The sequence below is a fragment of the Callospermophilus lateralis genome, chromosome 5 (assembly GCF_048772815.1).
Source record: "Callospermophilus lateralis isolate mCalLat2 chromosome 5, mCalLat2.hap1, whole genome shotgun sequence".
NCBI lineage: Eukaryota > Metazoa > Chordata > Mammalia > Rodentia > Sciuridae > Callospermophilus > Callospermophilus lateralis.
This window is the reverse complement of record NC_135309.1, coordinates 133,496,471-133,568,559: the sequence shown is the minus strand read 5'-3', so window position 1 is coordinate 133,568,559 and position 72,089 is coordinate 133,496,471.

The following is a 72,089-nucleotide window of genomic DNA, read 5'->3' as shown; positions in this document are numbered from 1 at the left end:
GTTGCCTTGTCTCTTTATTGAGAACAATGATAATATTCAACTCATTGAAGTCATCATCAGAGTTAAAGGAATTAATATAACTAAAGCTTTACAACTGTGCTGGTATCACAATAATCCCCCACAAAAGCGTTCACTATAGATGATTTCTGAACATGTACAATTTTAATTTCCTTCTTTATGTTTTTTTAAACATCAGAAATTTATTAGTTGCTCAAAACTAATAAAAGAATAATTGATCGTGACAATTTCAGTCTTATTAATTTCTCTAGCATCTTCAATTTTGATAGTTGTCAGTAAATATTAACATTTTTTTTAAATCACTGCCTTGTAGCACCATCCATTACCAACTATACTATATTTATATTTGATGGTTTGGTGAGACATGAAACAATAAATCAGTACTTTTCTGGATTAAATATTCTCCATATGCATATTTTAATTTTATTAACTAGGAGATTTTAAAAGATATACATAGTTTTCTTTTTTCTCTGTGGGACTAAATGATGATACTTATGAGCATATTTATTTATATTAAAAAGAATTTCTTAAAGAAAGATACAGGGCCTGTCCTCAGACCCACCTCAGTATTGAGGTAAAATTATTTTTCTAGAAGAAAATTTGCATTTTACTTTATTTTTCTAAGGGGAGAACAAATCTTAACTGTTAGATCAAATTATTATAAAATAATAGGTTTTAGAAAAAATTAGCAAGAGAGATGTCTTTTAATTACTAGAAAGAATAAGAGAATGGCAGATATAAAACAAAATCTCCAACCCATTGCTATACAATTATTTTCATATATTGGTCTGAGAGGAAAGCTCTCACTTGAGGGCAGTCTGAGGGGAGTCACTTATTCAACCATTAAAATGAACCACAAATTCTGCAAGAGTATCACAGAGGTGTCTGTTTTGGACCAAATACCCCATGATCACTATCTAACTCAGACCAAATTTTCTCTTCCGTAGAATTTCACTTTATTGATACTTTTACTGAAAGATGGTCTAAGAAAAACTGATTCAATTATAGTTACTTTGTTGTAAAACTGGAGTTGAGGATCTTTATATTGAGTGGTGCTCAGTTTATGGACACTCCAGGGATAAAGCTTCTTGCATTTCTGGTGATTCTCCAGAGCATCTGGGCTGTTTTATGTTATGGATACTGTGGCTCATTAAGTGGATTCTGTTTCTTTTCTTGAATAGGCTCTCATAAAAATTAAAGTCAAAGTCATGGTCCTTTTCCAGCAAAAAAGCGTAAAGTGATTTTTACTGGCTGAGTTCAGGTTTTGAAGTTAGACTTGTTCAGTTCAAAGGCAGCCACCTACTCACACCACGTAGTAGCAGCACATTAGCTAGAGACTCGGCCACTCTGTGTTGGTCTCCTCATATTCAGTGATGGCAGTTCTCTCAGGAAAAGTTATGATTATATGCAGTAATTAATAAAAATTCTTAACCATGCACAAAAACTAGAAGGGGGATCTATAAGATCATTTCCAACATTATATATAGTAACAGCTTAAATTTATTGATAGATCACTGTTCTATTATTATGTTGCCCTACTTCATTTACTTCATCAATGCACATTGTATATTTGTGTTAGTTTCTTTCTTGTGAAATATTGAACACTTTTTGGTAAGCGATATGGTTTATATGTGGTGTCCCCCTAAAACTCATGTGTGAGACTCAAGAAGTATTGGAGTAGGAATAATTGAGTTCTAGCCCTAATCTAATCAGTCTATTGATTCCCTGGTGGGATTAACTGAGTGGTGACTGGAGGCAGGTGGGTTGTGTCTGAAGGAAGTGGTGCATTGGGAGCATGGCTCTTTGGTATGTTTTGTGTCTGGAGAGTTGCGTCTCTCTCAGCCTTCTGATCATCATGTGAGCTGGTTCCTTCAGCCACACTCTTCTGTCTTGATGTTCTGCCTCACTTGGAGCCCTGAGGAATGCAGCCAGTTTTCGGTGGACTGAGACCTCTGGAACCTTGAGCCTTCAAATAAACTTTTCCTCCTAGAATTGTTCTGGTCAGATCTCCTAGTCATAGCAGTGTAAAAAGCTGCCCAAAACAGTAAGACAAGAGGTAAATAAACATAATAGACATAAATGTATATATGTCTATCCATCTCAATACGTAGAATATATTCACAAAATAATAATTCAATGCTTATTTAGTAATAGAATATGTATTGAATAACAGATTTATGTACTTCATTAATAATCATAATTAATAATTATTTTTCATTCTTAATTCAAACTAAATGGTGAATGCTTGATTAGAACTGTGGTATTATTATTTTCAAAGATGGAAAGAATGGTTATGTTTTTGGGAATTTCATCCTGAGTTCAAAATGTTTGATTCAGTTTATATAGTTAAAGAACAATTTAGATCCCAAAAGTCATTAAAGAAAAAAAAAATCTACTATGAATTATAAATTAGTTTACTCATAGTATGAAACATTGAAATAAACTCAGAGTCAAATTGTTTTATATTGAGGTAATTTAGTAACATTATGTACTATAGATATAGTGGTAGAATTATGGATTTTGGTCATAAAATAATCAATTACTGATATATGTCAGGAGATTGATTTGCCTTGTTGATTGTGATCATAAATGTAGAGAACCTAATTTGCTGTGAATTTCAGAATAAAATTATAGAGCACCTTGTCTTTTTTTTTTTTTTTTGTACTGGGGATTGAATTCAGGGGAGATTAACCTCTGACATAAATCCCAGCCCTCTTTTAATATTTTATTTATAGACAGGGTCTTGTTAAGTTGTTTTGGGTCTCAATAAGTTGCTGAGGCTGGCATTGAATTCACAATTCTCCTGACTCAGCCTCCCAAGCCACTGGGATTACAGGCCTGTACCACCTCTCCTGACATACCTTGTCATCTTTAAGCCTATGGCTCTTGATGTTCCAGGATAATTCAACCCTACACTCATTTCATGTGTGTTTATTTCCCAAGATAATTTGATGCTTTCCTAAGGCTTGCACTTTCTCACAATTCTAATGGAATTGGTAACCATCCAAAAAAAAAAAAAAAAAACATTTGATTTTATTTCTCATTTTCTGTTAGGTACCGTTGCCTTTTTTCCAACTGAAACTCTTTCTGTTGCCATCATTATTACAAATAAACTGATACTGGGACTCTTTCCCAGAGATATGAAAGGCCAATCCACTAGAATGTGATGCATACTGGGATGCAACACAGAATCAAATTATAAAACAGCTAGTTTACTCAGGCAGTGTGGTGCTGGCTTGTAATCTCAGTAGTTTTAGAGGCCCAGTCAGGAGCATTGCAAGTTCAAAGCCTACCTCAGCAAAAGCGAGGTGCTAAGCAACTCAGTGAGACCCTGTCTCTAAATAAAACACAAAATGGTGGGGGTGGGGAATGAGGCTCTTTGGTTGAGTGCCCCTGAGTTCAATCCCCAATACCAAAAAAAAAAAAATAAAAAACAAAACCAAAAACAACAACAACAAAAAACCTAGCTGTATTTATCAACACCATTTTTAAAGAGAGAGAGAGAGAGAGAGAGAGAGAGAGAGAGAGAGAAAGAGAGAGAGAGAATTTTTTAATTTTTTTTTTGTTAGTTTTCGGTGGACACAACATCTTTATTTTATTTTTATGTGGTGCTGAGGATCAAATCCAGTGCCCTGAACATGCCAGGCGAGCGCGCTACCACTTGAGCCACATCCCCAGCCCTTATCAACACAATTATTATTATTCTAATATAGTTAGTTATGTGTGATGGTCAAGGTGTATTTCAATGCACATTTGTGCAACTTTAATACAGTGGCTTCAATAACATTTTTATCTTATAAATTAATCTTTTTTAGCAGAGTTTCATTAAGTAAAATTATATACACACACAGAATTCAAAGTTCATTTTCAAAAGTTCCCACACTAATCATGTGTAATACCCAAACTGAAATTATAACCTTGAAATAAGTTTCATGACTTGATATTTCTTCTCTTTTTTTTGAAAACACACACACACACACACACACACACACACACATCTGACCACATTGAATATATTTTAAACTAAGAGTTTAATATTTTTTTTTGATTTCCATTTTGTAATCTATTCTCTTCAAAATATGTAGTGGAGTTCACACAAAGTAAAACATTAAGGGAGGTAGAAAATAAAAGCAGGACAAAAGGTAAAGTTAGGTATAAAACATTGAATATTATCACCCATTGAAATGAGGTCAATCAGTATAGTGTACATTTTGTTGGGATCAATAATCATTTTTCATTACTGTAACATTCTTCTCATAAATAAATCAAAATTAGTCATCACACCCTTTGTAAGTTCAGGATTCAATTTCTTTGTGCCCCAACTTACTGATTGTCCTTTAAGGGGAAAGCAAATAAAATTCTACCACACATTAACAAATGAATAGTTACATTTGTGGTGCACTGTACTTGATTGATATTCATTATTGCGTTCCTGTCATGGGATAGCAGGATACATTAATTCACCTTTGAGGCTGCTTCATGTGCAAGGAAAATGGAAAATTGCTTGCTATTTTTTTTTTTTTTGTGAGAGTTTGTTGCAGAGTTTCTCAATTATTAAACTACATAGCTATTTTTGATAGATAAGAGGGTCTATAAATGGGCACTGAAGTGCTTTCTTAAGAATACACTGTTATTACTGAATTATCAAAAACTCACATATGCAAATATTAAAAATGATCAATATGTGCCTCCAAAGCAATTAATAATCACTTTTTTATTATTCTAAGATAGTTATACGTGATGGTCAAGGTGTCTGAAATTGTAAAAATACAGTGCAAATACTTTTAACAATATGTATTCATTAGAATATTTATTGAGGAACAGTTGTATGTCATTTAATTAGTAGAAAATAGAAAAGACTGAAAGTAGGTATGTATGTTAATGAAAATGAAGATACCCCAAGATAACATAAACCAATCAGCAAACCACCAGTATACTTCTAGTCTACCTACAATTATTTCCAGGTTTTGTGATTTCCTATAGGTGTTATATGTTGAGCCAGACTTTATGACATAACATTTATATCATAGAAAACTCACAAAATAAGCATGTTGCATAAACTATTGTTGAAAAACTGATTATGCTAAATGGAAATATTTTATTACTATTTGTATTAATGTACTAAGATTTCTCAAAATCTTTTATAAAATTGGTAATAAATTTGCATTTTAATCCATCTTTTAGTATCTACTTACCCCTTCTTGGATATGGCAATATATAAAAAACCTTCTCCATAAAGTTTTAAATTACAAATACTCCACCTGAAGCACAATTACCTACATTTTTAGTCATTTTTTCCTTATTTCACAATCTTTTTCTTTCTTATATGTTGGTGTTATTTTTTTTCCTCTTTAATTCACCACATGTTTCCTCCTTACCAATCATGAATATGTTTTATTGAACATTATCTTGCTCTTGTCTCCTTTTCTGTATCTATTTGATGATATTGTCCCTGTCACCATATTAAACATTTTCAATGCAATCTTTCCGTTTTAATGGGTTTAGTTGTGTTTCAGAAAGAGATATGCTGAAATTTAACCTCCAGTATCTGTGACTATGACCTGATTTGTAAATAGAATCTTGTCAAGTGTTTTCAAGTTAAAATGAGATCAACAATTCGGATTCGCTTGTAAAAAGAGAAGAAAAGACATGGAGATAGACATATACAGAGAGAAGATGACAGGAAGACAGAAACAGAAAATGTCATTTGAAAGAGGAAGCAGAGCATGGAGTGATATTTGTTTCAAATAAAGAATCTAAGGAGTGTTAGCAAAGCCAGAAGGCAGGAAGAAGTCATGGAACAGATTCCCCATCCCCCCAGGAACACACACACAGCCTTCAGAGGGAGCATAGCTCTGCTGACAAATTGATCTCACACTTCTGCCTCCACAACTGAGACAGAATAAATGCTGTTATTTAAAGCCACCCATTTTGGGGTTCATTGTTGTGTCAGCCCTAGGAGAGTAATATGACTGCCAGCAGCCTCCTCCTCAAAATCTACCACCATAACACAGAGCCCTTGCAGGAAAACAACGAGTCAAAGAGAAGACAATTTCACCCCAGCCTCTGCATGGCCTGTAGGCTCTGGGTGATCACTCTCTACTTTGATCAGAGACATTAGTTTCTTTATTTCTCTACTCAGCAACTCTATCTCCTCAAATCCAATTACTTTTTGCTACAAGTAAGCCAACAGTTTTCGCCAGTATGGGAAGTTAAAATATCAAGTATCACCTCCCAAGAAGTAAAAGTAAAGGAAGCAGATTCTCTGCTATTCTCCCTTTCTCCATGCACGTCTAGACTTTGTCATTCTCTATGGACAAATGGCTTTCATCTCTTCTTCAGCCTTTTGAAATATTCTTTTCTGCTTCCACTGCTCTGATGAACTGATTTTGTCATTGCTTTTGTGATACTGGGGCATTCCACTAGTGAACTGCATCCTTAGCCTTTTATAATTTTTGTTTCTTTTGTTTGTTTGTTTTAGAGATCTGGTCTTGCTAAGCTGGCTTCCACTGGAGGTACTTCAGTTCAAAACTTGTGAGCCACTGTGCCTGGCTATCCAATGGTCTTTGTATTGTCAAATTCAAGGAAGTTTTTTACATTGGTTCATATATCTTATAAGCTGTAAATTATTATGCTACACATCGATCCTGTAACCACCTAACCACCCTAAAGATCTTCCTTCATTAACAGTCTCCCTTGTTCTTCATCTTCTTCCTCCTGATCATCCTCCCCTCCTCCTCCTTCTTCTTATTTCCTAGTCTGTCTTTTAATTTACTCTTTGGCTCTCAATCTCTATGAGAGATGACCTCCAATTCAGATGGTATGGAATCTATATGGTAATAATGCTCACATCTGTATTTCTAACCTATAAATTCCTTTCAATTGAAAAAAAAATAATTTGGTATTTTCTAAGCACCTTTATGATTTGTTCCAACTGAAATGTGTCTCCACTCAAGAATAGACCTTCTATATTGCACATATTTCATTCGATGCATGAATAAATATCACCAGAAATCTTGTTTATTCTTTATCCATACTACAATTCTTGTAGTCAAGATCATGTTTTTTTTTCCTCCCTGTCCATTTCAATATCTTTATAACTGAACCCTTTGCATCTAGCCTTATCCCTGTTAATGCATTCTGCATTGTGCTTCTGATACTGGAATCTTAACATATCACCAGTCTGCTTGAAATTTCTCAGTGATTCCATAGCAACAGAGAATCCAGTGAAATTTCATAAAATAAGGGCCCTTCTCTGAAAAAAAAAACACACACCTTGCATCTCTACAACATAACTCATGCATCTGCTTTTTGGTTTTGTACCATGCTAAATGACTACGTACCATTTTCCAAAGGAGTCAGATTTCCTAATGTTGCCATGGCTGTGAATATGGTACCTCTGCTTCAGTAAAACACTGTCCAAGTCATTATCTCCTAAAAGCAGCATGCATGTCAGGACGCTACTCCAAGTTCACTATTTGGGAATTATTTTAGCCTCTCTAGGTTTAATGAGGTATCCTGTTTTGGGAAGTTGTATTAGTCCAGTAAAATTATTGAGTATACAAACCTGTACTATGTTTTATTTACTTTTGTGATATTAGCACTTAGACCAGGACTGAATCCCGAATAACTATTTAAATATTTGTTGGATATATTTTACTTCCTCTGATCTTCCCACTCTCGAACTTCACACACATATCAATTTGCAGAACTTCAGAATCACTGAGGACAGACTGCCTATTCTATTACACAACAAGCTAACTTTCTGTGCTGTTGGGTTTGTTTGTTCATTAAGCAGTGATTTTGATCTCTAATGTTTAGGAGGCTCTCTAGGACAGTTTGTGAAGTCAGTTAACTTGGACTTATCTCCAGAGGTCCCCATTCAGTAGACTGTGTTGGGGCATAAATGGAGTCCTAACAGGTTCACAGGTGCTTTTGATGGTTACTGTTTAACTTTTGAGAACCAATGTGTAGAACTCAGTAGAGAAGAAAAGAAGGGTATTTCTCCCTTGATTTTGGGAATTATTCAGAGAAAATATCAAAGTTCTCTTAGTATAATAATTCTGTGTTTTTTTTTCAATCATGTCTCCAATTCCAGAATTACCCTTGTTTATTCTCATACTCTTGCAGATAGAGTGATGAGGATATGAAAAGAGAAACAACTGTCCTCACATTCCTTCATGCATGCTTCACTTTGCCTACCCTTTCTTCCATGCATTAGCTTTTCATTTTTCTTCTGGTGCTTCTTATTATTGTTATGATTACACAGACTCTAGAGGTTAATATGATCTATAGAACCTTTCTAGGTTGTACTTCTATGGTTATAGAAACTTTCAAGTTTTGCCAATTTAAAAATTACATTTTAAAATATATTTTCATCTATGGTATATTTGAGGGCACTACAAGCTAAAACATATGATGGGTTAGATATTTCATGCTGTTTTCACAAATAAGGTCAGTGAGATTCATTGACATGGATATTTTGATTGTGGTTCTATATTTAGGAATTTCCAAAGTTGTACTGCCACCTAGTGTAGTAGGCTTTTAAATACAAAGTCCATCAGACTTGACACACCCACAGACATTTGTGAAAATCAGTCATCATTGCCCACTGACGTTAATATCACCCATAGTGACAGTATTTGTAATTGGGAAAAATAGAACTTTGTAACTAAATTTCTCTAACTCAGAATTTTAGCTGTACGACTTGCCACTAATTGCATATCATTGGGAGAGTGGGTACATATCTCATAATTGACTAATGACTGTCATCTAATAATTGTGTGTAAAATGGAAATAATATTTGTTTAAATATTAAATTAATTACTACATATAAGTAGTAAATGAATTGCTATACTTTTAATATTATATTGGGTGCTGGAATATAGTTGTGGGTTTAATTTTAAAAAAACAAAAATAGGAAAATGAGTAGAAAGGAGTTCACTGAGTTGGAACCATTATCTGATTCCATGAATTAAATAAATGGTTAAGAAAATTAAGCATGGGCTGGCTCAGTGGTAGAGCACTTGCCTAGTATGTGTGATGTACTGGGTTTGATCCTCAGCACCACTAAAAAATAAATAAAATAAAGTCACTGTGCCCATTTACAACTAAAAATATATTTTAAAAAAATAAAATAAAAAATGACACAGGTTCCATGGAAAAGATAATCAAGACTATCCTCCTCAGATTACTAAAAATACCATTGTGATTAAAGAAATGTGATTAATTAAATATGAAAAATTATTAATTAGGACAAAAATTAACTTGTGGAACAGAAAAATTTGATCAAGAAAGGTTAAGAATTTTTCTTTGAAAATGGTATTTAAAAATGTTTACCTAAAATGTGAAATTTTACCAGATTCCACTCTACTGAAATTCCATCCATACTGTTTTTAAGTATAAAGGGATATGCCCAATGCATCTATGCCTGTTAGGGTACATGTCTCTCTGTATAGGTTTTTTATGACTCCAAATAAAATTCTTCTGATGGGGGAGTTAATATCCAAAATACATAATGAACTCCAGAAACTGAACAGAAAAACAAATAACCTGATTCAAAAATGGGCAGTAGATCTCAATAGATTTTTCTCAAAATAAGAAATACACATGGCCAACAGGTGTATGAGATGCTGCTTGGCATAATTTAATCATCTGATAAATACAATTCAGAACTGCAATGAGATATCAACTCATCTCATTGATTTGCTATTATCAAGAAGACTAAAGACAGAAGTGCTGGTGAAGATGTGGAGAAAACTGTACGCTCACAACTGGTGGTGGGAGTGTACATTGGTTTAACCATTATGGAAAACAGTATGGAGGTTTCTTAAAATATGAACAATAAAATTACTGTATGATCCTGCAATCCCATTCCTGGTTACTTAATCAAAGGAAATGAAGTCAGCATGTTGACAGACATTGAAAGTCTCCTGGCTCTTGCAGCACAATTCATAGTAGTCAAGAAATGAAAACAACCTTAATGTCCTTTGATGAATGGATGAAGAAAATGTGGAACACATACAAAATGGGAAACAATTCAACCATAAAAATTAATGAAATTCTGTCACTTGTGACAACATGGATGAAAGTAGAGATCATTATGTGAAGTGAAAAATAGATACAGAAAGACCAACACTGCACAATCTTATTCATATGTAGAATACTGAAAAGTTCATCTCAGATATTGGGACTAAAATCATGTTTTCCAGAGGTCTGGGAGGTTAGGGGTGATGGGACATGGGAAAAATAATCAATGGGTGCAGAAGTTAAACAGGGGCAGAAAGTTCTAGTGTGTTTAGCAGAGTAGGGTGATTACAGATTGCTATTGTGTAGTGTACGTCTCAAAAGCTAGAGGAAAGGATTTTGAAAGTTTCCACCATTTGTGATGAAAACTTCTTTAGATGTGACAAATGTGTGAGAATACAGTTGTGCTTAACCTGATTACATAATGTGTACATGAAACAGAACATTACACATGAAACAGAACATTACCTTATCAATATGTACAATGTTTGTGTTTTCATGTGCCTGTTGATAAAAAATTAAAGGTACAACTAAAAATCTAATTTATTATCATGATTAAAGATCTATTAAAATAAAATTAAGCATGCTTTACCTTTTGCCATTATTTACTTTGTATTTATTCAGGTATTTCTTTTCTAGTGGCCTATATATACTGACTAATTGATTTTCATTCCATGAGACTAGATTGCAGTTGTGCTAGACCTAGCCTGAGAATAACAAATGGTCTGAACAAGAAGAAATAGAAAACGGTCCATTGCCCATTCTATTTTTGCCTCACTGGTCACATTTTTTACTGGGGTACTAGAAAGAAAACGCTTGTATTTTATGAAGGAGTTTGATTACAACTAAACATACTTTACCATATTTTTACCTTTGCATTCACTCTCACAGACATGCTCAAATCCTCATAAATGATTTCTGTTACAGTTAAAGATTTCAGTTGTCTGAAAGGGTGCAATGCAGTGACATTCTGCCTGTGAATTGGTAACACTTCATTCTTTATGTATTGCAAAATGTATTCATACAGAAAAGGAATTTATGCCTTCGTTTTCTATGTAGGTTGTATTGCAACTTATCCACAATGACAGGGGAAAAAAATGATTCAAGAATATCAGCAGTATATTTGCTGAATGTTAACAGCAGGTTTGGATGTGTTTCATTTCTGACCTTGTAAAATGCTTTCCTCCTTATGCAATGCTTTATATATCAAATATATAAACTGCTATGAAGATTTCAGCTGCTTGCACACAGATAAATTTGAGAAAACAAATGTTGTTCAGGTCAGTTTCACCAATGCCATTTTTTCTTGTATTATTTGATGGCATGAAAAATACATGATATATTTTTTTATTACATTTTAAATGTGATACAGAGTAGTCATAATGCTGATTTGTTTCATGTGAATGCATCTTGGTGTATAGTGCTAATAATAATGCATTTGAGCACTCAAATCAGCTAATATTTCAAAACAATTTTATAGTTATTAGCTCTTCATAATTCAGTCTGTGTGTATGTATACTTGCATGTGTATATGGACAATATACTATGTGAGTTGAGAACAGAAGTACCTAAACATTATAAACCTCAATATAATTTGGAGTTTTTAATGTTTGTAGACTGCTATATTTACAATACTTCGTTTTAGATAATATTTACAACTCCACAGATGCAGGAAAGTTTTGTTTGTCTTAAAAACATTATCATGACCATAGAAATGTAAAGTTGTGCTATAATTGCAATGAAACAAAGATGCATTCTGCTGTTATATATATATATATATATATGATTTTAAAAAATTAACATATAACTGAAAATAGTCTCCAGAGTTCAACAGACCAGGAAAAGTTTTGGCATATGCATTGACCTCCACCCACATTTTTTAATGCCCTCTACATTTATCTGTCAACATTTTTCTCTGCCATTTTTTCATATTCCTAGACTACTAAATATTAGCATCTATTTATGGAAAAAAAATAACAAACCTAAAAGTAATACTTCATTACAAAAACAGACATCTGTGGAAGAGGTAGCATTGTATCATTCAATATAAATCTGAGTCAATAATTTGTGGCATATCCTATATAGCTGACATTATAAAGTACATGACTCAGAAATTCATCAGTTTGATTTGGGTTTGGTAGATTATAGCATTAATCCTGGATTGAGTTTTATCTGGAGGTATACACAATATGTTCTTTATTTTTAAGTATAGTGTTGGTAAATATTCTCCCAATTAAAAAAACAATTTTAAGTGCAATATTTTGCAAAATAGAGATATCTATTAACTTAGGCATAAAATCACAATTCATGCACAAGAATTCCAAGAAAATACGGTGAAAATATAGTTCATAGAGGCAATGAAATATCACAATGGGGTTTTAATCCTTTTAATTTTCAAAAGGATTTGAGAAAACTAAACCGGAGGAAAAAATAAGCAAAAACAATTATTACCTCGGTTATAAAATCTATGAAGAATTAGAAACAATGAAGAAATTAAAATGCAGTTTGACAACAGTTTGTTGCCGAGGAATGACTTTTATTTTACAGAATCACTGTCTTTGGTGCAAAGCTTCTGCAATATCTATTCAGGCATTGCACACTAGCTCCTGAGCAGGTTCAGTGATCTAGATCAAAAACTTCATCACCAGAGAGGAAGGCAGAAAATAAGGAAGTATCCTGCAAGCTGGTCTCCGAGTCACTTCTCTCTGGGATTCCAGAATGGTTAAAGGTATTTAGATAAAAACTACCAGAGATGCGGACAATTATGGTAAACCGGGCTCATCATCAAAGATTAATTCATACCATAACTTTGAATGATGTTTCCAACCTGGAATCCCCAAGACAATAAGTATGAAGCAATCTAGCACAAAATACAGCCGAATAGAAAAGTTTATAATTAGTTTATCAAATTCCCAACTAATCTCAATTTTTTTTGAAATTAAATTGTACTGTAAAATAATCCAAAGTACTGCTACCTTTGCACAGTATTTTCTATTCAGCATAGTTATACAAACATTTATTGGATTTAGCTACCAATACAAAGTGAAACTAATTGACATATGTAGATGTCTTACTAAAAATTGGTATTGCTGTGTGTACCAAATTACCTACCTAATTTTGAACTCATAAGTCTCCATCAATATTAAGGTTTCCATTATTAGTCTCATTTAACTTTTATTTTTTAAGAAATTACATATATAAACTATGCTGATATCCTATTTTAAAAATTTTATTTCTGAGTTAAATGACAAATGACTTAAGGATGATATAATAATAATAATAATAATAATAATAATAATAATAATAGAATCATTCATTATTCATTTATTTTCTCTGTAAAATAAGCTTTATTTAAAAGGAAATAATTTCACATTCATTGATTTTTATCTTGAGAGAACAGATACTAGCCCTTTTTTCTTTCTTAAAAACAAATGCTTTTGAAAAGTAAAACACATCGTTTCACAGAAAGCAACCAGAAATATGTAGAACATATTTCTTTTTTGTTCTCACCAATTTCCTTTAAATAAAATTTCTAATGTTGTTTTTAAAATCATATATGTCAGAGTAAGCACATATTTTGAAAGTGCAGTATTAATAGTTTTGGGGGCTTACATTAAAAAAGTAGATTTGCTTTTGGCAAATTGGTGTTTATTCTTTTTTTTTTTTGGATGCAAAATTTACTATTTTAACCATATTTAAAAATACAGTCTGTGGCATCAAGTACATTTACATTGTGTAACTCTTACCATGATCCATCCACAGAGCTCTTTTCACTTTTTAAGATTCTCTGCTCTTAAGCAGTAACTTCCCAGTGTCTCCTTCCCAATCCCCTGCAGGCACCAATTTACTTTCCATTCCTGTGAGTTTCTCATCTCCAGAAACCTCACTTCTGTGGAAGCATGCAATGTCCTTTGGTGGCTGGTTTGTTCCACTCAATATAACATCCTGAGGATTATCTGTGTTATAGCATGCATCAGAATATTTTTCCCTTTTTGAGGGTGAATAAAATCCTATTGTATGTGTAGCATAAGTTTTGTTTATCCACTCATACATCTATACACTCTTGGATTGCTCCTGATTTTTGACTGTTGTGAATAATGCTACTATAAACATGGGAGTGCAAATTTCTGTTGGAGATGCTTATTTCAATTATTTGGGACATATACTCACAAATGGAATTCCTGGACCATATGGCAATACTATTGTTCAGTTTTTTGAGGACCTGTCATAATATTTTCCAAGGAGGGGTGACGGGGCATGCTGAATCATTGACAATGCACAAGAATTCCATTTGTTTGTTTGTTTTTAAATATTTTTAGTAGTAGATGAACACAATATCTTTATTTTATTTATTTATTTTTTAATGTGGTGCTGAGGATTGAACCCAGTGCCTCACAGATGCTAGGTAAATGCACTACCACTGAGCCACAACCCTCGCTCCAGGGTTCCGGTTTTTCAACATTATTCCAACACTTGTTATTTTTCGTTTCTTTTTTTTTCTTTTTTCTTTTTTTGTGTGTGTGTCTATGTGTTTGTGTGTTTGTATGCATTACTGCCGTTTTCATAACAGCTATTCCAAATCTGTGAAGTGATATTTCTTTGTAGAACACATATTTTAATATTTAAATAAAAATATTCTACAGAAGGCTGTGGATGTGGCTCAAACGGTAGTGTGCTCGCCTGGCATGTGTGCAGCCTGGGTTCGATCCTCAGCACCACATACAAACAAAGATGTTGTGTCTGATGAAAAACTAAAAAATAAATATTAAGAAATTCTCTCTCGGGCTGGGGATGTGGCTCAAGCAGTAGCACGCTCGCCTGGCATGCGTGCGGCCCGGGTTCGATCCTCAGCACCACATACAAACAAAGATGTTGTATCTGCCGATAACTAAAAAATAAATATTAAAAATTCTCTCTCTCTCTCTCTCTCTCTCTCTCTCTCTCTCTCCCCTCTCTCACTCTTTCTTTAAAAAAAAAGAAAAGAAATTCTCTCTCTCTCTCTCTCTCTCTCTCTCTCTCACTCTTTAAAAAAATATTCTACAGACAGAAAAATAGATCAATAACCCAAACCTTCCTTGGGAAACTCAAATTCCAATAATACATCTGAGGTATGACAAGAGAACATGTGCATTGTTGGGAGAAATTATATCATTCTGTTTAATGAATATTGTTAAAGTTAAATGTTTTTACTATTATTAAGTAAAATATAGGTTTAATTGTTTTTTTTTCTTGCACATCAATTGATAAACTTGTATGTGCGTTATGAACAACTGGTTTGAAAAAAGAATGTTGAATTTAGTGTTCATCCCTCAAATATAAATACCTATTAATTCAGTATTCTATGTTTTCATCTTTAATACACTTTGTATGTACCCAAAATATAAATCAATATACAGATAATATATCTCAATTTTAAGTTTTAAAATTTTATTTTTCCAAGTCATAAATGGTCTGAAATATGCCACAACTCATATGGCTCTTTCTCAGAGACTGAGAGCAAAACATTCCTCAGAAAACAGTGCGTATATGTAATCAATTAGTGCCCTAATTTGGTGGAAGAAATTGAAAACTGAATAAATTTTCTTGACTTGTTATAACCAAGTGTAGTCTTTCAAAAATTTGATTCTCATAGAAAAAAATTTAAGTGCTACATTATAGATTATCATTGAGACAATAACACATTCATAATGATAGAGCCCATTAATGCTAATTACCTAACACAAGAAATACAATTGTTACAGAGCTGAGGTTTTTCATGACAATGAAGTAACATGAAGATCCCCCTTGAAACACTGATTGTTAGGATCAACTCAGAAAGATTTGACACATATCACTCAGAGTAACAGGAATAAGTTAATTGAAGGGACAGGAAAAGGGAAAGGGGACACTCAAGGGAGAGAGCGTGTTCTCACAGAAAGGAAAGAGACAGGGTGCCCCTCTTGTAATCCAGTTTTATAAAAGATTCTAGAGAAGTTTCCAGAGATCCACCCAGGCCACAGCATGATATCAGACTTTCAAGTATCCACATGGCACATTTAGGTCAACCTGGCCAATGCTGGCCATTTCCAACTTGACTCAATCATATATTATTAAAGATTTTATTGTTAGGAAGAGTTATCCTTATCTCCCTGAGTTTCAGGATCTGGTCACAAGTCTCCTAAGTTCTTCCCATGGACATTAACCTATGCCTCCATTTCTGTTGTGAATTACAGGTTGTTGCTGAGGATTGTGACATATCTTGTCCATTTAAGCCAATCAGAGAAACAGGTAAATTGTCACTTAATCCAGACAGGACTGAAGATAAATGGCTTCTTGGAAAAGAAAGCATGTGGGGTCAGCACAGTGGGTCCATTTTATAGAATGATTCCTTTAACCACCTGTTCTCACTGTTCTCATCTATCCTTCCTCTAACACAATGAACACAGAAGATTGTCTTCTGTTTATGTGAAGGTTTAGTTATGATAATTATTTGGACAAAATATATAAATGGTTACCTCAGAGAATAATTTCTATTTTGTATTGGTTTCCATGTGCAAAATAAAATATCAATATTCTTGCTTGATTTTGTGTATATGAGTTTTAAGTTTTTTAAAACTCAAAAAACTGAATTTTAGTGCACTTTTATAAGCCATGTGCTATCCTTATGTTTTCTGCATTATGCCTCTGAAATATATCATAAATGTTCAAGTCCAAAGCACTAGTTTTTCCATTTGCTATAGCAATGGCTAAATTAGCAAGATCTCAAAGAACATTATTAAACAGGGTCAATCCAGTTGGTGATCCGACACTAAAGGTCGCTGGTACAGGACAAAATTTATCTTTACCAACAGAAGTTGATTAGTCTTAGGTGAGGGGACTGGCATAACTCACTCATAGAATGAGGTCTAATTCAACTGTCAATCCTTCCAGTTTCTGTGGGGAAAAAAAGTTTACAAGAAGACCAGTATACATATGTATAAGTGACAAAGAAGCATGTTGATATTAAATTTATAGCATAAATCCAAATTTTAATCTTGATTATTATTAACAAAACAAGAAAATTAATGGACTTTTCTTCATAGAAGGTATCATGAAAGGTGCTTCTTTGATAGGACTGAAATGCAAATACATTTTTATGTCTGAACATCATCTCTCCTAAAAAATCTTGTAGAAAAACTTAGTTAAACAAATAGTACAGATGGATGCTCATCTAGTCACTTTTTCCACTAACTTTTTACTCAGAGAAATTTGGCACTTGTTGAAAATGAGGAAACTAGTACCTACAAATTGTTTGAATTAATTTGTTATGCCCCACATTTTTCTCTCCAACAAATGACAGTGTAATTGAAACCACCACCAAATGATCCAGCAGGACTCTTCTAAGATCAATGAGAATTCTACTGTATATTATGACACTATTGCTTCCATAATGAAGAATACCACAACCTGGGGATCCAAAGCAATCAATCAATCAATCATATTCACCATTCTGATGGCTGGAAGTGGTCTTTCAACTTAGAGATAAACACCTTCTTGTCTCTTATTCACTCATGTGCATCCCTAGTTTATCTTCTGTTTCTTGTAAGGACATCAGATTTATTGAATTAGAGTCCTATCCTTGTGACTCCTTTTATGCTTACTTATTATCTTAAATATCATATCTACAAATAGAGCCAGAAGTTAAGTCCTCTTAAACTTGTGAATTTGAGGGACAAACATCAATCTCTTGCTTTCTACAAAGCAGCAAAACTGGTATTACATGCAAGAAATTAAAAAATATTTCTATATTGTTGCCGCAGTCTGGCTGGGCACAAGATCACGAGCCACTCAAACAGGAACAAACTTTATTTGAAATAACCGCCAATACCACGTTTGTGCCCGGGAAGATTCCCGATCCACCCACGCGGCGTTCCGCCGGTCCCTTCCCGGAACCCCAGCGCAAGCTCCTCCCCCAGAATTCCCTCCTACTGCACTTTCCCAACCAATGGGAACTCTCCAGGAGTCCTGCAGCAGGCCAAGGTAAACAGCAGGAGTCCGGTATCCATATGAATGTAATTTTTAACATAATCATATCATCTCAATGGCTAGCTGGCATCACCTTTCAATCAAAAATGCCATGCATCATATTAATTGGCTGTGGCTCCCAGCATATTGTCTTTGCTGAGTTATCCTGATACTGTTTTCAAGTCTTGTGACACTTTTCAGACATCCTGAAACCATTCTTCCTTTTTTTCCAGTCTTTCTTTGTATTGTCAGAAAATCATTCTCAGGAAACCTAGATATGCCAATAGATTTGCTTATCTATGAGATAAGCAAATCAATACCAATTTTAAGACCTGAGAAATTTTCACAGAGAACACCATGAACACAACTCAGCCTGCTGAATGTCTCAGTTCACATACATGCTGAGCATATCAATACCATCAAGTCTATCAAATAAACACTATTTTTGTGTCACTCTAAAGCCACCCATTTTTAATAACCAATATTTTGAAATTTTAAAATAGACCTAATTAGTGTGTGTTTCAATATTAAGTTATTTAATAATGAATTGGGTTTACAGTCTATTCATATATCTAACATAATCTCCGTATTTTATACTATTTAACATTTTGTCATTTATCTCTGTTTTTTAAAATTCCACACAATCAATTTAAAAGAGACACATCTCCAATGGCTGGTTTCACAGGATGTAGTAAAGCTCACTATTAGTATTCTAGAAATACCATCTTAAAAGGGGTCAACAAATTTGATAGCACTGATGTATCTACTGCTAAGTGTTTTCATATTTAACATCTGGTTTGCTTTTTAAAGGTATTTATGATATAATCATTTGATGAAGTGATCATGAAAGAGACATGATTATATTCAAAATTTTTACTCTTTTGAATAATTTAAAGCACTTTTTGATTAAGGACTCCCAAAAGACTTAATATGAAAATTAGAAAATAGCTCAAAAATATCAGTATTTTCATAGGCAATATTTGATATTTCATTGAGATTGATAGTTTGGTTGCAGCATTTTAACTGGAGGATTATCATGTCTTAAGAAAGGATTAGTTCTCTTAATATCAAAGGAAACTCACATTATATTAAATTTAAAGTGAATGTATTATAGAGCATCATTTTAATGGACTGGGTTTTCATGAGTTCTGCATTTCTGTTAAATCTTTTTTTAAAAACAAGAAACAAATATTTAGATTAAGTAATATAATTTAATGGCTACCTTTTATCAATAGGATCTATATACAACTTATTATATATCTTATTTGTTCATGCTTTTATATTTAGGAAAAGATCATTAAAACAATTATAACCTTGTCCTCAGTCAGGTGTAAGCAATGAAATGCTCATACCTGTTGAACATAGTTAGTTCCCTTTTCCTACATGTGAACCAGTATATGTATTGTTTTATATTGGTAGATACATGAAAAACACTAAGAAAAAAGTAAAATTTGTAGTAAACACAGGGATTACATCTGAAATCCAACTGATATATTTGCAAAATAACAAAGAGAAAAAAGGAAAGAACTGGAGGAAAGAGAGTGCCTATAACTTTTAAAAATCATCAGTTTGGGGAGAATTTTTAAAAGAATTAAGTGCCATGATCATAAATGTCATATATTTATTTTGGTTATGAAATTAGTAGAGCAAAAAAATATGTCTTCTTTTCCTTCAGGTAATTTAATTTTTCCAGCAGTACATTTTCATTGAATAGCCAGGGGAAAAATATAACACAAAGGAAAAATCTAATAGAATACACTCATGGTTCATTTTCATGTTCTTTAGACTTATAGAAAATAGAAAATTGGTTTAAAAAGCTATCTCATTCAATATCACTATTGTATTTCTCTAAAAAGTGGCATAAACTTTGTCCTATTTAATGTTTGTTATTTCAGTTACCTCATTTCTACTGAAAAAAAAAAAAATGAGTTTGTTTGACCAAACTACTTGGGAATTTTAATAAATTTTAAGACCTGAGAAATTTTCACAGAGAACACCATGAACTAGTTTTGAATACATATGTTTAAAACATTACTTCATTCATGTTTATTCCTCAATGAAATTTTCCTCTTGTAGATAACAGATATTTGGTAAAAAAAAATAAATAAATAAATAAAAAAGAAAAGAAAAGAAGAAGAAGGAGGAGGAGGAGAAGGAAGAGTAGGAGGAGGAGAAGGAGGAAGGGGAGGAGGAGGAGGAGAAGGAGGAGGAGGAGGAGGAGGAGGAGGAGGAGGAAGAGGAGGAGGAGGAGGGAATATGGGCAGTGCTGTTTTGCAAAAAAAAAATTATTTTTACTCATGTAATTTATGTGAGTCTATTCTAATGAGTTATCAATGTAACATAATGTATTAATGTAACATTAAGATTCAATATGAAAAATTTTCCATGTAGCTAAAGAATTATTTCTGCTTATATTGTTATAATTTAAAAATATGATATTTGACATTCAATTTAATGAACAATGTCACCACTCATTCTGAATTTGGTATGTTTGTTGTTACAAAGTTTAATGACACGTTGAGGGATTTTTTAGTTTCTATTTTCCTACTTATGATCTTAAAGGAGGAATTTTACTAATTTTATTATATCTGTATTCTGAAACAACCCTTTAAGTTCCATTGTGTGTGTGTGTGTGTGTGTGTGTGTGTGTGTGGTTGGTTGTTGTAGTTTTTGTTGCTTTCTCTCTTGCTTACTTTTGGCTTAGTCTACTTGTGTTTTCCTATTTGTCTTCTCCCCATGAAAAGACACTCTGTTTTGTCTTCAGAGACCTGATGGCCCAAGTACATCCTTATTAATATGTGGGTGCCTTCAATATTTTAACATTTTGACACTATTTGAATTATTTCTGTGGAATCTAACTGTGGTATTTGTAGGAAAGGAATCGGGATGTTTTCTATATTGTTCTAATTTTTTATTGTGCACATAGAGCCACTATAGTAATCTTTATGTTAAATTTAAAAGAATCAAATATATTTGTACTTCTAATGCTGAAAATCACATAAGAATTATTCTGCATGAAAAAAACTTATTTTTCCTTGCATGTTATATTTTATTTAGTTGCATTTCATCTATTAATAAATGCTTTAATAATAAAAATTACTGAAAATGTTTTTCTAATTTCAAAGTAACTACGTTATTATTTCAAAAACTAAATCATTAATTTTGCTTATACAGTATAAGAGTATAAGCAAAAACAGCATTCAAACATAAATAATATCCACATCTTATCTAATTTTTTCATTTTTAATTACAAAAGGCATTAATTTAAACTATTGTTTTGTGATATACAATTTTAAAAATCATTTTAAAATTTTAATTATAAATACCCTGGATTGTCCTTATCCTGATGTAGAGTCAGGGTTTTCAGAGTCAAAATTAATTGGACATATCAAATCCAGAATTTGTTCCTACCAACCACAGGTTTTCAACTTCTAAAAAAGAGTTTAATACATTTTAGTCTTCCATGTTTCTAAATAATCACCATATTTCTTTTCTTTTTAATTATTTTTAATTTGTTTTAATTAGTTATACATGACAGTAGAATGCATTTATGCACTTTGATACACATAGATGGGATATAATTTCTCATTTTTCTGAGTATACATGTTGTAGAATCATATTGACCATGCAGTCACATATATACATAAATTAAAAATGTCTGTTTCATTCTACTATCTTTCCTATCCCCACATTCCTTCCCATTTCCTCCTTTCAATTCCCTCTACCTAATCTAATGTAAGTCTACTCTTCTCTAGGGACCCCATCTTATTGTGAAATAGCATCCACATATGAGAAAAAGCATTTGCCTTTGGTTTTTTCGGTGTTGGTTTATTTCACTTAGCATGATATTCTCCAACCCCACCCATTTACTAGCAAATACCACAATTTCTTTCTTCTCTAAAACTGGAAGTATTCCTGAGTATACATATCACATTTTCTTTATCCATTTATCTATTGAAGGACACCTAGGTTGGTTCTATAGTTTAGCTATTATGAATTGAGCTTCTATAATCATTGATGTGGCTGCATTACTGTAGTATACTGATTTTAAGTCCTTTCGCTATAAACCAAGTAGTGGGATAGCTGGGTCAAATAGTGGTTCCATTCAATGTGTTCTAAGGAATCTCCATACTGCTTTCCATAGTGGGTGCTCTAATTTGAAGCCCCACCAGCAATATATGAGTTTACCTTTTCCCCACATCCTTGCCAACATTTATTGTTGACCATATTCTTGATGATTACCATTCTGACTGGAGTGACATAAAATCTTAGAGTAGCTTTGATTTGCATTTCTCTAACTGCTAGAGATGTTGAACACATTTTCATATATTTGTTGATCAATTGTATTTCTTTTTCTGTGAAGTGTCAGTTCAGTTTCTTAGCCCATTTATTGATTAGCTTGCTTATTTATTTATTTATTTATTTTTGGTGTTACGTTTTTTTGAGTTCTTTATATATCCTAGAGATTAATGCTTTTTCAGAGGTGCATATGGTAAAGATTTTCTCCCAGCCTGTAGGGTAGGCTCTCTTCTCACATTATTGATTGTTTCTTTTGCTGAGAAGAATCTTTTTAATTTTAATGAATCTCATTTATTGATTCTTGATTTTACTTCTTTCACTTTAGCAGTCTTGTTAAGGAAGTTAGATCCTAGACCCATATTGTGAAAATTCAGGCATATTTTTCTTCTATTAGGAGCAGGGTCTCTGTTCTACTGCCTATGTCTTTGATCCACTTTGAGTTGATTTTTGTACATGGTGATAGATAGAGGTTTAATTTCATTTTGCTACATATGGATTTCCAGTTTGCCAGAACCATTTGTTGAATAGGCTATCTTTTCTCCAGTGAATGTTATTGGCACCTTTGTCTACTATGACACAAACTTATTTATGTGGCTTTGCCTCTGAGTTCTCTATTCTGTACCATTGGTCTATAAGTGTATTTTGGTGGCATTACCATGTTTTTTGTTGTTGTTGTTTGTTTGTTTTGTTTTGTTTTTACTATAGCTCTGTAGAATCGTTTAAGGTCTGGTATTAGGATACCTCCTGCTTCACTTTTCTTGCTAAGTATTGCTTTACCTATTAGGGGCCTCTTATCTTTCCAAATAAATTTCATGATTGCTTTTTCTAATTGTATGAAGAGTGTCATTTGGGTTTTGATAGGAATTGCATTAAATACGTATAATGCTTTAGGTCATATGGCTATTTTGACAATATTAACTTTGCCTATAGAGGAGCATTGGGGATCTTTCCATCTTCTGAGGTTTTCTTCAATTTCTTTCTGTAGTTTTCATTGTATAGGTCTTTCACTTCTTTTGTTAGATTGATTCCCAGGAGTTTGTTTATTTGTTTGTTTGTGTGAGGCTATTGTGAATGAGGTAGTTTTCCTAATTACTCTTTCAGTGGATTCATTGATGACGTATAAGAATGTGTTTGATTTATGTTTGTTGATTTTACATTCTGCTATTTTCTGAATTCATTTATTCTAGAAGTTTCCTGGTGGAACTTATTTCTTTTTTTTGGGGGGGGGGAATCTTCTAGATATAGAATAATAACATCAGCAAATGGGGATAGTTTGAGTTCTTCTTTACCTATTGGTGTACATTTAATTGCTATCTTTTCTAATTGCTCTGGCTAGAGTTTCAAGGATGATGTTGAATAGAAATGGAGAAAGAGGACATTCTTGTCTTGTTCCAGTTTTTGGAGGGAATGTTTATAATTTTTCTCCATTTAGAATGATGCTGATTTGGGGCTTAGTACATATAGCTTTTACAATATTGAGGTATATTTCTACTGTCCCTAGTTCTTTTAATGTTTTGGACATGAAGATGTGCTGTATTTTGTCAAATGCTTTTTCTGCATCTACTGAGATGATCATATGATTTTTGTTTTTAATCTATCACTATGAAATTATGTTTATTAATTTTTGTAGGTTGAACCAACCCTGCATCCCTGGAATGAAACCCACTTGATTGTGGTGCATGATTATTTAATATGTTTTTGTACTAGATTTGCCAGAATTTTATTGAGAATTTTTGCATCTATGTTTATCAGGGATATTGGCTGAAAGTTTTCTTTCTTTGAAGTGTCTTTGTCTGATTTTGATATTAGCCTCATAGAATGAATTTGGAAAGGTTTTCCCCATTTCTGTTTCATGGAATACTTTGAGGAGTATTGGTGTTAATTCTTCTTTGAAAGTCTTGTAGATCTTAGCTGACAAAATCCATCTGGTCCTGGACTTTTCTTTGTTTATAGGCTTCGATGGAATTTTCTATCTCATTATTTGAAATTAATCTGTTTAAATAGTGTATGACCTCCTCATTCAGTTTGGGTAGGTCATATGTCTTCAGAAATTAATTCATATCTTTGATATTTTGTATTTTATTGGAATATAAATTTTCAAAATAGATTCTAGTTATTTTCTGTATTTCAGAGATGTCCATTGTTACATTTCCTTCTTCATCTTGTATTTCATTAACTAGAATTTTTTCTATTTTTCTCTTTGTTAGCATGCCCACAGGTTTATCTACTTAATTTATTTTTTCAAATAACTAACTTTTTGTTTTGTCAGTTTTTTCAGTTGTTTCTTTTGTTTTGATTTCTTGATTTCAGTTCTGATTTTAATTATTTCCTGACTTCTACTGCTTTTGGTGTTGATTTGTTCTTCTTTTTCTAGGGCTTTGAGATATAGTGTTAGCTCATTTATTTATTGACATTTTAAGTCTTTTAATGAATGTGCTCAATACAATAAACTTTCATCTTATTAATGCCCTCTTAATAAGATGAAAGTTTATTGTATTGAGCACAGATTTTGTGTCGCAGAGATTTTGATACGTTGTATCAGTGTTCTCATTTACCACAAAGAATTTTTTTTTCATCCTTGATTTCCTCTACTATCCTTTCAACATTTAATAGTGTATTATTTCGTCTCCATTTGTTAGCTTGTATTTTTTTTATTTTATTGTTGATTTTTTATTTCATTCTATTGTGGTCTTGGAGAATGCAAGGCATGTCTCTTTTTTTTTTGTATTTACTAAGAGGTGCTTTATGGCATAAGATATGACCTATTTTAGAGAAGGAGTCATGTGCTGCTGAGATGAAAGTATATTTGCTTGTTGATGGATGAAATATTCCATATTTTTTCTTAAGTCTAAATTATTGATTGTATGTATTTACTTCTATAGTTTTCTTATTTGTCTTTTCTTTGGAATATCTGTTCAGTAGTGAGAAAGGTGTGTTAAAGTCACTCAGTATTATTGTGTTGTGGTATATTTGACTCATGAAATAGAGAAGGCATTGTTTGATGTACATAGATGCTCCATCGTTTGGGGCATAAATATTTATAATTGCTATGCTCTGCTTATATATACTTCCCTTAAGAAGTATGAAATGTCCTTCTTTGTCTTTTCTGATTAATTTTGGTTTGAAGTCTACTTTATCTGAGATGAGAATGGAAACCCCTGCTTGTTTATGCAATCCATATGGTTGATAAGTTTTTTCCATCTTTTCACCTTTAGCCTGTGGAGGTCTTTGCCCATGAGGTGAGTCTCTTGAAAACTCTTGGGTCTTGATTTTTAATTTGATCTGCCAATCTATGCCTTTTGGTTGATAAGTTTATTCTGTTATCATTCAAGGTTATTATTGAGATATGATTTGTATTCCCTGTCATTTTGATTTATTTCTGGTTTTTGATTTGTCTTAGTTTCTCATTTGGTTGAATGTCACTTTGGTGTAAATCCTCCCTTTGCTGGTTTTTACTTTCTTTCTTTCACTTCATCCTCGTAGAATATTTTGTTGAGAACCTTCTTCTATAGGCTTTCAAGTTGTGAATTCTTTTAATTTTTGTTTATCATGGAAGGATTCAATTTCATCTTCAAATCTGAAAATTAATTTTGCTGGATATCAAATTCTTGGTTGCCATCCATTTTCTTTCAGAGCTTAAAATGTATCCTTCCAGGATGTCCTTGTTTTGAGAGTCTGGGTTGAGAAATCAGTTGAGATCCGAATTGGTTTCCCCTATACATAATTTGATTTTTTTCTCTCACAGTCTTTAAGATTTTATCTTTATTTTCTGTGTTGGTCACTCTCATTATAATGTGTCTTGGTGTGGGTCTGCTGTAATTTTGTATATTTGGGGTCCTGTAAGCCTCTTGTAATTGATTTTCCATTCCTTTCTTTAGGTTTGGGAATTTTTCTGCTATTATATCATTGAAAATTCCTTTAGTTTGTATCTTTGCTCCTTCATTTATTCTAATAACTCTCACATTTGTTTTTTTTTTCATATTATCCCATCGTTTTGGGATGTTCCCTTCATGGATTCTTATCATCTTCTCTGCATGGTCAACTCTACTTTCAAGATTATTTATTTTGTCTTCATTGTGTGAGGTTCTGTCTTCCAAGTAGTCTAGTATGCTGGTGATACTTTCTACTGAATTTATATGGTTTACAGTTTTATTCATTTCAAGTATCTCTGTTTTTTTTTAACAATCTCTATTTATTAAATTGATCTTTCACTTCCTGTATTTTTTCCTTTGATTTACTCCTTATACTATCCTTTACTTCACATATTAATTTAACTATGTATAATCTTAACTCCTTCTTGGACATTTCTTCTACTGTGTTATCAGTGACTTCTGTTGTTGAAGCATCTTTATTCGTTTTGGGGCTCTATATTCTCTTGTTTTTTCATATGGTTAGTGTGTTTTCCCAACTAGAAGTATGAATTTAAGGCAGCATAAATTCTACCCTGTAGACCTATAGTGTCCATGGAGGTATTCAGCACCTCTCCTTTAATGGTTAGACCAATATCAACAGCACCCTTGCAGACAATACATAGCCTTAAACCTAATAACTCCTACCATGGTGTGTACTGCTTTCTCACATTAAACTGAAATGATGAGTTTAATAACTATGTATACTACAACCAAAAAAAAATTGTTAAAATGGTTTACAGTTTCAAATGGTGGGTGACAGAACAGAGGTAGGGTAGTATGCAATATTTTCATGGGAGGAAGAGAGAAGCTAGAAGTAAATATTCACAGAAGAGTGGGAGACGAGCTGACAGAGATTGGCTGTTGGTTGGAAAACATGAAGAAAATAGACAAGAGAGAGGAAGGATATGAAGAGAAAAAATAAAAGACATAAGAATACAACAAAAATGCAAAACACCATTCATATATCATTGTCCTCCACACACTGATACATAGCAAACATCCTTTTCCAATATGGTAGAGATATTAGTGAATCAAAAAATAAAATAAATCTTATTGTATTTCTGATAATTTGTAGCTTTCAGAGTTGAACTCAAGTTAGTGCTCATGTAGATTAACAGCACATCCATAATTATGTTCTTTGACCTATTACACTTTTTGCATCAATTTGTCCAATATAATTACTGACATTATTTTACCATGAGCAGTGGTTTTCTTACAATTTTCTTCTTGGGACAAATTTAGAATCTTAAAATGTTTCAAGGATCGAAGGTCTTTAACAAACGCAATTTGTATATCTTAAAATTGTCTATATTATAAATGATAACTATGATTTTAATGTACATTAGCTTTAAAAATAATAAGCATAATATATTGACATAAGTATTTTATAAAACATTTTATGAGACCAAAAATCAAAACTATGTATTTTTTCCTACATTTGCAAATCTTTTTAATGTTTGGATTAATAGATATGAATATTCATATCAATTCCATATTTCAAAACTTGTGATATATTGCTTCATTAAGTATAAGAAAATGTCTATCTCAGAGTGAAAAGTGAGGTATTTTAAATTCTTTTTCAGAAAATTGTTAAGGACGTTTGCCAAGCATGATCTGAAACAACATTACTGAATTCTTCATATTCTGTTCATTGAAATCCATTTTTCATTCTTATGCTTTGACTAAAGGTTTAATCCATCCATGCTTTTGAAAATCATTCATGATTTTTTGCAAGTATTTATTCACTGAGATTCACATATATTTCAAATATTGACATATTTCATTATAAATAATTCCAATTGCTGACATCATCAAATGTTTTATCATTAATATAGCTAAATATTGGAAACCTAGCAAACTTAAGGGGAAGATACAAATTTTACATAATTTTTAGATTTGTTAAAAATATTGATTATCACAATTCACAGAAATGTGATCAGTGGTATTCCTTGAAATGGCAAGTCCCCTTTGTTTCACATTCAAAAAATATCTACTGAAAAATTAAAAAAGGAAGAAATGAAAAAAAAAAGAAAAACAGATTAAAAACAGGTTTTGTTTTGGTAATCTTTTAAAAGTCTGGCTTGTAGCTTAATAGATGTGAGTTTTTGAATCTGTTTCTATATTTAGGTTTGCTTTCTACAACACTATAACCACAGTTTTTCATTTTTGACTTTGTGACAAGTGAAATAATATTTCATGATAAAAGAGTTAGATTAACATGCATGTCATCACATCATGTCAACTACACATCTTTCCTGAATATGATCATGTCATTTCATAGCGTGTTTCATGTATATGTCCTCTTGTTATTTATAATTTATCAAAAACAAACTAACTTATCTTCTTCTCCATTCTTTTCTGTGGATTAGAGCCATTTCCTTGATTTATATATTTAGGTGCCAGTATTTTTAATACATTATTTGTTTTAAGTGAAAAATAATAATTATGTTTCTTTATTCAGCAAGCTAATGTTTTATATTGATTTCTTTTTGAATTGGTGCATGATTGCTATACAAAAAAAAGTAAAATTCATTGTGATACGTAATTCCTGCACATTAAATATTTTGGGGAATTTTGTTATTCTGTTCCTATCCTTCTTTCCCTCCTCCCTCTTCTTCCCCTTTATCTAGTACCCTATTTCCCCTTCAATTTTCATGAGATTTCCCAACTTTTTAGACTCCTTATTTGTTTCTAGCTTCTGTATATAAGTGAAAACATTTGACCTTGACTTTCTGAGTCTGGCTTATTTCACTCAGCATGATGATCTCTAGTTCCATTCATTTAACAGGACATGACATAATTTTATTCCTCTATAAGTTGTACTAAGACTCATTGTATATATTTAAAGGGCACAAGTGATATTTTGATATATGTCTACGTTTCGAGATGGATGAAAGAAAAGCACAATTTTTTTTACACATCATTGTTTTTTCCACTAATATCATTATCAACAAGTGAAAATAGAAAATGCATCTTTTAATTTTTACAAAAATTATTTTGACATCACATTTTTACTGATAGTATCTTAGGGATCGCCAGGGTTCTAGGGACCACACTGCCTTACTGAAATTTTCTGTGTCATATTCTAAGTATTTTAAATTTTATGCAAGTATATTGTATGGGTAAACAACACAAAACCTGGCATAACTGCATAATTAAGGGATGCACTTTAATGAATTTTTTATATAATGTAATTACCATATTTGGATTCTCAATTATTATATTTCTTCCTACACTGTAAAAACAAACTGAAAGGGATTGGCCTAGTTATTGCTCTGTGGCCCTTTATGCCAGGGACACTAAATCACTGTCATTTAAGAATATAATTAGCACATCTCATTAACTAATGAAGATAACAACCATTAAAATTCTTACCCAATTTATGATTTCCCCTTTATCACAATTTAACAACAATGTCATTTCAGGGTAATAACAAAATTGGCTTACAAATGACCCTCCCACTAATGAATGAACAGCACCTTGTTTCAAGGAGCAGAGGATTATTTATTCATTGCACTCCTAATTATATTATGTAGTGGAGTTGTATTGCTCATGACTTCCAATGTAATTCAGTCAAAAGGGGCTGTTTTATCACTTTTATGTTGGAAGTACAAAACCAAATGACACAGAGTATGACTATTTTACTTCAGCAGTCTTATTTATAGAATACTTAGAATTCATTTTTTATTCCAAGAGCTAAAGAAATGGATGAGCAATGATCATACATTTATAGTCAATGCAAATAGATCATGAAAGTATTTCTTAAGAAACATGGTCTTATTTGTAACTTGAAGTTGCTCTGTGTGTTTCAAAACCTTTGTGTTGTCCTTCTAAATTTTTATTTTCCACTTTTTTAATGTGAAACACATTTAAGAATATATAAAATGATTAAAAATTTTCTACTGATAATTATTACCTTCCTTAAAATAAAATATTAAAAAAATTGAGAATAACATTAAAAATGCATTTATATCTTTCTATGTCAACTAGCTAAACTAGGAATTCATTTCTTCCTAATATAATTTTGAAGTTGATGTACAAATTATTAATTGCTATGTAAAAATTATCACATATTTACAGGATTATAACAGCATCTATTTGTTATCTTGTATTTTATAGGATCAAGGTTTTCTACAATTCAAAACATTTTGGAAAATGACTTAGTTTTTTGCAGTTGTGAAACTTCATTCCTCACCTTGCTGGCATTATCCAGTGGTCTCTTCCACCCTGTAGAAGTATCCTCAGGTCTTGACCAATATAGTCATGAAAGATAACAATGTTTTTGACAAGAAAAAAATGCATTAAGGAAGTCCCAAAGATAAAGTGAAGTTTTCAACACTTGGTCATGTTGTAACCATTATGACATCATAGCACAACGCACTGCTCAAAAGTTTTTGATGATGCTGGAGTGAACAAACCTATTGCACTGTTAGTCAAATAAACTCTAGCACATACAATTATGTATACAACATAATACTTGATAATGAATGATTATGTAATTCATTTAGATATTCAACATAACTATGATTTTTTTTCATTAAGAAGGTCCTTCTACTTAGAAAAAGCAAGGTTACTATAATCAAAAGTCCTCATGTAACACTGGTGGTAGTCTTATTCATCTTTTGGTTAATGTATCTTCTAATAACAGAATTTCCCTTTGTGTTTGATTTAATCTTGTGTTTACATACATGCATATATACCATATATGTGCACAATCTATGATTTCACACCATGTCGTCTAGGTTTGTTGTAAACTGTACCATCTAGGTATGTGTAAGTATATTCTATTATGTTTCTATGACAAAACTACCCAAGAATGCATTTCTCAGAATGCTTCCTAGTGATTGAGTCATGCATGACTATACTGTCTTAGTTCTGTAAAGCCTTAGGAACCAATCTACCGTGATGACATCTTACATAACATCACACTTATATAGCATCATCACAGACAGTATCCAATCATATACTTAGATTTTTTAACACACTCAAGGGAAGATGATTACTTAGGTTCTATATCACAGATGTGGGAATATGCCACCCTCTGATTCAAAACTATTTAAGTCATTCAGAAGAAAGGTGAAATATATTTGCCTCCTTCTAGAGTCTCCTCTTATTAGAATTTCAAATCCAAGTTCAGCAGTTCATCAAAATCTCATCAACTTGATGTCGAAAATCTAAATCAAATCCACACATAATGAAAGGCCTGGATATAATCCAGTAAGTAGAGCTCCTGGGACACAAGTGTTCATCCAAAGGATGAACTAAAAGAAGAAAACTGCTAGCTTCCAACCCTCCAAATTGACAATGATGGGACAGCTGTAGGACTATAGTTACAAAGTTTCTGGTACAAAAACTGGAAAGATGGGAAATAAAAAAGAGTAACTGGTCCATAACAGTTCTGAAATGTTGGTTTTTTTTTTTTCATTGCCTTTCAAGTTCTAGAAGTTTCCTCATGGCTATTGGTTGAGAAAATCTGTAAAGTATACCTTTAATCTCCTAAAAGGCAAACACTGTGATTAAGTCACAATTTCTGGCTCTTTCTAAGTTTTTGGCTAAAAGTTATACAATTACATCATCCTTTGTCCCCTCTGATATAATTTCAGCTGCCATATTTGAAGGGTATCTTGGATTATTTAGTGAGGCCGATTATTTTTCAAATCATTCAGTTTAATGTTTTATCATTATCTCTTCAATTTATCTCTCATCTCACATTTTAGCATAAGCAGGTGAAGAAAGCAGGCAACATTTTTATATGTTTGGCATATAACTGTATATTCCCATCAATCTTATGTCAATGTTTTGTTTAGGTTTCTCATGAGTTTATATCCCTTCTTCTAGTTCTTAGTAACATTCCTTACTTCCTTCAGATCCTTCACTGTCAATATATTCTAAATAGTTTTTAAACAGTCTGCCCTAGGGTATTTAAGGCTTTTTGCAAGTGTCTTAAAATCTTTCCAGGCTTTACCAACTTTCTGATTCCAAAGTCACTCATTTCCTCTCTTACCCCACCCAAGGTGTTTTTATGCAACAGTACTCTATTTTCAAATATCATAATGTGTATTTATTTTGTCTGTTGGTAACAAGTCATCCCAAAGTTTCCATGGACCAGGAGTTTAGGTATGGTTTACCTATGCTATTGGCTCAGAATTTTATCTTCTAAAATCAACATTTCATCTAGGACTGACCTTATGGCAACCTCAAGGACAAAATACCCAGTGTTTTGCTTCATCACTAATACTTGCTTACACTAGGGCTCTGGACACAAATAAGCCAATATTAACCTATTGGCTATACGTTTCATAGTATAGTAGTCTTGATCTTTTTTTCTGCGAAATAAATATGATATTGGGCATATATTATGGCAATAATAATAATCTCAAATATTCATATCATAGAGTTTGGGAATTGTATTTGAAAAGAACTAAAAGCAATTATACTAATGAATGCCCTAGTTAATTTGTTCATCAATTACTTATGAGATTTCTGCTGACCCAATATAATGTTATAAGTTTTAATTTAGAAGCTAAATGAAGTATTAAAATTAAAATATCTAAGTCTATGTGCAATTTTAATATTATATATTATTCTAATATTTCACATGGTGGATTTTCCCTTCCATTTAAATTATTGGATGCTGACTAAAACCAATGGCTTAGTAAAGATGGTTCATGCATTAAATAAATTATTAATGAGAAAATGATTTTTGAATTGAGTTTTCCTGAGAAGGGGACTTCACTTCAGAAGAAGAGTTTACATTAACTGAAATCTGTGTGTGTGCCCATATATAAGTATGTATATATATGTGTGCATATGTACATATGTATAGTTGATCCCAGTTATTGACTGGTACTATGTCTGAGAAATTCTAAAGGATTAAAATACAGTTATGAACTCTTACATTGAATTGACCTGATATTAAAACCACAACTACAAATTGTAGCAAAGAATCCTAAGATAGTTTTATTATGCTGCCACATATTGTTGTTGTTTTTCTTCTTTCTGGACAACTTGTAAAACTTTAGTTTCTGTGAATGTGTAATAAGACTAAATTGGAGAATGAACTGAAATGAAGTGGAATTCACTGTAACATGAATAGCTTTGAAACAGTGACCTATATAATAACTGAGAATACATTTGAGCAACTGCATATATATTTTCCAACATATTCCTTCTTCCTTTTCTAGTTGTGAATGTACATTTTTATTTTTCCAGGAACTCAGAGGTGCAAATGAGTACTTTGAAAATATTCTCTAAAATAATTGCTGCATTTTAAAACATTAAGTACCCAGAAATTGCTGAAGTAGTTACAAGAGAGTGTGATTTAAAGTGAAAGTGAAATATGTTTCTCAATAAGGATAAAATACTACAAATCCTCTCCAGGAAGTGTTTGACTGGGTTGTTCCATTGTTTTTGAATAAAGGTATATAACACAGGAAATGGGGCTGTTTGTTCACTGAGGACAGTTTCTGATGAACAGAATTGTTTCCACTACTTCAGAACAATTAACAAATTAATTTTCTCTTTCTGTATTTTAAATAGTTAAATTGGCAGCCTGTGTCACAATCAGAGCTGTGCATTAGTGTGAGCTTCTGTTAGGGAGCAGCTTATTCTGTTCCAAGCAATGGAGCAGAGATAGATAAGTCTTATGCTATTAACCTCATTTAGTTTGGACCTAAATTTAACACTAGCAGGAAATAGATGCTACATATAAATTGTTCCTACATTCTTACATGTGGGTTTCCATTTAGTAGAATAGTCAAATAACTCAATCTGTAGCATTACTTCTTGGAAACTATTGCTGCTCACCAACAATCTTGTTTCTACATGAGTGACAGAGAGTATTGACAGAGAGTATTTCATATCAGTAATGATTGAAATAGTTCATGAAGACAGAGCATCCAAACACTTTCTATCAGGAGTTCCTGAAATTAAACTTGCAATAGACAGATATAGAAAACACCAAGCTGCTACAGATTTATTTCTCTTCACAGCACTTACAGAACATCACACACTGTCTCTAGTTTTCCTGTTGCGATGATTATCATTTCACTTTCCCTGGACCTTCCTGAGCATAGTTCTTAAGTTTCAGGTTCTTAGGTTGATGCTTCCCAACTCAGTACTTTACCAAATGTTTTTTCAGCTCCCTTGTTCTACCTTGATGACAAAATCACTTATCTTGACATTTCTAATTGTTTGAACAATCATATTTCTTAATTCCATCTATTTTAATTTTCTTTATATCATTCAAGATGATGCTACATAAAATGGATATTTGCCATTTGTATGTATACTTGGGTCTCCTCTCTTCTTTTCACCTCCCCAAACTTTGTATCTGCAGGTAGATGCTGTTATCTCTTTGGTCCACTGTTGTATCCTCAGTAAAAATTATGTTTGGCATATTGTAGATACTCCAATCATGGTTGGATGATAATCTGCCCTGTTGATTTATTCCCAATGTGCTTTAGGGATCTGTTTGAACATTAAAATGTTATTTTTCACATTTTAGGAAATGGTCATCATAAATCAAAATACCTTTTAAACTGAGAACATGTTGTGCTGATTTTTGCTAAGAAGATCATGGGAAAAAAATTCTCATATCTTTGGCTTTTAGTTTTGAAAGACTTCATTAGCCCTGAGATCATACCTCTTAGTTTCATGGCTTTCCAATGTTATCACTTCAATCCAGCTGAAACTGTATTTCATATATTATAAAATATTGAAGACATTTTATTTAATTTGTCAAATGTCTAATTGTCTCAACTCTAGAATAATGTACTTACTGATTTATAGTATCTGTTATACATACAATATTTTATTCTACAATTTAAAATTTCATTGATTTCTACAGTGATCTTCAATATCCCATTCATTACAAAATGTGTGGTTTATTGTCATCAGAATCACTCCAAATTTATTAATAGTAATGATCTTAAAAACGAATTTAAGATCATTACTATGTTATTTGGAATTATTAAGATAATTTATATTGTGATATTGAGCTTTGTTGGGGCCTGGCTAGGTTTTCCAAAGTATGGAACACTAAAGTTAGTACTCAGAGCTGTAAAAGGGGCACTTTTCATGTTAATCAGTTAAAAGAACAAAGATTCAGAGAACAAAACTGGACTACTCAAATCTGAACAAGTACCAACTCAGCTGAAATTCTGTGGTTTCTGTCTCAAAAATCTGTGCCATTAAACAATAAAAATAAACAAAAAATTTTAAAAGTCCATTCCCTTAAAAAAAATCTAGATTTTAAAAACTTTCAAACTTTTACAAAGTATATTTACCATCTCACTCCATTATATATTTATAATATATAATATAATATAATTATATATAATTATATATTTATAATATATAATATAATATATATTTGGTATCAGGGATTGAACCTGGGAGGGGGCTGCTTAACAACTAAGCCACATGCCCAGCTGCCCTTTTTTGTTTGTTTCTTTGTTTTTTACTATGACACTTGGTCTTGCTTAGTTGCTTAAGGACTCTCTAAGTTGTTGAGGCTGGCTCCGAACTTACTATCCTTCTGCCTCATCCTTTTGAGTCACTGGGATTGCAGGTCTGTACCACCAGGCCTGGCAATAATGTTTTACTTGTAGTGACACACACATATATGTGCATGTTTTCATGTTTTTTTTTTTCTTTTTTGTCTCCCCTGCAGGACTCAAGTACACCAACATATAAGAATACATGACATCAAATATTCATAGAGGGAATTGTAAGGTAAAATTTGTAACATTTGTTATATTATAAATGATATAGAATATCAAAATTGTTGTCATGTACTTCTCTTTAAAAATATTGTATATCTATTTTGAGTTATATAAATATTTGGCCTTGTGAATTTCCTTTTGTGTTTTAAAATTACTCTTTTAAAAAAATCATTCAATGCATTATTTCTTCTAATAACTTCTTGAATTTTATCAAATAGATGTACTTTTTCAATTATCATAGAACCAGCAAAGGTGAATTTTCATTAGCTGACTTCTACAGAAAATTCTAAATTTCTTGAAGACCCCATCAATAAAGACTTAACAATTATTCTCATTAATCCTCACTTGTTTGTGTCAAATTCATGTTAAAAAATCACAGTCCCGTCCATAAGGCTCTAGGTAATTGTAAAAAAAATTATGTTTACACTGAATTGTTTGTTCTTCATGTTGGAGCTAAGTTTGATAGCACAACCCCAGAGAGAATTATAATATAGCTTATAGAACATCATGATTTATTGTTTTTTATAAGAGCAAGCTTACTCACTTTTAATGTTGGCCTGACCTTGGATAGACTAAGCCAAATTTATACAAAGTTCTATGCAATACAAAGTTAAAGAATACAATTTTGTTCACTTAGTTATTTATATAAGTAAGTAAAAAATAGACAAAATTAATCATTGAAATTTCAATATCCATTCAAATATTTTAATAATATATTATATATTATATTATATGTTATAATATAATATATTATAAATTAATGTCTTATATTTTAAATTTGTATTAAAAGTTGATGGACATTTTTTTACAGACTTTTTTTTAAATAATTAAGCATAGTCAGGATGATAAGTAAAGTTGTGCTCATTTGTATTAAATTGTTCAATTAATTGTTATGAGAAGTAAACTATGTAAGTTGCAAAAGCATTTATAAAATGAATGTCGATACGTAATTTATACAGATATACACTGGAAATTTACATGGGATAATTTTTTGTGTTTTTAAAATACCCTTTGGACTATCACAAAATGTCCATTTAGTCGATTACATTATTTAATACTTACTCTTCCCCATTTTCTTCCTGAAACAAGTACTAATATATATTTCATATAATGAATATTAGGAAAAAACATATCTACTGAACTTAATAGTGCTTTGGTTATTTATATATTTTTACATGCTTTGTTCACCCAATAATTAAATATTCCCTTTATTTCATAAGTAATCCAAGTAAATTCATTAACTAAGTACCATTAACCAAGTAAGCCAAGAACTTCATATATGTCACTTTGATACCCCCAGCAAGCGGTGACAAGTCCTGCTTCCTCACATGTTGAAGTATACTATTAGAGAAGCATGCTGAGGCAAGCATATAAAGCAGGGTTTATTTTTTAATAAGGGTAACCTAGACTTCTCCCAGGAAAGAGAAGAGGGCAATAGCTGGTATTTCATTATTCCCAGAAGTGAGGGCATTATGCCTTTTTATATGTCCTTGGCTTCCTTTATTCTCCTGCTCCCTTCCCTATCTCTCTCCTTCCTGGTAAGTGACTAGACCCCAGAAATGGTGGATGGATAGGCCAAAAGGTGGGAAACAGGGAGGCTGGAAGGGCCAAGGAAGAGTGATCTGGGCATGAAGGGGGCATGATTAACAACTCCCTGTAGGGAGGGACAATCCCTGGGACAGGTTACCTTAATCAACAGGTTGAAGCAGGTGTAGGCTCTCTTGATAAGGGTGGAGGAAGGTTTCTGAACAAATTAACGGTTCAATTCCTTCTTTCTCTAGATCTTGCTCACACTTGTATTCTTAAGTACAGAGGAATAAATCCTGTCAAAGTTTGCCAAACAATAAACACGGGATATGGACCTGAAGAAGAGATTGACTTTTTGCTCTGATTTCTTTGGAAAGGGGAAAAACTCTGGTTTCTATTTATGAGTGTTGAGATGTTTCTGTTCTGTGTCATGGAGAAGCTCTGTACTCTAGAGAGAGAGAGAAGGGACCTTTCCCTCGGAGAGCATGTGCTGAAGTTGTGGCTCAGTGGTAGAGTGCTTACCTGGAATGTATGAGGCACTGAGTTCAATCCTCAGCATAAAATAAATAAATAAAGTCATTGTGTTCATCTACAATAACAACAAAAAAATATTTAAAAAAGAGAGAGAGTGAGAGAGGGTGCTTGTGCTATTGATTTTCCTTTAAGCAGGCTGCTGCCCTTGTGAAGCAAAGAAAAATGCCAAGAGAAATCCACTTGTTGTGTAAATGGGCTGGGTTTATAAGCCTGTCTCACCCTCTGGGGATACAATCACTTTGACAGATGATGAGAAGGAATATGATTATGTACTTTCAAGTTTCATGCACATTTGTTGACGAACAGCATTATTCATGTAGTTTAATGTCAAGCATTTACTGTTTCACTTACTCAACTGTGTCAGCTGTTTGAAACATGTCTCATTGAAAAAAAAAATAACCCAGATCTAGTTGGAAGTAAATCAATCACTGCAGTACCTCAGATAAGAAAAGTATATTAAATATCTCACAAAAATAACCTCATGCTAATATTTTTTTATGTTCCACTATTGTTCACAAGTTTATTTCACATAAATTGATATAAACTACTCAGTATTTATAAAAAACTATATTTTTGTGATGATTGTAAAGTAAAAAAAAATAATTATCATTTAGGAGTTATTCCATGAATGCTCACAAGTACAATGTCATCTTTGATTTAATTTACTTTTTCTCATACATTTCTCTATTTCAAAACATTCTACCACATCCATTTTAATTAATATTCTTCATTCTCCTTCCTATTACTACTTTATAAAACATATTTATTATTGAAAAATAAGAGTGCTTATATGCTTTGTCTGAAACGATTAAAACTGTCCTTACTAAGGAAAACAAAAAAACCTGCATATCTTTCACCTATTACAGAATGCCAATTCCTTCTTACCATAGTCTCAACCTTTACAACTTTAGAAAACATCATTGTGAGGAAAGCATTCCTTCCATATTTGAATATATATTCCATTTTTATGTTTTCTCTAGAGAGGTGCTCTCTAGTTCCCAGGGTTAATGTCAATACTTTGCATACAACAGGATTAGTAAATATTAATTGAATTGAAATAAGAGGGACAAATATTGTAGGGTCAATTTAATATAATATAGCTACACAAATAGTGGTATCAGAAGCAGATATTTGAAGGGGGATATGGGAACAATGGCATTTTGCTTCTTGACCCATTAACATAAACTTGCTTATTTGATTAACACATTATTAGGATTCATTGTCTGTGAAGGAATGAATTACAGTTATGTCTCCAGTGAGGGACAACTGAAAACAAGAAAGAAGTGACAGTAGGGGCTGAGCTGAGATCAGAACAGGAGCTGGGCTGCCAGGTGTTGGAGTAGCTGACTAACCAACCATGTGATATTTCCTTGATTACAGGAAAATTTCCCAAATGTCAAGTTTTATATTTTATAATATAAATTATTGGATGCCCACTCTAAACCATTTGCCATGTAATAGGAATACACAATTTCATTTAATATTTAGAACAATTTAATTAAACAGGTTTAGTTCTCCTTTTTATTGATGAGGACACTAAATGCTATTTGGTTGGAACTCCTTCTGAAGCCAGTCTTTTGCTCTAAGCCAACCATAAATGTGGTGATACAGGCAATTTGATTTATCCAAATATGCACATTGGTTCAGGTAGGCTGGTAATCAGAGCTGTTGGCTTCTTTCTAAATAGTTATTGATGATTATCTCCTTTGCATATTTATTTCCTGTATTTCTTTATATACAATACTAGACTCATGTTTCAAATTCCTTTAAGCTTTACATAATTTTGTTTAGCATTTTTTTCTGCCTAGAGCTTTTAATAACTTACACCAAACTCCCAATGAATCTGTGAGTAAAAGGATTTTAAGTAAATAGCAACAAAAAGGGATAGACGAAAATTTTTAAAAATTGCGATGAATATGGATTATTTGGAAAACACAGCCACGTTTTTAAGTGGTTTCCTCAATACAGTGTTTAATAATTCATAAATGCAAATAAAAAGAGCATCTAAAAAAAAAAAACTTGTGTAAACTCAGATGAGATTTTTTTTTTCATTTTCATTTTTCTGTGCTGGGGATCAACCCTAGAGCCCTGCACATGCTAAGCAAGTACTCTACCACTGAACTATACTTTCATCAATAAAAGGAATTTTCATAAGTCAGCTTCATAAAATATGTTCCAAATGAAAATCTTTTGAGTTAATCGTGGTGTATGTTTGATAGGCTGTAGAATTTAACTGATTGCCAAATTATGTGATAAGCGCTTCTTTGAAGCAATTACCAATTACAAATCTATGGATGCTCTTCACTCTATTTACTGTTCTCCACCTTTCTCAAATTTTGAGAATTATTCTTTAACTCAGTACCAAAAATCACAACCACTTATTAAAACAAGAACAACATCAAAACATCTCTAAACAGTTTCCATTTTTTTTCTTTTAATTTTTTTCTTAAGGTCTTGTATGTTAAAAATAGTGACAACATTAGCATTGCTGTATTAGTGCTTTGTGAAAATATGTGCCATATTGCAGTGAAAATTTAAGTCTGCTTAGAAAGTAACTGTCAAGGACCCACACACTTGTGAAGATTTTTATTCTGATTTAACATTTGTTTTAGTCAGTTTATTTTTTATTTATTTATTTATTTATTTTTTTGCTACTATGACCAAATGTCATGACAAGAACAATTTTAGAGGAGGAAAAGTTTGTTTTTGGTTTCAGAGGTATTAGCCTATGGAGAGCCTACTCCATTCCTTGGGGCTTAATTAGAAAAGCAGAACATCATGGAAGAAGGGTATGGTGGAGGATATCAGCTGGGAACATGGTGAGAAGAGGGGTGGGGTGAGGAGTTCTTCTCACAGTGGATAAAATACAAACCCCAAAGGCTTACCCCTAATGATTCACCTCCTCTAGCCTCACCCTGCCTGCCTACAGTTAATCTCTTTTCTGGGAATTGATGCACTGATTAGGTCAAGTCTCATAACCCAATTATTTCAACTCTAAGCATTCTTGTATTGTCTTGTACATGAGTTTTTTGGGGGGATACCTCATATTGAAAACATAATTTATATATATATATATATATATATATATTTTTTTTTTTGGCGGTGCTAGGGATTAAACCCAGGCCTTGTGCATGATAGGCAAGCACTATAGCAACCAAGCTATATCCCCAGCCCTGCATATTTTCTTAATATGTGGTGTTGGGTGCTTATATAGGGCACTCTGACCTATCTCATATCATTTATTCAATCCTATGAAACTTTCTGAGTAACTGTAACATCATATCTTGGGCTGGGCATATGACATATGTTAGATGTGTCTCTAACTGTTCTTAATTACCTAAGGTAAGTAATAGTAATCGTAATTGCTTCAGATAATTTACTGAACAACACAATCTAGATCAAATGAGTATTCATACTTAAGTTTTCTGCCTATAATTTTAGAGCTTTATCTTGTATCACAACTGGTCTGTTTGACACCTGTTCTTTTTATCTTCTCCATTGCTGTTATTTCTATCTCAGAAGAATAAGTTGTTTTGGGTAACCTTTGTTCTTGGATTCAAATCTAACATGTTTATGAGCATATAAAAATGTTTTAGAACCTCTTTTGATATAACTTTACTTGTTTCAAACTAGAATATACTGCAACATAATGCCATCTGGTTCAACATGACTGCAAAAATCATGAATCCAGACTTTTCTGTTTGTAGGTAAAATAGAGTTTGGACTAGTTCTAACATGAAGGTGGGTTTTATTTATGAAGTCTACTCTGCAAGGACAAGAAAAGCCATTTTATAGAACTGAAGACATATCCACTAACAAACTGCCATTTAGTTCTGATTTAATGCAACCCTTGGGCGCCAGTAAATCACAGGAGGAGAGATTCTGAATCAAACCATAAAATGTTTAGGCTTTCAATTCTCTTGTCAATTGTTACTTTATATAGACACAGAAAAAAATATCTATTTTTTAAAGACCGAATTAGATTAAATAAAAAATATAGGAAATACTTTAGTCTTGATTTAGAAGATTGTTTTTCTAGTTTTATTGTTCTACTTATATGATTCTAAAAAGTTATAAGCAGAGAAAAGGACATAAATTGAAAACACGTATTTCATAATACACTATGTAAAATCATGCACAGGTCAAATAAATTTTTTTAACAGTGGAGAAGTTCTGAAAATCATAAACTATCAAGAAATTATGTAATACTTGAATTTATTTGTTATAATGAGCCTTATTATTTTTTTTCCCACTCAATCCAAATTATGAAATTTTGTGATTTACTTAAACATAAATTATTCCTTCAAGTTTAATTAAATATATCATGAATTGGAATTTTCTGGTACTTGTGGAAAGGGAAATGAAATGTGTTTTGGTTTTTCTTTTCCATTGCCACAATGATAAGCCTAGTCCAGTGGGGACATGTGGGATCAGGGAAATTGGGTACACAGTGACAAGTCTGACTATTTTCAGGCAGAATGCATTACCATGTTGGAAACAATTTTTTTTTATAACAAAAATAATTGCAGTTTATGATCGTGCAACATTGTTTTGTTTGGCACTCTGATTCTTAAAACTCCTCTATTTTTATTAGGCTATATTACACAAAATATTATTTCAAATAAAAGATTAAATTACCCTTAGCAGAGATTGTTATTAAATAGTATGTTGGAAATAATTTTTGGCAGGTGATATTAATTTGTTTTTATTAATTATATGTTAAACTTATAATATTTGGAATTTTTTTCTGAACAAAATATCTGAATATCTATAATGCTCAATATTTCAATAAGGGATTAGAAAATTTTAATTGAAAATGTTGAAAATTTTAAACTGAGGGTCTAGAGGTCTCAGCATCACTGAAAACACTTTCTTTTAATCTTACTTTTTTGTGTGACCGTGAGTGATTAGTGTACCCTTTATGAGCCTGAGTCACATTATTTGATAATTAGTAGTGGGAATGAAGTTGAAATTTTGAAGTGCTGATCCTTTGAATTTACACCTTTCCATTATGATGCTTCACTAGTTTAGGTCACAGTAATAAACATAATTTGGGGGTTTATTGTAATTATACATTTATTGCAGTTTTAAAAGTTCTGATTCGTTTAGATGCTTTTAAACCTTAAGTTGGATTTTCTTAAAAATTGAAGAGATTACAATAATTTGAACTTGACGATAATTCTGATTGGAACAAAAATATAATTATAATTTGGAGACAGGTGTTTCCTGTCTTTAAACAGTATAATAGCTAGCAAAGAATAAATGATTTTAATAGCTATAAGAATGATAAAGTGTTTTTATGTAAAAAAAAAAAAATGTCTTGGAATGTAGGTGAAAATCAAACAATTCCTACCTTGTCCAGCTGAGGGACATTTCCTATGATAGTCCTCCTGTTTGTGTTGTCTTGCTGTCTGGATTGAATTGGGACACATAAATACATGGAATTTATGTATTCAATATAAACAAGCTTCTGACAGGTCAGGTCTTTGAATTACTTCATAGAAGAGGACTACCCTCCAGTACTTCCACAGAGCACTAAATGAATGCAATAATTAGAAGCATTATAATCTCAGAATTACAGTAAAAAGAAAACTAAACTGATTGTAAATAACACAGGGATTTTTGTTTTGTTTTGTTTATAATTTGTTGATTTTCATGAATGAATTACCAATGACAGAGCAGAATGGTGTAAGTTTGAAGAAGGAGGAAAATGTAAAAAATAATGTTAGATGAGATCATTATGGTTTGCTATCTATCCAAGTTCAGTGGGAAGAGCTTATTAAGAATGGTTCAGAATCAAAATTTAAGGGGTTGTGGTTGTGGCTGAGTGGCAGAGCAATTGCCTGGCACATTTGAGGCAGGGGTACCAGTGCCTTCAGCAACACATAAAAATAAATAAACAAAATAAAGATATTGTGTTCATCTATAACTGAAAAATATTTTTTTAAAGTCAAAATTTAAGCTTATAGTGGCAATTTTATAATGTTATTTGCAAAAACAACAGGTTAGCAATTATTTTTAGCTATTCTACTTTTAGATAAGTTCATTCTCTTTAAAATTCTCAAATATTACACAAACTAAATGAACTTCATTAATATTAAATAAATCAAATTTTAAATCCTTTCCAATTTAAACCTCGCCAAACCAAAACATCACAGAAGAAAATTATGGCTTTCAGGTCTGTCTCCACTTATCCTATGAGCATGTGACTACTTCATTTTTCATTGGAACAACTTCTTTCTGCTCCAGTTTTCAGAAATCATAAAAAGTTAACAAATGTGTTAAATATTCAGAGTGTAACAGTGCTTCTAACTAAATAGGATTTATGTGTTTTAAATATGTAAACTTGTTTCTGTGAAGATGGAGATACTTATTTTTGTGGAGATAGTACCTCATTTTTGCAATTTGGAGTACTTGTTATTTCATTTCTAAACCTTAGACAGTGAATAACACACACATGCACGCACATATACACAAATGTACACACATACACACACACACACCATGGTAAGGCACTTCATACTTCTCATCTACTTTCAGGATTAACAAAATTAAAAAAAAAAAAAAAACAAACAAAAAAAAACATGTGCTTGAACATGGACTTTGGTTTTAGAAAAGGCATGTGATTTGAGTTCAAATCCCACTTTTGTTGCTTAGTGGCTATTAGGGTTTTAAGAAGTTGTGCCTGAACATTCTCATCTATTATAAAAAGTTTTGGTTTTTATATAGCAACAAGAAGTTCATTATGCAGAAATTGACATATTTGAATATGTCAATGAAGAATACACTTAAAATTTTTTCTATCGTTTATTATACAGAGGGAGAGTGCAAAAGTAACAACTTTTTTCTCCATAGTTCCAACAGAATGATATGTAAAATGTTTGAAATTATTTTACTTGATTGGTCATTTATCTTAATAAAGAAACAAAAGAGAAATCTATGATTCTATTTTCACTGGCAAAAATATAAATCTTTTTTTTTAACTCCACTGTTTGTGCCTTGGCTGCATATCTTCGGTATCTTCAAAAATTTTGCAAAATATACATTATTTGCTCTTATGGTAGTATATAGGAGTCTTCTGTTTAATTTCCCAACTATGTGGCACAAAATAAAAGACAGACTTGAGAATAAAATATTAGCTTTTTAAGCCTTTAATAGATTACCCATTGTTAGTTCTAACTGGCAGAGACTTTAGAAATGAAAAATAGAGTGGATGTACTAAACTTTACAGATTCTAAAATGAATCCAAGTATAAAAGAGTATATAATAAGGGACTATTGTTAACATTTTGCTATAAAACTAATATATTTTAAATTTTAATATTTACTATATTGTGACATAGTAAATATTTAACATTATTTAACTATAAATTGAAAGAAAGAAGTCATCAAATTTTACAGAGTGAAAAATATAATAATCCAATCCTTATTTTAATATCTATATTTGATTCATACTGCAAGGTAATATATAAAATAAATACTTCCATGCACATTACTTTCATTGATTTTCCATATGTACATTTCTTTATGTGATTATTACACAGAGTTTGAATGAAAAATTATATTGGGTAAGTTTTCTTGTAAACTAATTTGTGTGTGGTGGGGATTGAGTAATGGTGAATCAAACTAAGCATCCTGCATGTGCTAAACAAATGACTTACTGCTAAGCTATATATAAAGGCCTAATTTTTAGAAGTTAATTAGTTAATTCATTAATTATTTTTCATGATAAAATAAAAACCAAAATTATTTTCTGAAAAAAAATTAAATTCACACTTGTATTAATACTATCATTATGTATTAATACTATCATTATATTTTCTTGTGTATTTACAATTATGTCATTCTTGACCTCTATTATTTTTATTATTGTTATTATTATTGTATTATTATCACTATTTGTTCTATTTAGTTGTACATGACACAAAATGGAACGAAATATTTCAATTCTCTCATTGTACATGGTGAAGAGATGCACTATTTGTGCAATCATACATGTACCTATGGTAATGAAGTCCACATCATTCTACCATCTTTTCTACCCAAATGACACTTACCCACCCTCCCCTTTGCCTAATCCAAAGTTCCTTCATTTTTTCATGCCTCCCACCCCCATCATAGATTGACATCCACTAATCAGAGAAAACATTCAGCCTTTAGTTTTGGGGGGATTAGCTAATCCCCCCAAACTATACTATACTATACTATACTAAGTTCACTTAGTATAATTCCATCTATTTGCCTGCAAATGCCATAATATACATGCAATCCACAAATATATGAAAAAGAGTTCAACATCTTTAGTAATTACATAAATACAAATTAAAACTACTCTAAGATTTCATCTCACCTCAGTCAAAATAGCAGTTATCAAGAATACAAGCAATAATAAGTTTTGGAGAGGATGTGGGCAGAAAGGTATACTCATACATTGCTGGTGGGACTGCAAATTGGTACAGCCAGTTTGGCAACCTGTGTGGCAATTCCAAAGAAACTTGAAATGGAACCACCATTTGACCCAGCTTTCCCACCCCTTGGTCTATACCCAATGAACTTCAAACCAGCACACTATAGTGACATAAGCCACACCAATGTTTATAGCAGCTGAATTCACAATTCCTAAATTGTGGAGCCAACCTAGATGCCCATCAATAGATGAATGGATATAGAAATTAGTATATATATACAATGGAATATTACTCAGCATTAAAGGAAAATAAAATTATAGCATTTGTAGGTAAATGGTTCGAGTTGGAGAATATTATGCTAAATAAAGTTAGCCAATCTTTTTTGATCCTAAAGTGCATATTTAAAATACCAAAATAATATTTGCTCATTCACTACATATTTTCCTACTTTAATTCTGTTTAATTCACACTGTAAAATTTAAGTTTTTGAAAGTCTAGATTTTCTGTAATATTTTTTTCTTTAACAACCCTTTACTCAGAAACATTTTTAATTTAGTGTAGACATGTATAAATATTTTAAGATTCAGCTTTAGGACTTTCAATTAAGCAATGAAACAAACAAAATGATATGAGGAGATAGATAAAGATACAGGTTGAAATATTTTAGCATCTTCATATGCTCACTTAACTATATTGTTATATCACCACTGAGGTATAATTGACATACAAAAGTACACACGTGAAGTGTAAAAGTCAATGTGATCTGAAGTAAATGTGCACTGTGAAGTTATTTATTCAATAACAACAGTAGATGTTTTCAGTGTTGTCTTTCTGCTTATCAATATAACTAGAGGTTTGAATAAAAACTTAATTTTGCTTTTAAAAAGCAATAATTTGGGGTATAGTATTCTTACCTGACTTTTAAACTTTGGTATTTTAAAGACATTGCTCTTTTTTTCTATAATTGGAAATTTTTCTGAGAATAAAGTTATTGTTATCCTTACTTTCATTTCTCTTTAACTATCATCTCTGGCTCACTTGACTGTTTTTAAGTCATCTTCACCATATTTTGTTTTCTGCAAAGTGACCATATATGTCTGGAAGACTCACCCTATATTATGCCTCTTGTGATGCCACTCAAACAGAAATTTGTGTCTCAAGTATTGTTTGTTCATGTTCTTTGTGTCTGTGATGTGTTAAAACCCTTCATCGTGGTCTGGGGTTGTGGCTCAGTGGCAGAGCTCTTGCCTAGCATGTGTGAGGCACTGGGTTCAATTCTCAGCACCACATATACATAAATAAAGGTCCATCAAAAACTAAAAATGTTTAAAAAAATAAAAATAAAAATAAAAAACAACTCTTCATCTTGTTGAAAAGTTTTCATTTATTTTGGGACATTTCTGCCTTCTTTTTATTCAAATATCATTTTTACTGCTCCCTCTCCTAGTCTTTGAAGGACTCTAACTACACCAATAATAATTATTTGAAATTGTGGTATAGATGTATTTTTTAAGAATCTTATTATCATTTAAGAACTGTCTTAGTCAGATCAAGTTGATATAGCCAATTAACATAGATGAGTGACTTATACAAGAATTAGTTCTTAGGGTTGTGGAAGCTGGCAAGTTCAAGGTCAAAGTACTAGCATATCTGTTTCTGTTTAGGGCATGCTTTTTGGCTTATGGATATATGTTCTGAGGTGGGGAACAAAGAGAATGTAAGCCTCATGTCTCTTATTATATTATTTTTTCCATTCATGAGGATTTATGATCAGGAGCATAGAGCAGTTCCCATAGTGCATCATAAACTAAAATCATAGGTGATGTGAAACATCTATTAAGACAGAGAGTTTAATGATGGAATAGACCATAAGAGGGGGTGGGAGAAGATATGTAAAGAAGATTGAAGAATATTGAAGAAATATTCAAAGAGATAATACACAAGAATTTAGGCCTTCTGTCTACTACCTGCTTGGCAGATCCTATTTACTCAACCTGGAAATTTTGTTTAAAATGACCTCAGTCTGTGGTCAGCATGTGTGGGTGTAGGTCTGCCCTCACTGGGTAGAGTTACATCTGCTCAGTGTTCTACACCCTTGTTGGATGAAAAGCTTCCTGTCATGTGGGAAACAGGTGAGACTGACAGAGAGAGAGAAAGAAAATTAATCCAGAAAAAGAGAAGAAAAGATCCTGGAAATTCTCAAGGTCTTCTGAGGCCTAAGTCACTTTGGTCACTTTTATCATATTTCATAGAATAAGAAACTCCATACTAGATCTGGTTCAAGATGTAGATAAATTTACTTCACATTTTGATGGGGAACCCTACGAAATTATAAAGTGATGGTAAGGACTCGCAGAGAAGTAAGAATTATATTAATTTTTAATTTTTAATCTATCTGTCACAAAGATTTTTTTTAGTATAAGGGGAAAAAGTAAAACATTCAAAGATATAATACTAATGCATGCTAATAAGGTAGAATGATAGCAAGCTTGACTCAACAAAGAAAATAAATACATTTCTAATCCTATTTTGAAAACCATGACAAAACATCACAAACAGTTAATCGTAAGTTTCTCATTAGAAATAAAAAAAGAAGAAAATAGGATACTATTTATGGGATTAGCATACTTTATCTGATAAAATTCAATGTCTACCTAAATAAACTTGATTAAAATGCAAGGGAACAATAAAAACAATTTTCAAACAAAGAATATTTGATATTATCACCAAAAATCCATGGAAAGATTGAAATAGAAGGAAAGTAATGCAAAAAACAAGGAGATTAAACTCATAAATCTGTGCATGAACTTGAACTTTAAAATGTTATGTGTATTTATATGGTTTACTTATGACTAGCAAATATATTTTTGTATTTATGAGAATAGGTATATTTTAATAGAATATGTAATTTCCCTAACTCCATGTATGTACATACATATACTATGTTTATGTATTTATATACTATATTTATGTAATTTCCCTAACTCCATGTAGGTACATACATAAACATAGTATATGTATGTACCTACATGGAGTTAGGTAAATTAGACAAAATAGAAATATTGTTATATTTATACAAAAGGCAAGTAGGAATAATTTGTACTAGATCTTATAGGTTTCTTAGAAGGGGAGTGGGAGACAATGATTAATTTTAGGAATTTTAAACTCAAGTGTGTTAATCTAATCTCTATGTGTGAAACTTACATTCTTTTTCTACTGAAGACTCTGGTAGATGTAAGACAATTACAGATGTGTAAAATATGGTTTTCCAAACTAAATTTGCAAGGCAAAATCAGAATTAAAGTATTCTCATCTCATAGTTCCCAACTTTTGTAATTTAGTTTCCTTAGGTGGAATCATTAATTCATATAGCATATGTAGTGAAAGACCACTTTTTAAATAATACAAAAATGTATAAAACATTTCATAGTAAAATTTTTATTTTGTCATTTTGTTTCTAAAACCATTGAGTTCCTATATTTTAGCAGTTATATATGTGGCATGCATTTGTATCAATATAATTTATATAAATAGATCAAAAGCAAAATAAATTTTATTTAACAAGGTGATGGCTACAAAGAGGAAAAGAGACTTACTGGTAAAAACAGCCCAAAGGAGTAGAACTGCTTAAAGTTGTTAAGAATACCAACAAATTGCAAAACAATTTAGTTGCAAATTATAAACTTAACTAAAATTATCTTCAATAGAACTTTGACAAAAACAATAACTGTAATTTACAGTTAATTGGACCCTGTTTTTGTTTCTTTCCCAATGTATCATAGTTATTTATGCATGGTACTTCTGTTTATTTCAAATAAATGGGTTTAGTTTAAGCTTTCTTCCAGAGCCTTTTGCCTGAGGATTTAAGTTTGTAAAGTAATGAAACATATAGATCATTTGTGACAGTAAGAAAATTTATCAATATTCAGTCCTCAAATTGCCTTCTTTCCTAGCCTGTCTGAAATTAAAGGTCACCTATAGAGCTTTACTGTTTGGGGAAAAAAGTAAAGAATGAAGACAAATACCTTAATAAAAAAAGTTCAAAATTGCTATATTTTGCTGTCTAGTCTTGAGGATAACAAATTTTGTGTTCATATTTGGTAAAAAGAATTCTCAAACTAACATTAATTTTACTTTTTACATTATACCATTCATTATTTTTAAAAGCTATTAATGTGGCTTAAAATATTACTGCAATTTTAGTTTGAACAATATAGGTACAGATACATTATAATTATGGTGTTGAAATATTAATATTAGCTTAATATGGAATAAAACAAAATAATTTTACTGTTATTAACAGGTTTTAGTCTGGAAATCTGAAAAAAATCTTCCTGGTGCTATGCAGTTTTGTGATATTTGCAGGCTACATCAAGTTCACAGACTTGTTTCAAAATGTGTAAAGTGATGAGATTTTCAAGTTGAGTTGAATCAACTTGTTTCAGTCCTGTAAAAAAAATTGTAGACATTTGATCATTCAGTTACCACTAGGGGGAACTCAACTTCTGAAAGTTTGAATTTGGTGTTTCTTTAAAGTTTCCTGAAGTATAATAAAATTCATAAAATTATATGATTTTGATTTCAAATTTTGTGAGCAAAGTTATTTTGTGCATAAAACATTCGAACAGGTGACAGTAGCGAGAATAGAACTTACCCTTTCAAAGAGACAATTTCAATACCATCTAAAGTATTTGCTGGGCTCTGTGTTCCTGACCTCATGCAAAGAACATTGAATAATTACCTCACATGAGAGACAGATTTCAACACCTGAGCTTTTTCTTCCTCTTCTTCCCTTCTCAGAGTGCATGTTTATTATTTTTCTATCACCAAAATAATCCTTCAACAACATTTTAGACTGCTGATACTGTCTAATTATTTCTATCTTCTGCTCATTGAGAGAAAAGAAATGATTTAAAAAAAAAAGATTGTTGTATTAGATCCCAGTTTAACAGTCTAATATAGAAAATGAGACAACTTATTCTAGAAAATTTGGAATGATCAAGATCACCTTATCAACTTAAACAAACTAGAAGGACTGATTGAATACAGTTAAAACATAATGTCCCACAAATAATAGCAATAATTCAAATGATAATGAAGAAGAGAAGGACAAAGGAGAAGGAAGAGGAGAATATACAGATGTACAAATTCAAAGTATGCTTGTGACAAGGTGGTAATGGAAACTTGAGTTTATTTTTATTTATAAACAAGATGCTTTAAGCAGATATATTAGAAATCTCACCTTCTTTGTTTCCCGAGTTCTGGATATCAAATCACATTCTGGCTGAATATCAGAGAAAGAGGGGTGATTTGTTTTTAAAAATGTATTTTAAAGTAGAACCAATATTTTATAAGCCTTCTTGATCCATTCCATGTCTCTATACCCTGTAACACCTCAGAGAATGAGGAAGTTTGGTATCCTGGGTTCTCTGATTCTAGTTCATTGAAACTCTCAATGTTCCAAACAAATAAACACAGGGCTTTTTCACATATGATTATTAGAAGAGACATAGATTCCAAATATTATTCATAGTGAATGGAACACCAAGCAGCCTGGATCATAAAGAATTTTACTGTCCAAATAATTATGAAAAACACATCAATTCTACTTCCCATTTTAAGAAATAAAATTTGTATGATTAATTCTCTAAATTAAAAAAAAAGAAGAAGAACTTATAAATACAATGCCTGAAAACTGATCAAACTATATTTCTCATTTGCAGTTAAGTACCAAAAACAATATACCTTAGGATTCTACAAAAAGTAAATAATGGAAGTAACATAGTAATCATATGATTAATTTATAATGCTCCTCTCTACATGGAATCTGGGACACTATTTGAAGAACAAACAAAAATTACACCAATCTGGGCTCCTTGCCCAGAAATAGAACCACATGAAAAAGTATATAACTAAAGAGAAAAAAGTATCTATTGCAGAGAAAAGACACTTGTAGAGATAAAAAAGATAAACATAAAAATACTACATTCAAAAATAAAATGCGTTAATTTAAAAAGTTGGTAAATCTGAAAGGATGTGTTGATGAATTATCATTAGGAAATTTTAAAAAATGATAGTGAGGGCTGGGGATGTGGCTCAAGTGATAGCGTGCTTGCTTGGCATGCGTGCGGCACTGGTTCTATCCTAAGCACCACATACAAATAAAATAAAGATGTTGTGACCACCAAAAACTGAAAAAATAAATATTAAAAAATTCTCTCTCTTTTTTTTCTCTCTCTCTTTCTCTCTCTCTCTTTCTCTCTCTCTCTTTAATAAAATGATAGTGAAATAGAAAAAGAACTTTTTCAATGAAAACTTATATTTCTATGAAAATCTACTTTGTGGATAAAGTGAAGGTTTCAATAGGAGACCAAAATATATAAGTGACAGCACAAGCATTGTTAAATGTCTGGTCTTGTCTTCCAGCTGAAATGACACTTTGCCTTATTTGGAAGTGCCTGGTAAGCAGATCTTCCAATCATAATCAATATTTGTAAAGGTTTGGGGCTTTGTGTTAATAAGATACTAAGTGAAATACAATGATAAATTGCTTAGGTGAATTTTATGCAAAATCCATGACACAATAATGAAGATCTTTTGTTAATTTCAGTAAACCTATGAGTCAAAATTCTGAGCTGATGTTTTTAATCAACAATCTGATATCATACATTTCTCCATAAAATTCAAAACTTCAAGGTATGGAACTCAGTTTTCTGTGCTCCAGGTTTATTCTCTCCCATATTCCCATGGGTATCCCAAATGTCATAAAAACTAAGTAGCAAGATGTACACATCTGAAAAACAAAATAGATCAACTATCAGGCAATTCATCAACCTATTCTTAGAATTCTACCTGAATATAAATCAAATTAATCTCAGCTACCTTATGTTCCTGTTGTGATATTAGGACATCTAATTCTACTGGTAATGTGAAAGGCCAGTGTTCATTTTCTTACCCAAAAAAGATAGGCATGCAATTGGTACACACTAGGTTAACATAGCAACTTATATGATTACCCGAAGAAAGAAAATTTAGATGAATGGTGAGGATGTGATATCAGAGGGTCACAGATTGATGAGGGGACAGTAGATAAAATGGAAGAAGGGATGCCTATGGCAGAACAGAGATGCAGCTGCAGACAGATTGGGGACTTGTGTTGGCTTGCTAGGTTAGAGACAAAAGATCTGAAGATGTTTAAACACTGAGTCTAATTGAGGAAGGGTTGAACTGATAACAAGGAGAAAAATAATGCCTTATTTTGGATTTCTGAGAGGTAAATGAAAATGATTCAATATATAGCTGAAGGATCAATGGTAGAGACAGATTGGAGTGGATACAGAAAGAATATGGTATACCTTATTCATTGTGTCTGTTGTGTGAGGACTGATTCTTTAGCCATAATATCTTCTAATCCTTATGAACTGAAGACATAGTCAAGTGCTGGTCATGTATGGGAAGGTGCTGGATGATGACATCTGTAGAGAGGACAGGGACAAAATAAATTCTGAGAATGATAGTTGGCAAGTCTCTGGGAAAATAAAAGATATTAGAAGAATCTCAAGATATTACAGAATTGGGGTTTGATCTCACCAATAAAGATAGTTGATTTGGATGGAAAATGATGTTAAAGTAGAAGGAGCTGAAAGGAGAAAATAGTTGATTCAAGAGATAAGAATTTGTGTAAAAGAACATTTGTCCTCAAAGGGACAGAGTGAATGAGACATTGACAACTGTTTGGGTCTAGGCTGTAGTTTAATGCAATTATATGGGTTTTTTTTGTGTTAATGTATTTGTGTATGTATATATGTGGTTTTGGGAAGTTTGTCAGATATTAATAATTTAGTTAAAATCAAGAAGGTAAGTGAGAATCTATGTTTTAAATAGCACTGAAGAGAAGAGGATCTTGTTGGAGGACACATGGAAACATTAAGTTTAAACATGTGAGATTGGTAAAGATTTAAGATCCAGTGGGTTCTGAGGAAAGACACTAGAAATAAAGAGCCAGTGGAGAGTTAGAGTTACATAACACAAAATAAAATACCTTTGAGAAGGAAATATGAAACAGAAGTACAGGCAAAAGAAGGTACAGGATGAAGGCGAGATTTACTTGCATGTGTTTATGTTTTGTCATGAAGTTCAGGCTCAAGGGAAACTGTAAAGTTGTGAGTGATAAGGAAGTTTGAATATTTAGGAAAGAGACATTATAAATGATTAACTGATAAAATAATGGAGAACAGGGGATGGAGTAGTATTTAAAGGGGAAGGCATCTCTTTCCAGGGGAGAAGACAGTATCTTAACACACTGGAAATATTTTCTTCATCTCTTCATACAGTGGGTTAATAATTCAACATTACCACTCCACCATTGGGACTTTGTCACATATTTCATTTTGCCATACATGTATAGTATACAACTTAGTACAAATTATAGAATATTTGCTTTCTCATTTCCATTCATGGAGAAAGTATCTACTAACAATTCATTATAAAATAGATGCACACATAAAAGTTTTGGTTGTAATACATGATTCTAAGGTTAATTTTCTGATAAGTAAACATAGAAAACACATTTCAGCATAAAACATTAATATAATCTAAATGAAGAAAATTAACCAATTCTATAACTTGATTTCAGTAAAAGTCATATCTAAAGTATGCATCATCTGCTGTCATTTCATGTGAGTAAACAATTCTGCTAATCACTTAAGGAACTATAATATGTTTAATATTGACTTCTTTAGTTTACTAAAGAATCTAATTTAAATAATAAGAAAAGTTGTAATAGATTTTAACAGCAATTTTAAAGTTTCTATGTTTAAAGCTTCATTATTTTCATAGTTTTAAACAAAATACTTCCCGAAAAAGTGTTAATTATTTCACTGTTAAAGTCTTTCAACTCTATCAAGAAGTGCATGTTGTTATTGCAGTGTATCCATGATATAAGTCATGTCAATATAAATGTGGTTCATTTGAATTGAAGTTAAAATATTCATTTTCTTTTAATTATAATAATCACCCAAGATCACTCTGCAATTGAAATTTTCATTGTCAAAAATAATTTATTTTTATTCATGACAATGACAGCTAATTCTAACCATTCTTTTATACACTATTACTTAAAGTAGTTAATTTAATGGTGTGGATTAATCTAAAAATATTCTTTTAACTAGTCTCATATTCGTCAGCAAGAATAGAGACTTCAGCAATGCACAGAATAAATGCAATGCTATTGTTATTATTCTGGCTCAGTAGAAAAAGTTTTCTACATGTAGAAGACAAATATTATGTCAGAGCACGTAATAAATGCTGTGAATTAAAAATGACATATAAGGAGGTAGACAGAGACATTGTGAGCTAATTATGTGTTAAGATGTTCAGAGATTACATCACTGGTTTGGTGACCTTTGAACCATGTGAGGGGAAGTTAGTAAGTGAAGCAGTTATCCAAGAGGGTTTCTTCTGAGTGTGAAGTTTTAAATTGTATATTTACTTAACAGCTAGAAGGAGACTGTGGGGCTGAAGGCAGGGTACAAGGAGGAAAATAAGAGAGAATGAAATCAGAGAAAGTTTCCATATGAATATATGATTATGCATTAAAGTGAATATTTGTAAAACAACCGAATATTTAAGAAATTACCATTTTCTCATTAATGCTGGAAAAGCATTTCAAAACTCTTGAAATTTAGGAAGAAACATACTTAACATAAAAATTTTCTAGCAAGTTTTTACATCATAATTTGAATAATTCATCAAGTCAGTAAAAAGAGAAATCCTTTAACATAAAATAATAGATGTCATTATGTTAGGAAATCTTTAAAAAAAAGCCACATAAATTGAATAAAATTAGTAGAAAATTGTAAATAATATTAATGAAGGCTTATCCAGCACAAATTGATTTTATATAAATAAAAGATTCAAATAAAAAGAGAAAAAAATCGGAGATTCTGTTGAGCAAAATCTCAAGCTGTCCTTGTTGTGCAAGCTCATATTAACATATTCATGTTAAAAATCTGAGATAAATCCAAAAATACAAAAAATAAAATATGTATTCAGATGGAAAGTCCCCCTCCTCAACAAGAACTCAAATATCCTAAATATGATAAAATTCCAGATTTACTTGAGCTAGGAACAAAATAACCTGCTCTATTACAAAATAACCCTAGGGTTTTCTATTGTCATGAAAAATGTAAGTCTGTTAAATATCTGTAGTTGTTTGATCATTAAACACTTGACCCATATTTCTAGAAACAGGAGTGAGACAACTATCTGCCAGAGTAATTTTGTATGTTCAAAATAGGAACTAGATTTCAGAGAATCTGAAAGTCACAAGGGCATGGTTAAAAGACATCTCAGTTTACCTTCTGTGACAGTGAAGTTTCTATAGTTGGAGGCAGAGTAGGTACAGAAATTGGGCATGGCTTCATTAATACTTAATAAAAATGAGAAGTAAATCCTGAATAATTATGATTTTTATCATTCCAATAAAAAATGTGTTAACTTCTAAATTCTGAAATCACAAGAGAAAGATTTTTAATATTAAGACATAGAAGCCCTTGATTATGAGGTTGTGAGGGGAAAGGGTGGGGGGAGGGAGAGAATGGAACAACAACAGATGAGGTAGAAAGGGAAGATGGGAGGGGAGAGGAGGGGGGATAGTAGGGGATAGGAAAGACAGCAGAATACAACAGTCACTAATATGGCATTATGTAAACATTGTGAATGTATAACTGATGTGATTCTGCAATTTGAATTTGGGGTAAAAATGGAAAAGCATAACTCACATGAATCAAATGTATGAAAGATGAAAAAAATTTAAAAAAAAGACATAGAAGCCCTTGATTAAGTGACCATTAAAGTAATTTGGTAAAAAGGTAATTTTTATCAAGCTAATAACTTATGAAATTAATATAAACCTAGAAAAGAATTATTTTAATATGTTTTAAAAAGTAAATAGGATAAATGGTAACAATGAAATCAGACAGCTTTAAACAGCATCAAAAACACAATTTTGATTGTTTTTTATTTATTACTTTAAAGGAACTAACCTAGAGCTTAAATCTTATTGTGTTTGCAAAACAATCTCTTAATATTGTAACTGGCAGACACATTATTGATAAAAAAGACTCTCATAATTCCTGGAAACCAAAATAAGTTAAAACTCAATTCTAGAATCATATTTTGTATTTACCTTATTGTGACCTTGTTTCTTTTCTTTACTTTTCTTCTGCTACTTTATCATCCAGTTAAAGATAAACAGAGATCTGCATTTTTATTTTCTGAATCTTTTTTGAAAGTGTGTATTCCTCATTAGTTCTTGCTGGAGGCTCAGTTCACAGATGAAAATCATGTCTATACTTAGCATGTTTGGCTTGGGCAAGTTTCCATCACACTTTGTATGTAGATATTGTGAGGATGAATTTTGTTCATGTGCATTGTAATTATTCATATTTTTAGTTTTCATTTGTGAAATAATAAGGATTTTTGCTTTAAAAAAAGAAATGCAATGATCTTCTGCAAGATCATTTGGCCATTGGGTCTATTTTCATGCTTTCAGTCTTCTTGTTAACATCTCTATAGAACAGACAGTAGAGTATTGCCTCTGTTAAGCATATCTCCTGATCTCCTAAAACTTCTCAATCCAGCATGATGCTACCTCACCAACAGAATGCCATATCTGGATGAATCAGGATAGTTGGAAGCAAGACAATTTTCCCAGATGTAAAGGTACTGATGAAGGTAGTTTTGACTAGGCATGGATGAATAAGGAGGGGCATTCCAGAAATACAGGACAATATGAATGGCAGTAAAAATGAACAATTGAAATAAGACCACATGGGGGAAAAATTGAATACTTCCAATCGATTTTCATTTGGTCCTGTATATGGAAGAAATGTGAAAAAATGCTAGTGTCACTTGTTGGAGCAAGATTATAAAACAAAACTAGATATTGGTTGTTTTATTGTTGTTCTTGATGAATCTAAAGTGGTGTTGCTATTTTCTCTGACAGAGAGCAGGGAGGTATCCTTAGGGAAGCATTAGAATATTGTTGGGAGAGAAAGAAAGCTCCAGGAGGAAGCTATTATCAATGTTATGGACAATCATTTTAAGAATCTAAAATGGATAGTTGTATTACTAAAGTGAACTAATGAAATAATAGGAATAGTTATCTATGATATTAAATAAGAAGTAAGATTTGGAAATCAATGCTGGGTTCTGAAAGGATGGACATCTCTCTTGAAGTTCTAACTTTCTTCTGAAGAGTAATTTAGGTTGTTTCTCACTGATCTTGAAACTGATGGCATTATTTTTTTAAACTTTGTATATAATTAATATATAACATGAACTCTGAAGATGCAATTTTAGAACAGGAATAAAATTTTATCCTGTCTACTTTCAGTATTTTTTTCATTAAACAAGATAATTTTATACCAGTAAGTATTGTTGATGATTAAAACATAATCGTCATGACCCATTTTAGCAAAATATACAGTCTTGAAGTGGTCATGTATAATGGTATTAGAAATATCCAGATAACTCATATAAATAATAATTGTGAAATATTAAAAATTTTCCAAGTAGTAAAACAAACAAAACCAAACTAGATATTTAATAGAATTAATGATTTTAAATATGTGTGCACTTTTATATTTTTAAAGGTATTATTATATGTATTCACTGAAGTCACTATTGACTATGAAATTAAATGCAAATTCACAGCCACTATTTAGGGAACAGTAAAGTTAGGATTTTTTTTTTTATCAAGTTATAAAATGCACACAAGTGGGGCATGTTCAAGCGCGCATGTAATCCCAGTTGCTCAGGAGGCTGAGGCAGGAGGATAACAAATTCAAAGCCAGCCTTAGCAATTCAGTGAGGTGCAAACAACTCAGTGAGAAGCTGTCTCTAAATAAGATGCAAAATAGAGCTGGATTGAGGCTCAGTGTAGAGAGCTTGCCTAGCATATGTGAGGCACTGGGTTTGATCCCCGGCACCACATAAAAATAAAAAACAAATAAAATAAAGGCATTATATCCATCTACAACTAAAAAAGAATATTAAAAAAAGGGCTGGGGATGTGGACCAGTGTTCTAGTGCCCCTGAGTTCAATCCCCAGTAATTCCAAAAAGCAATAAATTTTTTTTTTTTACTCAAATGAAAATTTAAGATCATAAATATTTAAAATTTACAAGCAGATAGAATTTAAAAATCACTTTATTAAACATTTGCTTAATTAAATTTGAAATGTATAACAAGGAAAGATTTTGCAAGTTTTATGGAGAAGTAGAAAAGTTGTGCAAGAAAGGTAAATATAATCTCATTTCAAAATCTCAGAGGAAGAATATAACTCTGAAAATGATACACACAGGAACCTGAAAACAATTCAAAAAGCTCTTTGGATTTTTATTGCAAAAGAAAAATGGCTTCTATGTCAAAATAGGATAAAGGAAATAAGAAACTTAATAACTCAGAAATAGATAAAGCCAGAAAATTGACCAAATTAAAAATCGGTTACTCCTCAGGAGAATATCCTATAATATAATGTTTTGAAAAGCCACTCAAGCATGTCTGGGATAAAAATAGGAAACTACTAAAATCAATAATGATAAATTCGATATAGTAGCATACCTGAATTATTTTAAAAAGTTAAGAAAATACTACTCAAAATATGCTAATGATATTCAAAATTTGATACATTTGGTGGTTTCTATTCATCTCACTATTATTATTAACATAGATATGTGTTTTAGAATTGTCCCAGGAATCAAATTAATCACATAAAAGTGTGCATATTAAAGTAGAAAATCAAGAACTAAGGAAAATACTACAGTGTAAAAGTAATAACAGTATTTTGGAACTATCTTAGCAAACTACAGAAAGACCTTAATGGAGGAGAGTAAAATTCATCAAGAGCAAAAGTAAAGTTTGTTGTATTTGTAAAATTTGTTTTTTCTCTATTTTTTACTAGAAAAAAAAATATATATATATATATATATATATAGTTGTCTAGTTTTTACAGCTTTGCAGCATTTTAAAAAATAAGGTAAAATGAAATCACAATTGAGAATAATCTAAATAGAGAAAATGTGGAAGGTATTGTAGAAGTATAAAGCTATACAAAACTTTCAATCAAGATATAAAAATCCATTTTAGATTTAACTAATATGCCAAGGATTCCTAAGCTCTTTTGGTCCATGATTACATCCATTTTTCAATAGTCTTTTTGTAGTACCCCAGGCCCAAATCTTAAAAGTTCTGTTTTTAACAAAATAGGCCTAAATAATCTCAATAATCTAAGAGCAGACTATTAAATTCTTACCAATGTCAGTGTGTTTTCTTCAAATTTATAAATGTCATGGGGGCTCCCCTCTATGAGTTCATCCTGATACTGCTGGGAAATTCAGCACAGCTTCAGGCATCTGTTAACATAGAAAGCTTATGGAATTAGCCTAGTGCAATCACCTTCTCATAGGCCTGTTTGCCCCCCAATTTTAAACCCTACTCTACATTTATATCCAAAATGCTGACAAATATGTTTGTATAATGCTATTGTTTTTAATAGTATCTCTAACTTCCCAGTGGCTGTGGAATCAAATGTATACTTTTCTCCTTCCCATTAAATTACCTCTAATCTGCCTGAATATATACCTAATGTTTGTTTTCACATATTCTCCTGTGAATAAGGCCAATATTTTAATTGTCCCTAAACCCTGTGATTCTTTTTTCTCTGACATTTTCCTCCTGAATAGAATGAGGTTCTCCATCCTTTATAGTCAAATAAAACCAAATATAATGGCAAGGTCAAGTTATACTTGATCTGGATAGTTTACTTGCTCAATATATTTAATTAATTACAATTTCTACCAGAAAAAATCAATTAACCTGACTTTCATTATTGTATTGTTCCTTTTTTATCATATAATTATTTTGTTGATGTTATAAATGTTGATATTATATGTAGCTGTTTTGCATATTGTACAGAAAAGAATAGCTATACTCTTATGAATGTTCAAAATGTTAAATAAATACTAAAATGAGAAAAATAAAACATAAACTCTCAATCAGTACTCTTTAAATATACGTGTGTGAGCATATATATGTATATGCATATGTATATATGTCTTCATATATACATGCTTTCAAACATATTTTGAATCTATTAGTGTTATAGACTGTACAATTTCTGGAAAAATGTTCCCTTGAAGATTGTACCTTTAGGAACTGCAAATGTGACCTCATTTAGAAATAGACTCTTTGCAAAAGAGGATGATACTATTAGAGGAAATACCATCTGATCCATGATGACTATATCCTTATATTAAGTAGAAAACACTACATAAACACTACATAAAACATTCCCAAGGGAGAATAGAGCCATGTGACAAATACAGAGATTGGAGTGATTCATCTTAAGCCAAAGATCACCAAGGGGAGATGACAAACAGTAGAAGCAAAAGGACGCAAGGAAGATTCTTGTCTTCAGGTTTCAGAGGGAGTATGGCTCTTTAATTTTATCTAGCCTCAACATCTATAAGACAAGAACTTTCTCTTTGTTTAGCTTCCAATATATAGGACCTTGTTAAAGCAGCCCTGGGATACTAGTATAATTATGATGCAGGGAGATAACAGAGATAAATAAATTTCATTTTAAATCAAGACACAAAAGATTATGAGGTCCTTTTAACCATGTGTGATTTTTTTTTCCATTTGGAATACCAGAAATGAGTAATAACAATCACTTCCATCTGGGTGGTAAAAACCACTTTCAATTACAGTATTTCATGGGAATGCTTTATATAACAGGAAATGTCACATGAAGTAAGTATAATAATGTCACGTTGCATGTGATAAAAATCCTGAGGAAGTTTAAAAATCTGGTCACTATTACTGTATTCAAAGAACCTATTCTATCTGAACCAATACAATTTTTAAGTAAGGGAGTCAGAAATTATATTCTTATTGCTGATTTGAAGCTAGATGTTCTATATATTGTGCCTAAAGGTCTGATGTATTCAAAAAAGATTCCATCTCCTTGATTGTTTTCATCAACTAAAAACAAAGAGAAAGACGACATTTTTTACTATATTTAAAAATATGTATATTTAGAGAGCATTTCTTAATTAGTGAAATGTTTGGCATTATGTTTGTAAAAAGTCACTGTTTCTTTGCAACTTCTGGTTAGCAGTTAGGTGCTGAAAATTCAATGGTGCTTTTTTAAATTTGCATTTAGATATCTTCTTTATTCTACATGTAATATATTTTCTCTCTATTATTCATAGATTTTTCTGCATTTAATAGCTGCCATAAGTAAGTGGCAAGCCAAAATTTCAGGACTTGACAATATTAAATAGCAACATCAGTTTGATATTCTAGGATAAAATCATGATCATTGCCAGGGTGTATGGTGTTCGTGCAGGGGAACTTTCTGTTTCTTCCAATCACAGATTCTCCGGTCTGTTATTCTTCAGGTCAAGAGTACTTGGAAGACTGAGCTTCTTATGAGTGGCCATGTAATACTTAAAATATAAACCAGCAGTCATTTGTCATTTTTCACTTAGACGATTATATTTCTCTACATACTTTGATTCATTGTACAGAAAGTATTATTCATTTGCTGCAAATTTTAGATATCAAGAGGCTCTTCAGTTCAGGGGAAGTGAGGAAGGAAGGGATGTGTCATGCACTCTGTCATTTTCTCTTCTTGCTGCTAACCTGTTCTTTCCTCCATCTAATTCCATACACTCAGCACACAAATGTGATGATTCAGGCTCTTCTGAAGGATTAGGGGCAAAATTTATTTCAGAGGACTACAAAGAACTATAATAGCAGAGACTGGTGAATGGGTTACCTGTGAAATGAGTAAAGCTGTGACCATGTTCCAGAACATGATTCCATTAAATTATTACAAGTTTGGCATCCCTGTATTTTTGAGATTTGAAAATTGGCAGATTTTTCTTTATGTGGTTAAATAAATGTGGTTCAATATTTATGAAGACTCTAAATTATTTACAGATTATTATCAAATAAGGTAGTACTATATTTCTTGAGAATATGTCCTATTTAATTAGTTGAATTATGAAAGTTAAAATGTAGACATTTTAGTTATCCTCAATCACAATGTAAAAGCATATAATGCTTCATTATTCTTAAACTTTTTTGAGGAAACAAAAATTCTCTTAAAAACTACATATTTATTCAGTGACAAACATACTAAAGTAGGATAATACATTTAGTCATTCATATTCCAAGATGTCTAGCTATATGAAGAAATTTGTCCATCATTTGCAACATTAATTGTTTTGTTGCACTAATTCTAGGTTAAATAAAAGTACTGGAGTAATATATCATCTTACATATCAGGATGTAATTAACTTTTTTATGTTGAGTGTTAATTAGCTAAATTTAGCCATTTCACAAACATTTCAAAACTCTGTGTAGTACTTGATAGATATATACGATTTTCTATCAATTTACAATAAAATTTAAAAAGTAAATGTATAATTACAATTAGTATAAATTACATTAGAAATTTTAAGACATGCTATAGTCAATTACTATCTAATTGAATGAATCATCAAAAGGAAAAGTACAGATATCATAGGAATGTAAGTAAATTAAATCTGAGAGATATAAATGCATTCAAATAGTGAAGGCAATTCTGTACTCAAAATACTAAAAGTTCTTTTTAAAATTGTAACAGAAAACACTGGGAAATTTCACATAAATGAATTTCCTGGTTCACTGGATGTTAGCTTGCTCATGAAATACAAATCTCAATCTATAAAGATAATTGTGTAAACACATAAAGCTGACCACTTCCAAATAAGACATAGGTAGTATGGGGCTTCTGTGAATTATTACTTTTTAGACTTTAATTTTCTTTAAGCTTTTCAGTCACATTGTTGGATCTATTTTTCATAATACAAAATAGTAGTTTAAAAATCACAACCATTTAATTTATTAACCAACCTAACTACAGATCGTGAAAGGGGCCAGATGAAAACAAAAGCTGAAAAGTGAATCTGACAATTTTAACTAAGGACAAGAAGCTTAGAGGGAGAAAATTTAATCAGGCTTGAAGTTATGGTGATGAAATGCAAATCTAAAATTGCCCTTTGTCTCTTAGGAGAAAAAAATTCGGGTAGAGGATAGGAAAGGTAGCAGAATACAACAGTTACTATTATGGTATTATGTAAAAATGTGGATGTGTAACCAATGTGATTCTGAAATCTTTGTAATGTTTTGAATAACCAATAAAAAAAAAAAAGATTAAAGAATCTGAAAAAAAATATTCAAAAAAAAAAAAAAAAGAATTCCCTCCTAGCAACCCAGGGCAGCTGAATCAACTCTGGCATTCAGAGAGATGTTAACTGTTCCAGAAAACTTGCTATACTCTTCCTGGTCTTCATCCCACTGTTCAAGATGCTATCTTATGCCCTTAAATCAATTCACCATCTCTGCCCCTTCCACCCATTAACAACTTCAGATTTACACAAATGATGAGGAATACTGTCTTTTTTTCTGATTACTTATAATATTCTATGCTTATAGTGTCATTCTAGTTATTTTAACAATCACTTAAAATAGCCCACAGTTTAATTCAAGACCAAGATTATCTTGAAATGGTATTAAAATAGAAGTAATGTCAAGCAGGCAAGGAAATTTATTTTAAAGGTGCCAAGAGCGTGTAAATGGCAAAAATAGTTATTACTCACTTTGGAGCAAGTGTTTGAAAAATTGTGCTATATATGTGTAATATGAAGTGAATTGCATTCTGACATCATGGATAATAAATTAGAGTAAATAAAAAATTTAATTAAAAAAAGAAGATAAATTTTAGAGTACATAAGCCAAGCCAGTGGATCACAATTTTCCTTCTTTTGTTCTTTGTTTTTAATCCATGATTACTTAAAAAAAATCACCACAAGTCATCAATTTTTTAGATTAATTCAAATTAGTACTTACAATTGTATTAACTTATAGATTCATGAAGATGGAAAATAATGTGAAGTGTTGGGGAAAAGGGTGAAAACTGCCACAGTAATAAGTGCAAAGATAATCACATGATTGGAAGCACAGTGAAACTCAGAGGTCCTTTTGGTAAATCTTTTCCATGAAATCTCAAAGGATTAGTATATATGCAAGCTGATACTAAGAGAGGAGAATTTTCAAGAGAATACTAATGTGGCTGGTGTATGTGGCAGCAGGAAAAACATGTGTCAGATATAGCTACTGGTGAAAAAAATCAAATTAGCCTATTAAGAATTTATAAATTTTTGCTGAGTTAGAAGGAGCCAAATATTAGTTTATCAAATATTTCTTTATTATTTTTAATAAGAACACCTTTTTTTCTACTGCTCTTGAGTGATTTGCTTTAGAAATCTTTAGTTAGAAAACTAATCATAAATCATGTGAACTAAACCAGCAACTGTTCAAACTGTTAAAATCAGGGAGTTGAACTGATTGAGGGAGACCACCCAGGTATAGTTGAAGACCCTTGACTGATAGAGTGAGGGGACAGAATAACTATATGATGTATTTGAGGTTGTGGTAGCATTACAGCTTCAGAGTTCAGTGAGGAAAACAAAAAGCATACATAGTATATCAAGCCAAGGCAAATCAAGGCTGAGCATTGCTTACACAGAGATTAGAAGGATGTAAACAAAAAAGGAGCAAAATAAATAAGTCGAATTTATTGATTTTTCTAATTTATAACATGAAAATGTTAATTATCTTCTTCAAAAGATTGTTTTGAAGATTAAATTGGTATACACATTTGTGTGTGTTTGTAGGTAATTGATAAATATGATAAATCACGTGTATAAAGATCATAAAGAAGGTTAACTAATATCATTTAAATATACTTCCATTGCATAGAGCTTGAAGCCAGTAGAAGAGATGACAGATCCTTGAAGCACAAAGAAAACATGTATTGAAGGACATATAGTCCATCCACATTTATATTGTTGCTGGCAGTGACAGCTCTTCTTAAATATGAAAGGAACTGGAAGGTGATTGTGTTAAGAAAAACAAAGATGTATATTTAATGGGAATAGGGTGGTCATTACAATTTAATGACCAAGAAAAGTAATCGGTCAATTAAAACCAGACCATGTAGAAACAATTGGGAAATAATTTATTATATTCTTAAAAGGGTGCTAAGGAGGAGTAGAGGCTGAATAATAATGCCTACATGAGAAACTAATCATAGCACTTGCCATTCCTGTTGGCTAAGAAAGACGCCAGTGGAAAACAAGCATCTGAAGTCAGAGGAAAAGTATCAAGTGAATCAATGACACAAAGGAAGTGGGAAGAATGTGACTGGGCATTCAAGTCAAGGTATTTACTGTTTAAAATTGGAAGTGTATATACTTCACAAACACCTGGGTATATTTAGCATAGAAAATCAATAAGTAAGCCACTGTTTTTTTTTTTTTTTCAAAATAGGAAGATTAGTAAAAGAACTATTGCAAAAGCCTACACCACAGAATGATTTTGTACTTGGATCAGATACATAAGTGAGGAAATGAATGAATGCAAACTTCTGAGAAGGATATTTTAATAAGACAGTGAGGTCTGGATCCAAAATGTCAGTCTCACTATTTACCATCTGCCTAATCTTTAACAAGCTCTTTAAGCCACTGTGACAGCAACAAAGATAATAATAAATTTTTCTCATAGGAGTACATAAGTATTTAGTGCAATTCTTGACATACATAGTAAGTAGTTCATTTTGCAAATGATGAAGATAATGATGATGATGATGATGATGATGATGACAATGAAGACAATGGCAATCTGAATTTTGATGGTGATAATGAAACTGGTCAGCACTGACACTAATGTGGCTGGGAAAATGTAGATCCTGAGTGAGAATGATTAACATAAAAATTTCATAGCGATCATTAAAATGTAGAAAACATTTAATATGTGAATTACTCTCTAACATGTATTTGGTTGGCTAAATATGAATCAGTTGTTTCTATGATTTGAACCTATCTTTTTCTTTACGTTTTCAAGCTGTGATTTCTTAATTCTATACCATTCTAGAAACTTAGGAGTCTATTTGACCAAAGCTGACTATATTATTTAATTGAATAGGACATATTTAAACATTTATGTGTATGTTTTAATTATAAAATAAGTCATAATTGGTGAGGTAAAATATTATGAATAAATTCTATCATATGGATATAATTGACAGTACATGTCAATTTTTAGTAATGCATTCTTACTTAAATGCAATATAATTACATGGCTCACAATGGATTAATCCTTGGCATTATACGCTTTCTCATCTAATAGGACAACTATACACACTAACAAACATATATATTCAAATAAAGTTTTGGAATATTGATAATTTTCAATAAGTAGATTTATTTTTAACTGATCATTTTAAAGAAGTATGTGAAACATATATGAGCCTAGGTACTCCATATACAAACAATTCAGAAAATGTTTATAATTGTTATTATTATCTTGATATAAAACAGTCTCGTAATCCAAAGTTTCATCTGGATAGAAACTTGATTACACTTAAAAAAAAATCTGTCCAACTAATTAAATAATATTTGGAGATATTCACTCAAAGTTAATTAAAAAGATAATGCTTCTTATATTATTTTTTCATCACATAGGAACAAGCATGCATTTGGTAGCTGCAAGAAGGAACTTTTTCCTTTTTTTTTTGTTCCTTAATTCATATGAGAAAGGAATAATGATAACAGAATTTAGAACTCACATACATTAAATTAAAATCAACCATTCATAACTTCTATTACTGATCTTGAGAAAATTGTCCCAGACCAATTTTATTTTCTTCAAAAAGGGAAAATCACATTGTAAAGATTATTTAAACAATAAGTAACAAAACCAAAGGAGACTTAGTGTGGCTGAAGTGAGTTGAGAGAGCAGAGAGAGTACTGTGAGAAAAGGCCAAAGATTTAGAAGAAGCCAAGTTATGCTAGATTGAGGTGTTGTAACCTAAGACTTTGGATTTCATTCTCAGTAACATAGAAAAACAAATGAGTGCTTTGAGCAGAAGAGTCTGATTCTATAACATGCAATTCAACAGAATCACTGCGAGTGCTGCATTGTAAATTCCTGTGTGGTTGGCAGCAAATGTGGATATAAACTGACAGCTTAGGATGTCACTATTATAGGGCAGGCCACAGACAATGCGGTGTGGATGAAATTAGGTAATAAATGTGGTAAGAGGTGATCTGATGGATAAATTATGTTAACTTTATCTTCTAGAATATAGCTATCAAATTGAATTGATATGGAATCTGATACGAAGGAAGCAATACAAAACATATGGTTTTGGGACTAAAAAATTGATGACTTACTGGAAAAAAAATAAAATCTCTTGAGAAAGCAAACTGAGATGGAAAGATAGTAAATATACCAATTATGCACTCATCAAGTGTGTGAGTATTGTAACCAACTCAGTTGGTATACTTCATGACAATAAAATTTGGACCTAGAGTGAGATTTAAAGGATACATTCTTTGCTTTCAGGCCAAAGGCATATCTTATAAGACATCTCAGGATCAGGAAGCTAGTTAGGAAGGTCACATATCTAGTTAAGTATGGAAGACTCCTAGGTTTTCCCTCCTGAGCTGGAACAGAAGACTCTTTGCAGGAATTTCCTGCTACTATGATTTCCAAAAAGAATGTCTTCCAATGGTTGCCTTTAATTTTCAATGGTAAAGGTGCATTTTAAAACATCTTTACCAGGCAACTAATTATTAAGACATAAAAGTACACATTAAAGTAAATGTTTATTGCATGTTTAACTACAGTTCAATTCTAACAAAATCTGTCTGAGTTGTGAGCTGCTCAGATAATCACAGCAGGCCAGACACATAACCTTATAGTGATTTTCATAATTTGCTCTCATAGAAGCAGTGATATGTACAGATAGAATGACAATGTTAGCTGCCTTAAGGTTATGTTAGCAATTTTATTATTATGATTGTTTTTGAAAAACAGATAAAAAATAAACAAAGTGGGAGACAAGATTTGCATTGTTTGAAGAAAAACTATGAATAAGTCATGCATTTTATTTTACCATTCACATCAGGGAATTTTCTCTAGAGAAAGAAATGTACTGCTGGAGGTCTGGATAGAGACTGAAAAACAAATATTAATAAGCAACTTCTTTTTCATTTTACCTCAAGTCTTTAGTTAGTGTTTGTTCATTAAGGTGCTTTCATTAAGCCCAAATATATAATTAAGAAAATTTTGTCTATATCATTTTTGAAAATTCATGTTGCTAGATGAGTCTTCCTTAGTTCAAATATGTTGGAAAGTTAATTACTTTCAAAGCATTATACTGCTTCTGATACTTGTGTTTCTGATACTGCTTGTTCACAATGATTTAGGAACAATTGATGTTTTTAAATGTCATTCAAGCAATAAAATACTTAGCATTTACTGTATGTATTCACATAAGGTATTTCTTATTGCAATCATAGATATTATAAAGTTTGAGGAAGATTTATTAGATAAAATCAACATTACCCAAAACAATCTTATGTCTAATGTGGGATAAATCATGCAGATTATAGTTTATTTGCTCATTTATTTGTTAAATAGTTAGTGAGCTGACTTTTAATGTAGAGCACTCTGCTTTGTACAAGAGTGACAGTACTGAGTAACCAGACTCTGAATCCCAAGAACCAATAGTCTAGTTAAAGCGAAAATTGTGCAAATGGATCTGTAAAATGTGCTAACTGCTGCAATACAAATCAGCAGAGGGGCTTTGAAAACAGATAGGAAAATAACTACTGTGCATAATTTTACCTTATCATCCAAACTGGAAATCTTTTTCTTTTCTTTATTTTTGTTTTTTCATAATACATTTTATTTCTTCTGTAGAGAATATCTTTGTCCATTCTGGTCAGGACTCAGATGAAATAAAAAGATAAAATATAAATAAAAGAGTATTAGCTTGTAAAGGTAATATTAATAAAGTTAAATTATCATTCATTTTCTTAAAATGAAATTACCAGTGATTATGTCAAAACCATCTTTCTCATTCTACATAATGACTGTTTTGAAACCAAACTTCCAACAGAATTTTAAGAAGTGGTTCTCTATATAAGAATCAAAATTCTTTTGATTTTTAAGAGGAAATTATTGTTCATAATAGCAATGACAATAGCGACCCTGGTGATCAAAGCCAACCCTGAGAGCTTGGTCCACCTTAAACATTATTCTGAGCATTTTACATATAGTAATTTTCCTAATCAACAAAAGCAATGAAGCTAGTGATAGTTGAGGTCAGTTGTAATGAAACAGCTCCTATTATTATTTTCATTAGGTGAATGGTCAAAGTGAGGGCCTGGGGAGAGGTCTGGAATAAAAAAGATGCAGGATCACCTTGGCCATTTGACCCCTTAGTCTGAGCTCTTCAGCAATGCCATTATACTGTCTTAGTCTGGTTATGCTACAATAACAAAATAACTGAGACTAGGTGGGTTTAAAGCGCAGATATGTATTTCCTCACAGTTTTTGAAGACTGGGAAGTCTCAGGTTAATTGTGTCAACAATTGCTCTCTTTTGAGTGCTAAGGTCTGTAAACAAGTCAGGATGGCACCTGGTATATTGACAGAGAATTGTTAGAGTCTGTAAACAAGTCTGCATGGCGCCTAGCAAAATGCCAGAGGGAGTGGTTTGTGAAGTAACAAAAGCGAGCCATTAAGTGTGGAGATTCCTTATTGGTTGACTGCTGTATCTATTTTATGCTAATTAAGATAAGCTGTGCAAAATGTATAAATACCTCTGTTATTCTACAATAAACGGCTTCCATTCCTGCTGCATCAAGATACACAAGTCATTCGTCACCCCCCCCCCCCCCCCCCCCCCCCCCCCCCCCCCCCCCCCCGGTTATTTTGCCCAGCCAGCCGGGCTGCGGCATTTGAGGTCTTTCTTGCTGTATCCTCACATTTCTGAAATCAGAAGAGCAAAAACAGACTAAGCCATAGTTCCTTCCAGTTCTTCAATAAGACGTGACTCATGTGTAGCCTGAATAACTCCAATACTTTCCCAAACTCTCCACTTCTTCTTTTCTTCAAAATTGAGATGGTTTCCACATATGAATTTTGGGAGACATGCAGACCACAGCAGGGAGCAAAGGTATACAGGTATGTCTTCCTACTTTACTAACGAAGTTGAAGGGATAATAAAATGAAAATTATTCAGACTAGAACAACCTATAATGTCATCATGATTTTGTTACTAGTTCTTAAAAGTGAGATAGTATTGATGTGGAAAGAGTTGAGGGTCACTTTTGCCAATTCATTTTTCCTTCCTAGATTTAAAGGATTTTCAAGACAAATTTGTAAGTGCACATTTGCCCTGCTTTGGCCAATTGGCAGGCCTAATGACAATGTCTGCTTCCATTGGCAGGGACCCTTAAATGAAAGTGCATTTTGAGACATAGTGGATAAGAAATAAAATTTGATATTTATCTGGATACAGATTTTGATGCTGCAAATTCCTGTTTGGCATTAGGCCCCCCAAACTCTCTGAGTCCTGATTTCCTTAGTTCTAGGATTAGGCATTAATGTTGCCTAATAGCATGGGTTATATGTGTATGTTAGGGGACTAATGTGGGAAGGCACCAGTGGTATATTAACTTAAGTAGTACCT